The sequence below is a fragment of the Amborella trichopoda genome, chromosome 8 (assembly GCF_054954075.1).
Source record: "Amborella trichopoda isolate Santa Cruz 75 chromosome 8, AtrichopodaSantaCruz75HAP2 v2.0, whole genome shotgun sequence".
In the NCBI taxonomy this organism is placed as follows: Eukaryota; Viridiplantae; Streptophyta; class Magnoliopsida; order Amborellales; family Amborellaceae; genus Amborella; species Amborella trichopoda.
In genome coordinates this window covers 13424204-13496292 of record NC_142343.1, presented here as the reverse complement: position 1 = coordinate 13496292, position 72089 = coordinate 13424204, and the positions used below count along the sequence as shown (strand labels likewise).

The 72089-nt window shown below is 37.4% G+C and overlaps 2 protein-coding genes and 1 long non-coding RNA gene across 11 annotated transcripts in view; 1 reads left to right on the top strand and 2 right to left on the bottom strand.

Moving 5' to 3' along the window:
- The first annotated feature begins 15136 nt into the window (after nt 1-15136).
- LOC18438344 (uncharacterized) lies at nt 15137-31912 on the top strand. Of its 3 annotated transcripts, XM_088873739.1 has the most exons (10): nt 15137-15246; nt 16985-17199; nt 18290-19924; nt 20926-21152; nt 21329-21661; nt 29246-29492; nt 29844-29972; nt 30403-30618; nt 30741-30864; nt 31356-31912. In XM_088873739.1, the coding sequence occupies exons 3-10, from the start codon at nt 18374-18376 to the stop codon at nt 31589-31591; spliced, it is 3063 nt and encodes a 1020-aa protein (XP_088729865.1). In that variant the 5' UTR covers nt 15137-15246; nt 16985-17199; nt 18290-18373; the 3' UTR covers nt 31592-31912. The 3 variants fall into 3 exon arrangements, with proteins under 3 accessions (XP_088729865.1, XP_006848592.1, XP_020525620.1); XM_006848529.4 differs by lacking the exon at nt 16985-17199; XM_020669961.2 differs by lacking the exon at nt 16985-17199 and having other exon boundaries at nt 15137-15316.
- A 1534-nt stretch (nt 31913-33446) lies between these two features.
- On the bottom strand, nt 33447-35447 carry LOC148780802 (uncharacterized). Its single transcript, XR_016060528.1, has 2 exons — nt 34518-35447; nt 33447-33869 (listed from the first exon to the last, which is right to left on the bottom strand). It is a non-coding gene; the product is annotated as an uncharacterized LOC148780802 (long non-coding RNA).
- A 24023-nt stretch (nt 35448-59470) lies between these two features.
- LOC18438346 (ras-related protein RAB1BV) overlaps nt 59471-72089 on the bottom strand; it is a 16043-nt gene continuing 3424 nt past the window's right edge. For all 7 annotated transcript variants that reach the window (XM_011626708.3, XM_088873737.1, XM_011626709.3 and 4 more), the window contains 7 exons: nt 61331-61403; nt 61119-61219; nt 60791-60856; nt 60379-60476; nt 60174-60236; nt 59947-60039; nt 59471-59810 (listed from right to left, as the gene is read on the bottom strand). In XM_011626708.3, coding sequence (XP_011625010.1) covers nt 59727-59810; nt 59947-60039; nt 60174-60236; nt 60379-60476; nt 60791-60856; nt 61119-61219; nt 61331-61403 — 578 coding nt within the window. In that variant the 3' untranslated portion in view covers nt 59471-59726. The remainder of the gene's footprint in view (nt 59811-59946; nt 60040-60173; nt 60237-60378; nt 60477-60790; nt 60857-61118; nt 61220-61330; nt 61404-72089) is intronic.

Below are 72089 nucleotides of genomic sequence, written 5' to 3'. Positions count from 1 at the left end.
TGAGCAAGGAGGCTAAAGATGAACCAGCCTCATGCTAAGGGGGCTTTTCGTCGTGATCTAAGAGGGCGCCTAAACAAAATGCATGATTGTGTCATAGACCCATAGTGAGGTAAGTTCCACCACACACCACACAATCCTCTCTCACTAGTTGGTACATACTCGCACGTGCGCCCCGCGCACCGCGGTCCCGAGAGAGCGATCTCGAGCTGGATCCAAATCCGGGTCCCTGTGGAGTCATACGACCCGACAAGATCGAGGCCCAACCATCTAGGCGACTCCATTGGGGACACGATTCCCCGTCGTCGGTTTAGCTTGCTCACCAAGCATTCTGCGCTTCGCACACACACACATGACTTTGAGATTGTTCAATCCCTACATCCGAGTTGGGGATTTTGTTATCCCCACAGTCGTGAGCCTGTCCTCTGGAGGTGAGATTACGCGAACCTCGTTCCACACCTTCCTCTTGAGCATCGACTAGGTCTCGCACTCCCAAGTTGTCACCCGGCTTAGGGTAAGGAGGGACCTCCAAATCCCTTCTTCCCTGTCACCGAGGTCAACGGACCACCTGTTGATGTCACTTGCATTGATATTATAACGATCTCTCACAACATTCACCCAGCTAGTGGCATGTGACTTGCCAGTACTTCTGCATGGGGTAATCGAAAGGCCCCTCTATCTTTTGCAATTGGCAGGAAGCTTGCCATTGCCTCTGAGGGTAGTTGTAAGGCCACCCCCCACTCTCAGTTACTATGAGCCACCACTTCTGATGGTTTGACACTGAAGGGAAGCTTTAAAGCCGCTCCCTCTCACCCACCTCCAATGGTTAGCAGCTCAGCCATCATGTCCAAATCCCGGGGCAGCCCAATGGTTCCCCGGGTGCATCATCATAGGCGAGGTCTTTTGGGATCCAGCCCCACACATGCGAGCAACCCAAAGGTTGCCTTGCCAAGCATGCTACATCTCTCTCCCCTTGCTCTGGGTGGCACTAAAGCCACGCCTCCACGAGCACACAGGCAACGACTCCCATGTCGACCCACTCTCACATATATTCATATCCCATGAGGGGTGGCCACAAGGCTACCTCATCATGCACAATAGCTCGTAGGAACGACATTCTTGAAGCTGGACCTTCTAAGCGAGCCCAGACTGACCCCCAAGTCACTTGGAAACCTTCTGTAAACCGTGCACACACATGAGAACCTCGAGCCGCCCCAAAGTTTGAAGGTCATTGGTCACCTAATACTCAAAGACATTTTCCACCAAGTACCCTTATTCAATCCCCTTAACAACTCCACATGACTATTGGCCCTTGAAAACAAGCTTGGGGCAGAGCTTCAATGACCAAAAAGGTTCAGTCTCCCTCATCCCTCTCTGTTGAATCAAGGCCACCCAAAGAAGCTGTAGAACCGACCCTCTCAAGTCCCTATTCCCTGCCCCGACTAATGGAGGTAGCTTTGGCTTCCCTAAGAAGTGCCAACCGACTGCGATCTTGCTCCCAATTCCAATTCTAGGAGAGGGTATATTGGAGTCTAAGAAGCAGGCACAAGAAAGGTGTGCGGCTTATCCAAAGGGAGAAGCCCGAGATGCTAGCAGCACTTGAGCCCATTGACCTCCTTAAACAAAACCCCTTCTACCCATTGCAAATCGCAACAGAGTCCAAAACAAGAAAGGGAGAACAATGCATGGTGATTCAAGTCATTGGAAATGACCCTAGCCATCAGAATCCACGGATGGACTCCTTAGGCAACCCCCTCCACCGTCGATGTGTGGTTGTCCCCCAACATCATCCTAAGCTCTCCCTCATCTGGTTACACAGGCTGACATTGATGTCATGGTCAACCACAGCTTGTGAAACAAATAGATCCCTAGGGCACGAGAGACAACTCTTTACCAAAAACCTTATCCCGCATTTATCGACTTGCTGCCCTTCCCACCCAACTACCAAAAGGGAAGTTTCCCAGTCTTCAATGGCACAGGCTTGCCTCATCAGCATATTGCACACTTCATGTCAACATGCCAAGAAACGGCCTCAAATTGCAAATTCCTTCTTCACCAATTTGTGGAAACTCTAGAAGGGTCGGCATTCAAATAGTAAGCTCGTCTCCCTCCAAATTCTGTTCACACATGGGAGGAGATGGAGCAGCTCTTTTATAGGCATTTCTATAAGGTCAAGAGGGAAGTGCAGCTCATAGAACTGCTTACCATGACCCAAGGTTTAGACGAGCCCGTCAATCAGTTTATTACCAGGGGAAAAGATTTGGCTACATACCAAAGTAACCTTACGCCTGAAATCGATGCGGTATAGACTTGTGTATGTAATATGGGACCTGAAATCTCATTGCCTGTCGAAGCCTGGAATCCCATTACCATTTCAGAATTGATCTCTAGGGAAGTTCGGATCGAGAGCTTGTTTAAGCATCGCGGGGGGACCTTGCTGCGAATCACGGATGGGGGAGCTAATCGGAATGCTGATAATAATCGCGTCAACCCACATGGCAGTCAGCAAAAGGGTGCAGTTCGTGCAGCAGTCACTGTCTCCACGGCCAAACAGGCCATTGTCCAGACCCCTCTTCAAACCTTAGATATTTTCAGGAGCCTCCGAGTACTCAAGAGACCCCTCAACAAGGGCAGCAGCAGCCACAATCCTATATAGGGTGCCACCACCCCTAGACCTCTATTGAAATGACTACTAGGAAGAAAAAAGGAATAAAATCTATAGCTTCGATAAGGAGTGGGTCCCAACACTCCTCCGGATGTTGTTGGAACAAGGGATGATTGCCCTTCCTGAAGCAAAAAGGGCAGACGAAGACGGACTGGTAAATAACAAGAGATATTGTGCATATCACCAGATGTTAGGGCACTCAGTCCAGGATTGCTTCACTCTCAAATATCATATCGAGGCATTGATTCAGAAAGGGCAAATACAGTTGGATAGTCTCAAAAAGATGTTTGGGACCAATGAGGCCTTCCACATTGTCGTAGTTCAGGAAGAAGAACAAGATCAAGGGGTGCATCTCGATGAGCTCCCACTTGACCTTCTTCCCGCAATATTCACTATGATGGTCCAGGAAGGAATTATTTCCCCTCGTCCGTTGCGGCAACCTAGGCACATAGTTAAGGGGACTGAGGATCTTTGGTGCCCATACCATCAGATAGTGGGCCACGACATACCTCAATGTTGTGGCTTCCGAGCCTTGATAGAAGAGAAGATAAAGAGGGGATGAATTGTTGTGGAAGTCTCAATCCTAGGTCAAGATACGCAGTCAAACCCGGTGGAACGAAAGGTCACTCAAAAACAGCCTTCACGAGAAAGTGCACCTCTTGAGTCTCCTGACTCTGATAAGGCCTCTACTTCACAACCATGGCAAACTTACAGGGGCCGAAGTAAGATGAAGTTGATAAAGAGAGAGGCAATTCATTAAGCAAACATGGTGCCTAGACCTCGCATGCCCTGCCAGTCTGTTCTTGTCAATAAGAAAGGGAAAGATAGGTGGGCCACGCGAAAGTCGCTCGTTGGAGGAGAAGGATACCACAACCCCCAGTTGAAGTCGTGCTCCTCCCACCTATCCTGCATTTGCCAACTTTCCAGGACTTCCTCCCTGAAATGGTCGTATCATCCAGCGGTGACCATGCTCCAGGCTTGCACACCAAAATTACCACAGAGGGAACAACTACCCATGTCTCTACTCCCACGTCCGATAAAGGTGAGGACTTAAAAAGCACTCCTCAATGGTCCAAGTAGGGTAAAGACCTGAAAGAACCCCTCCACATGTCCAACAAGGGTTATGACGTTAAAAGATCCTCGATCACGTCCAATGAGAGTGAAGACGTTAAAAGCCTCGTTGAGTCCAATACAGCTGATGACCCCAAAAGCTACCTTGCTCGGTCCAACTTGAGTGACGACCCTAAAAGCTCTCTCCCTTCTTCTATCCCTGATTCTTCAAGCCCTTCTTCTCTCATCCCGTTTTTCTGAGAAGTTACTCTTGAATGCCCAGACTTTGAGGGGCTTGATGAAGAGCTTTAAGAGTTGTAATACCAATAAGCGGCATTGCAAGCAGTTAAAGATGATGGTAGTGTAAGCATCCGGATTCTTAACAGTTGCTGATGCATTGGCCTCCGGATCAAAGAAGAAGTCCCTCCCCACTCTTGAGGAGTTGATTGAGCGATATCGAAACCCGAGACCCAAAAAGTCTCGATGGCCCCCTGAGCCTGACCCAGAGCAGCAATGGAGTCATACGAAAGGGCAGAGCTACTTTTCTCAGGAAGCATGCCATATGGTGCAAGTCACTGAGGGAATGCTCAATGTCAGTTGGATTGATCTGAGGTCTGGGAAGAAGCTCCAGCACTCGTGCAAAAACCCAAACTCTTGAAGTACCCAGGTCCGCCACTGATGACATACCCAAATGCTCCATCCAATCCACCACCCCTCCTCAAATACCATGGTCCACCATTAGTTCCATACCCAAACCCATCCCCAACATTTCTCTTAAACCCTCAACCTTCTCAAACTACACCAGCCCTAATTCCATTGCCAACTGCCCCGACTATGCTAACAAACCAGCCTACATCCATTCCCACTAGCCTATCTGACCGATCCACACCCTCCTCGACTGCGCAGTCAAGCTAGCCTGCCCAACCCCTCCTGGCTGCACAATTTAGCCAATCCACACCTGCTCAATCTACCCTGGCTATGCAATTAAACTAGCCCGCACCCACAAATAACCCTCCTAAACCCGTTCCACAAAGACCAGTGGTAAACCCCGGAGTCCGTGAACCTGATGATGACAAAGTCAAGTATGATGTGGTTGGACATTTAAGAAGACTCCCTGCCTTATTGAGTGTCTATGATACTCTCATATTTTCAGGAGACTATCGCAGGGCTCTCATACAAGCTCTCTCCCATTCCGAAGTATATGAGACAGGGGTTGAATGGATCGAAGTAGATCCAACAATCCTTAACAACTACATGACCGTCACTTTCTCTGATGACGACCTTCAAATGGGTGGGAAATTCCACATTCTCCCCCTGTTTGTGACTGGCGAGTTGCATGCCCATCCTATCAGCTGGATAATGCTTGATGGAGGTTCTGCAGTGAACCTCATCCCGAGAAGAGCTCTCACTTGCATAGGGTTGGGACTTGAAGATCTCACGCCAACGACCCTCACTATCTAGGGGTTTAATCAGTTGGAAGAGAAGCCAGCTGGTACCATCTGTCTCCATCTTAAATGATTACGTCCAATTCCATGTGATCGAGATGGATACCTCTTAACGTCTTGCTTGGTCATCCCTGGATGCATGATCAAGGGGTGGTGTCATCTACGTTGCATCAGTGTTTCAAGTACAGTCGAGATGGGAGGCAATATATTGTTTATGCTGATAAAATACCTTTTCCCACAGTTGAGACCCATTATGCGAATGCAAAGTACTACTTTGCCAACCCAGAGTCACCTCAGGAGACTATGGCAGCTGCAAAAGCCAATGATGTGAGAAAGGCGGTGGGGTCTTCTCATGATGATGCAAAAGATGTGGGTAGAATGCTCCTTGGTATGTTCCAAGAGGAAGTGAGGAATGGAAAGATACTCCCTTTGACTTCAATTCATTAAAATTTTCTATGTTCCTCCTTGGAGGAACCATCAGACACTACAAGGGACAAACCTCATCCCCTATTCTCCCGACCCTAGAATCACACATCGTGACAACGGAAATGGAACCCGTTGCAAAGCATTATGAGGTCGTGGACATTGACACTCTGGCTCCCAGGGTCACTTACATGCCATACTACCAAAAAGTCCTGCATATTCCTGTTCCCCTCCTAAAGGCAGAAGCATCAAGATAGACCATTGAAGCCAGCCAAGTTGACCGCAAGGTCTTGTGCTTCCCAGCCTCTTTAAGGGGGGAGGACAGAGCTCACCTTACCTAAAGGTCCGCTTGCGTGTGCGATTCCCAAAAAGTCTTGCATATTCCAGATTCTTTAATTTACCTAGTTACAATTGGGGTGCAATCATCATCGGCTCAGGGTCTTAGTGACACCCCTCTCCCTCAGCTTGACTACTTGGATCAGGTCACCATTGCTAATCTAAGGAAGCAAGCTCAAGAGCTCCTTGGTCAACTGGAAGTCATCAGAAAAGGGAAGACTAAGATGGAAGAGGTCCCTCTGAGATTTACAGCCTCGAAGTCATTGCTAGGGTTCATTTTGGAGACTCAAACTCCTGAAGTCCCCGAGGTCACTAAACGTTCGCCCTATAAAGATGCTAAGGTGCTGCTGGAATGGGGCCTCTATAGCCACCAAGCCCATCAAATCATAAGGAAGATGAATTATGAGCCCATGACCAATCAAGGGATAAAAGACAATAAAGGGATGATTGCCCTGTTCAAAGCCATTGAAGTAACTGTTGATCAAATACGACACAAGAAAGGGCGTTGGGTATACTGGCATACAATCAGTATGACAACCCTTCCCAATTCATCACCACCTCCCTCTGAATCTTCCCTCACTATGCAATATTCTCACTATTGCACACACACTACCATTGCGGTCCTGATGGCATGACACTAAAAAGTTGCTTCCTCAAAAGACAGACATGGCGAAAACCTGAAAGGGCGTTGTGGGTAAGAAGGTCAAAATAAAAGAAAGAAAAAATGACACGGCACAGTAGCACCATCAACTATCATGAGTAAAAAGCGTCAAAAACAAAAAAATCGGACATGATGAAAACCCAAAATGAGCATCGTGAGTAAAAATGAGAAAATGGCAGACATGGTGTAAAAGCTACGGGCAAAAGCGCCATAAAAAAATATCTCACGGGGTTTTGCGAAAACTGGAAATGATGCATACTCAGATGAACACCAAACCACTTCCATTGGATTCAAAAGGTCCGAAAACCCCTAGATATCAAATTTCAACTCATTCGGACACTTATGAACCATTATGTGGCTAACTTACCCAAAAATTGTGGGTTACACACTATTCTGGTATAACCTCGGTGAACCAGTTTCCATAGACGGAAACTGTGTAATGTGATTTCGAGATCACCTTTGAAGGGTCATAACTCCTTTATGTTAGGTCGGATCAAGCTTGAATTTCACGAGGATCTTTGTCTCTTCGGCATGCACGTCTTGATATATGGCACGACCCATGACGCGACCCGAAATGAGAGAAATCTTAGAGAGGAGTCGCTGAAGAAAACTCATGTGTTGCAGATTTTTAGAAGAAGGAGACCCCTTCAATTAAATGGCCACATCACGAAATCCCGATAACGGATCGACTTGAAAGTGGGTCCGTTGCAACCGCAAGGTCAAGGGCTTCAATTCAAGCTAAGCATCACACATGATGAATGGTTAGAAGGGTTGTATTTTAAGGTAGCAAAAGAGGAATTTTCCTATGACCAGAATCCAAATTCCAGCAAGTTCACCAATTTGGCAAGTGGCGATTCAGACACCAAATCGAGCCATTCTCATCACCAAACAATCGTGACGACTTCCTCATCGTTCCATGATAAAAATATTGATAAAAAAGGGTAAAGAATGGCCAAGATCTGAGATCTAAGATTGCACATTTCTCATCTTTTGACGAATTTTTCGAGAGCTCAATGCTTCGATTCGAGGATCAAAAGATTTGCCAAAACAATCTTCTCGTCGCGACCATCACGTTCGTGGCATTCTTTTCATCGGAAAGACTCGAAATGAACCTCGAAAGATCATCATGGTTCATGGCCACTTTTTGGGGACCATCTTATCATTTGAAAGATTGTGGGTAGGGGCAAAATGGTTATTTTCTCTCAAAAACGGGATTCAAATTTAATTCATGAAAATTGTCTTTTCTAGCAATTTTAGTTAGTTTTGAGCATCCACCCTTGTTTCAATGAGAGCGCTATATAAGCATTTGTAACCCTAGGTTCAAAGGAGGAGAAATTAATGAGATTTGGCCTCTAAGCTTAAGGATTGCAATTTGAGTTTTCTCTTGGTTTGCAATACTTTTCTCTATTCCTTCCCTTCCAAAGAGAGGAGAGTGAAAACTTTTCCCATAGGGCACTACCCTTAGAACTTCTCACTCCTCACTTGGAACCTCTCATTTCTCACTTGGGACTCTCCACTTCTGACCTAGCCGCCGGTCCAGTTCAAGGATCCAACTAGGTAATCTCTCTCTCTTCTCTTTCTTCTATCTCCTCTCTCTTTCTCTCTCGCTCTCTCCTCACGGTCAACCGGACCGGCAGCTAAACCGCCGACCTGCCTTCTCTTCCCTTATTTCTCTCTCTTCCTCTCTCTTTCCCTCTTCCCACTCTCTATTTCCCTTTTCCTCTCTCTCTTCCTCTCTATTCTCTTCTTCTCTCTGGCGCTTTCTTCACGGCCAACCGGGTTGACGGCTCCGCCTTTTCTCTTTCCTTCTCCCTCTTCTCTTCCTCCTCTCTTATCTTTCCTCTTTTCTCTCTCTTCTTTTCTCTCTTCCTCTTCCTTTCTCTCCCTCCCTCCTCTCTTCTCTTCTTTCTCTCTCTTTCTCTTCTTTCTCCTCTTTCTCCCCTTTTCTCTTTCTCTCTCTTTTCTCCTTTTTTTCTCTTTTTCTTTCTCACTCCCTCTTCACGGCCAACCGGGTCAGCGGCTAAGCTGCCGATCCGCCTTCTCTTCCTCCCTCTCTCTCTTTTTCTCCTTTCCTCTCTCTTTCTCTCTCTTCTTCTTTCTTTCTCTCTCCTCTCATTCTCTCCCTTTCTCCTTTCATTTTCCTCTTTCTTTCTCTCCCTCTTGTTCTCTCATGATCAACTAGACCGTCGGCCCACCGTCTTTTCTATCTCTTTCTCTCCCTCCTCTCCTTTCTCTATATCTCTCTTTTGTCCTCTCTCCTTCTATCTATTTCTTCTCTTCTCTCTCTCCTTCTCCTCTCTTCTTCTTTCTTCTTCTCTCTTCTTCTTTTTCTTCTCTCTCCCACTCTTTCTCTCACTGTCAACTAGACTGACGGTTAAACCGTCGGCCCACTCTCTTCCTCTCGTACTTCGCTCTCTTTCTCTCTCTCTCTCTTCCCTTCCCTTTATCTCTTTTTCTCTCAGCTTCTTTCTTTCTCTCTCTCCTTCTCTCCTCTCCCCTTCTCTCTATTTCCTCCCTTTTCTCTCTCTCATTCTCCTCTCTTCTTCTTTCTTCTCTCTCTTCTTCTTTCTCTTCTCTCTCCTTCTCTCTCTCTTTCTCTTATCTTTTCTCATCTTTCTCTCTCTCTCTTCCTCTCGTTCTCTCACAATTAATCGGGCCAGTGGCTAAGCCGCCGACCCACCCTCTCTTCTTCTCTTTCTCTCTGCTTCTCTTTCTTCTCTCTCTTTCTCCTCCCTTTTATTTTTTGCTCCTCTTCTTTCTTTCTTCTCTCTCTTCTCTCCTCTCTATCCCCTCACTCTCCACGATCCACAAATTGGCGGCTAAGCCGCCTGCCCGCTCTCTCTTCTCTCCTTGCCTCTCTTTCTCTTTCTTTTTTTCTCTCCTCTTCTTTCTTTCTCTCTCTTGCTCCTCCCTTCTCTTCCCCTCTCTCTCTCTTTTCTCTCCTTCTCTGCTTCCCTTTTTTTTTCTCTCTATCTCTTTCTCGTCCCTCTCTTTCTTTCTCTCTCTCTCCTCCTCTTCTGTGTTTCCTCCTCTCTCTTTCTCTTCTCCTCTTTCTCTCTCTTTCCCTCTCTCCTCTTCTTTTTCTCTATCTTCTCCCCTCTCTCCTTCTTTCTATTTATTTCCTTCTCTCTCTCCCTCATTTTTCTCTCCTTTTCTTTCACTTCTCTCCCCTACTCTCTTTCTTCTCCTTTCCTTTTCTTTTTCTTCTCTCTTCTCTTCTCTTCTATCTCCTTGTCCTCTTTCCTTTTTTCTTCTCCCTTCTCTTTCCCTCTTGATCGGCTGGACCGGTGGCTAAGCCACCAACTCGCTTTCTCTTCTCTTCTTCTCTCTCTTCTCTCTGTCTCTCTCCCTCTCTTCTTTCTCCTCTCATTTTCTTTCTCTTCTGATCTTCTTTCCTCTCATTTCTCTGTATATTATGCACTCTCGTTCTTACCTTCCTCCCCTCTCTCTCGCCCTCTCCTTCTCTTGTAAAACCCCCACGCTATAACTTCCACCCTAAATATTATATCATGTTTTCTAAGTTGTTTATTCATAAACAATCTTGCATCACCCCATTTCTTTTCTTTTTTTTACATATTTCTCTAAAGACAAGTCCAGGTCTTTTGACCCCACTTGTTTGGCAACTTATATGTGTGTGTTCATGAGTCATAGAGTGCGAACAATGAGGCTAAAGCCGAACCAACCTCAGGCTATCGGGGCTTTCCATCGTGATCTAAAAGGGTGCCCAAGCAAAACGCTCGAGTTCGTCATGGATCCACCATGATGTAAGTCCCACCTCACACCACACAATCCTCTCTCACTAGTTGGTACCTGCTCGCACATGCGCCTCGAGCAATGCGGTTCGAGAGAGCGATCTCGAGTCAGATCCAAATTCGGGTCCGCGTGCAGTCATACGACCTGATGAGATCGAGGCCCAACCAAGCATATTTAATACGAACAATTTCAAAATTTGGAAACACCAAAACCAATTCTCCAATGATACTACCGCCATCCTTACAAAAAAGATATAAATTCTTATAATCTAGGTTTGAAAATTGTGGAATACTTCAGATTACACCTCCACCATCATTGGAAAAAAGAGAAAGGGAATCCCCAACAAAGACAATAAAATAGCCAACCAATATGAATATTACCGAGCTACATAAGGTATAAGTTGAAAATATATATTCTATCATATACTAATTATTGTACAGAGTAATAACACTTTATCAAAATTTATGTAGATCAAATATATCTTTTCACAAGTCAAAGCGACAATACTCTATGATGATGATGAGTTATGGTATCGAGGATGTTCGAAATGCTTAACAAAACCATCTCAAATTGGTGAAATAGAACATTATTGCTCAAAGTGACAATAAGATAATGTTGAAATCGGCTTTAAGTAAGATATCCATAAACTAAAATTAATTTTTTTAATTATATATAATACATAAAAACTAAGAGAATACAAAACTTTTACAGGTACTGTATCAAATGTACTCTAATAGATGACACAACAGAGTTGAAAGTAACACTCTTTGGTAAAGAAGAAGAGCATATCTTGGGTGCAATAGTAGAACAACTTCACAGTCTTCAACAATAGGTATATGCATTATATAGTTTATTACTGAAAGTTAGACTATGTGATCAAGCATGGTGTATATAAAATATAATTTTTTCTTATATCTCTCATTCTTACACCAACAAGACCACTCACAATGTCCAATTATAAATAAATAATTCTTGAAATGAATAAATAAAACAACAAGGAAACCCAATTCTTCACTTGCTACCACTATTGAATACAACTCCTTAAATTAAAACCTTAACTCATTGCTTTATGGGAATAGAAGAAATCAACAAAAAGTAAAATTTAAAGAAGTAAAATTGTCGGAGATTACTTCAACCGGGCTTAGTACACCCCATGCTGAGTCTCCTCCTTCCGATGGTGCTCGGGATCTATGACTGGTTTCTTGATTCTCCTACTTATGGCAAAAATCCTCTCAATAGCATATGGATCTCGATCTAGAACCAACTACTTAAGGCCCCAATGCCTTGGTCTTGCTCAAGCCCCCTTGGCTTGATCTTTAGAGAGATGAGAGATAAAATCCAAGAAAGAGGGAGAGATCTACTAGCTAGGGGATGCTCCCATTTGCTACCCACAAATCAAGAATCAGTCGTAGCTAAGCGTGCCCCTTAGAAAACACAAGAGAGAAATAAATGTGATATACCTTAGCCTAGGCGTGCTACCTTAAAGAGATCTTGGACGCTAGGTTGGTGCGTACCCCCCTTAGAAACTTTTGCGAAAGAGATGAAACCTAGGTTGGAGTGTGTCCTCGTGGAGAGATCTTGGAGAGAGAGAGAATCCCTTAGGGAGAGAATAGAGAATTTGTGTAGATATTTATGAGGTGGGAGAGCCTCATTTTATAGATTTTTTATGCCTTAGGGTTTGCCATAATTCATATGACTAAATCTTGATTTTTAATCTAGTGAGATATGTAAAGTGAGAGATGTAAGTCATCTATTTATTTGATATACCATCAAAATTCAAATGAATGTGCTATAACCTTATTTTCCAGTTCCTAAATCTATTCCCATCAAATATTTAAACAAGGAAATTATATATCATACTTTTTATTTTAATATATCCATTCTTTATTTCTTGAATCAATCAATCTTGATTTACAAGGTTTACTAAATATTTCAAATATTTGAATTTATCATGCAAGTTGGCTTTATCACATCACCTTACTTGGTGATCAAATTAATCCTTATAGGTGGGGCATGCCACCTTTTGGTGGCTACAAGTGGGCCCCAACCAATTTTCATACGTGCCAAACTGAGCCCCCATATTTATGTAGGGTCCCACATAATTTTAAAAATATTATTGAATTTAGAATTATAAATTTCAATTTTTTTTTAAAACATTGGAAAATGACTTTATCTTAATTTATAAATTCATAGGACAAAAATAAAATATCAAAAGATTTACAAAAATTCAAATAAATATTTTAAAAATCATATAAAATAAAATTAATTAATTTTGATGGGAATAAGATCCGTTAGATCTAATAATTTATCAAAGTAAAATAGCACTTCACCTTCAACTGCGGACCACGATCCACCTAGCTTTCTCAAATTGACCCAGCAATTCCCATGGCTTACAGTCCATTGCAGGTGCTCATGATTAGACTACCAAAGTCAACTAATAGACTAGGAGACACAATTCCAGTCTAGGGATTTCAAGCTCTCCCCTAAAGACAAAAACCATGGTCCGCTAAATCATGATGTAACCACAACTCAATGGTGTATAGGGGTAATCTCTTGCACATGTACATGCTTCACCCTCAATGGTGAATCTTAATACGGCTATCTATATACATTTCGTATGATGATATAATGATGATGTTTTAACCTTGTTTTTAAATGTTACTTATCACACACAAGGGCCACATAGTCCTTTTGCTCTCATCTGAGTATGCTCCAACCTCATCACGGGCTAACCCACTAAACCCTTATCGGTTAGATCCCTATGCTCTGGTATCTTGGGTTTTTTCAAAACTCGGCTAGCCTAGGACGTCGAGCATAGTCCGAGTATCGGTAAATAGTATTTACCTAATATGATTCGCAAGAGGACCACACTCCTACTGAATGCTTATACAATCTCTTATAAGCCTTTTAAAGGCCATATAAACCCAACATTTACATCATATATATAATTCTTAATTTTGTTTTCATCACAAATAATATATTCCATAATACTTACATATGAAATTTATGAATCCTTACAGGCAAATATTGTTGATCCTGTTCAATACGCAATACAAAAGATCCTGAACACAAAGCATATTTTCGATGTGCACGTCACACTAAATAAGTGGGATTGAGTTTTGGTAGTCACACTAACAAAGAGTGCACTTGCTTGCTTTGACCTTCACAAACCAATGACAATCACATTCTCTTTAAATATAAAACTTAGAGAGTTCCCACAGAGAGAGAGAGAGAGAGAGAGAGAGAGAGAGAGAGAGAGAGAGAGAGAGAGAGAGAGAGAGAGAGAGAGAGAGAGAGAGAGAGAGAGAGAGAGAGAGAGAGAGAGAGTACTTAGAGGCAAAATCTTTCTGATCATCATGAATCATATAGTTTAACCCATCGTGCCTTTTATTATTAATTTTGGTCTCATATTACACATTTCCTATTAAACATATTTTGCATCAAATAAACTTAGCTAAAATTCCTGAATTAATAACAAAAATTTCTAAAATTATTCTTATATACTATGCTATCTATAAATGCATTAGATGATGGAAAATTGTCTCATGCAGGTTGGACCGCATGACTGCGGTCCAAAAAGTATAAAGCATCCATCTTTAGTGTTCCATTTAAAAACAATTGAAACTTATTATGTCTTAAATACGGTCCAAATGTTTTTTACTAATTATTATTTCTAGTTTTTAAAATTTATTTATTTATTCATATTCATGATCTCTATATTAGATATTACATGTCCTTAAAAATTAAGTCAAAAAATCCATCTCAAAAATAGATTTATTAATACTCCCACATCGGGCATGCCGCACAAAAGCCGGGTCCTTAGATAATTTCTTAAGCACGAAAAAAAATTTTCCTTAGATCATATAGTCAAATGCTAGTATCTTGGAAACCGCCATCCTCCTCCTCTTTTACTAGGGTTTTGGAAAAAAGATTGTATAAAATAAGGTTATTTACCTTTGGTACAAAATGGTCACAATTATTTACAACGTGAAATTCGATGGCTTAGGTGTGAGAAAATTTCTTTTAAACTTTGAGCTGATCAATGAAATACATGCAGCCACCCAATTTTACATCCAATAGTTAAAATTAATTGTGATCATCTTATAAAAAAGATAAATAATCTCCTAATATACTTTCCCTTTAAAAAATGGCTAGTTGTCAAGAAATACATCATTTGATAATGAGAGTGACCACCTTATTGCAAAAGATAAATAGTCTCCCAATATAGTTTACCCTTTGAAAAATGGCTTGTTGTCAAGAAATACGACATTGACTCATTTAATAATGAGAGTTAGTGAAATGCGTTTTAGATTTGTACTCTCAATCAAATATTTAATAAGGAGTGGAACCAGGAAAAGTCCACCATTCTTTAAGATATTTTCTACGAAATAGAACGGCCCACAACTTATTTCAAAGGGAAAAGTTTCTATAGCTCTAAACAATCAAATTTGAGCCTACCTAAAAAAAATAGATTAGAAGAGGTTGTTTTGTTGTTCAAATATACTCAAATTGATCATCTCGTCATCAAGATGTACGAGAAAAAAATAGATTTCAAGTTTTAAAAATAATATATTTTATAACGCATTTTTAGATCATCAATTTTCAAGACTTTCTAATTTTCATATATCTATCGATCAACATCATTTTTTAAACTTATAAATAAAGATGAACATATATTTTAAGGCTAACACAAATATTTTCAGAACTGAAACCACCGTTTGAACGTAGGCTCTGATTGGATTAACCATTTGAAGGTGGGCTCTGATTTGATTGTTTAGAGCCTAGGCTCTATAGAAGCCGGACCCTATTTCAAAGGGAAAAGTTTACAATACCACTCAGCCTTTACAATACCTCCTCCACGACTGCTTCTCAACGCTACTACCTCCGCCTCTTCGGCAACTGCTCCTCCTCATCAGGTACTTCTCTCTCTAACCCCTCTTCCTCTCTCTCCCTCCCTCTTCCTCTCTCTCTCTAACTCTTCATCAGGTACCTTTCTCTTTCCCCTAAAAATTTCTGCTATAACCAGAAATTTCATTATTGGGCATTTTAGGGGTTCTTTTGTGGACGATAAAACGTTGAAAATTATTAGAATCATTAGTTTTGGGTGTGCTTTATCTTGCAGGGTTTCAAAGATTAAATCATTAATGGAGAAAAGATGCAGCTTCTGATTTTAAAGTTATGTTTAGGGATATGGTAGAATAGTTTTCTGGTTTTCTTTTATTGGGCATTTTAGTGCTTCTTTCTTGGAAAATAAAACCAGAATGTTGAAAATTATTAGAATCATTGGTTTTGGAGTGTCCTTCATCTTGTAGGGTTTCAAAGATTAAATTAATGATGTATATTGCATTTTCTGATTTTTCTTTTCATTATCTCTATCTCTTTTGTTTTCTTTTACTTTTTTTTTTTGTTGAGTTCTGAAAATAGAGTACCAGTTTGAGAGTTATTAGAGTTTTAATGCTATGAATGAGTCTTGAACTTCTAGGATTGTAAGGACAGGGGATTGTTAGTAAAAAATAATGCATTTTCTTCACATATTTCTGTTTTTTTTTTCTTTTGAGTACCAACATATTAAATTTCAAGAAGAATTTGTAAATGAAATGTGGTTTTTCTTTTTTATTAACATTTTAGGGTTCCAAAGGAAATTTACTTACCCTGCAGACTGTATTCTCCTCCTCGCCCAACTGAATTGGGTTTTTTTTACTGCTGTCTACGAGAACACCTTCTTAATGATGAATAGATGCCTGAGACGTCTTGCTCTTTTCAGACATTTGTTTTTCAGATATTTTATGAATGGATGTCTATGAGATTGTTTTCTTATGAAAATGTTGATTTTTAGATGAAGTTGTTAGTCTTTCCTTGGATATTTGAATGGATGCCTAAGCAGTCTTGCTTTTCAATCTATTGCTAGATGCACCAAACATGCAGTTTTTTAATTGTGTGAATGGATTCTTTCTAATTACTGCATCCATGGACATTAACGATCACCACAATCTGATTTGGATTTTTCTTTTATTGTGAAGGCCTTCTCAACATGAAAATGTAGTCATTTGGACAAAAAATTAGTCCTTTTTTTTCTTCAGATTGTTGATGAGTGGATGTCCAAGATCTGTCTTTTTTCTTTCTTGCTAGATGGGTCAAAGTTGCAATTTGAATGTGTCCAAGATCTGTCTTATTTCTTTCTTTCTAGATGGGTATAAGTGATTCTGTTCATCACAATCTATATCATTTGTTTTGCTCTAGGTTGTTTTTTTGCCAAAATTTGGTGTATTTGATTTGCTATTGACAACTGAAGGATTGGATAGTTCATGGCGTGAGATTTATTGAAGTACTTGTTTTTAATTTTTAGTGAGTTTTCATTTACTCTCTATTGTCATTTTAGGGCTCGAATGATTGTTATGGGAAACCTGTGCTCTACATTTTGCAATTTTCACTATCACTTGCTAATCTTCCAGCATGTTATCAAACATAGAAACCAGGAACTTCTTACAGTAACTTCTATCTTCTCAGCAAGGAGGAACTTCTAATTTACAGTTCATGAACTTGCTTCCAGTTATCAAACAGGCCCTTGTAGTGGAGCTTGTTGTTGTATATAAGCGATTTGTTCTCCATAAATTTATTGATTTTTTTACGTTTCTTGCTGGTTTTTTTTGTTAGTTTCTAAAGCTTGCACATGGGAAAAATTGAAGCAATCTACTTCAATGTGTATTTGTTGAGACTACACCGACTCCATGATGCATGACCCTTGCAAATACATTGAAGTAGATTCCAATTCGCCTTGTCACAACTGTCCAACAAACATTTAGACGGTGATGGATTGTGAATTGTAGCTCCCAACCTCTCTCCTCGACCATGCAACAATTGATTGGATGGTGATGAGCCATGTGCCATATGATCGCATTCATTAAAATGGATATCAGAGTTTCAGACACAACAGCCCAATCTGAATGTACTTGTCATTTGAAAAGAAGATTGGGGTTTTTCTATGTGATTTTAAATTAAATGGAAGAAGTCTTTTGCCTTCTGGTTTTGGGCGGAAAAAAATCTTGGAAACAAAAGAAGGTGGAGTAAGGGAATCATAGCGGTAGTAGACAGTGACGAAGAAGAAAGAGATCTTTTTTTTGTAAATTCCGGCGTTTGAGATATCGGAATCTGTCGAATTCCCAGCGTTCATTTTGTAATTTGAACATTAATTCGTTATGAGTTCCCAATTATCTTTTTTTTTTCTCTGTGTTTTTTAACTATAGCACTTTGAGGTTTTGAATTTCTGGTATTATATCTTTTTTTTGGTTTTAATGGGATTTTTCTCTGATTTTATTTTATTTTAGTAATTTTTGATAGTATTATTTTGTTGTGTTACTGTTGAGCTCGGAATGGCGGTAAATCTGAAATATATTTTGTGCTGAGGTTGTTGATACTTTGGCTTGGTTAGATGTGGCTTTTATATTGGGGATTTTTTTTTGTGATGATTATTTTATATTGGGGATTTTTTTTTGTGATGATTATTTCTTGAGCTTTGCATGACGTGATTTAGTTTTTCTTCTACCTTCGTACTGGACAAATATTGATGTTACTGTTTTGTTAATTTTTTTTTTTTTTTTTTTTTTTCAAGTTTGGAATTTGCGCATTGAATGATCCAAAAGCTTTACAATAATTCAGAAATTAGATGAGATGAAATTTTGATTGCATATTATGTCGGTCCATTTTCTATTTTTTGTTTTAATTTTTGTGCGTTTTTGTTGAATATCTGTTTAACATTTGCAACTACCAAGGAATCAGATAAAGATTTAACTGAAAATAAGGAAAAATAATTTTTTACAATGAAATATCAGTGGTTTCTGTTGAGAAGAGCTGTTATTCTGAATTAGAAATGGATTGAGCGGAAAAAGAAGGAAAAAATTGTTTTTCCTGTTAACGTTAATAGTTGATGTGGTTAATAATTGATGTCATCTATGCTTGCAGAAAATGGGGGTGAAACAAATGGTGCAGTAATCCATTCTATTAGGCTCTACCCAATTCAGGGATTTGGGCTTTGGAAATAAAAACATGGCATGGTTTAGATTAGCATCAGGAGTGGCCAAGGCCACTCTCAGGAGAAATCTTATTCAGGCTTCTTACACAACTCGGCCTTCATGGACTGTCCCATATGCTCGACCTTTTCATTCTACTGTAAGGAGGTCCCAAGCCCAAGCAGCACCTGTTCCCCGCCCAGTTCCTCTCTCTAAACTTACTGATAGCTTTCTTGATGGAACTAGTAGTGTCTACTTAGAGGAATTGCAGAGGGCTTGGGAGGCTGATCCAGAGAGTGTCGATGAATCATGGGACAATTTTTTTAGAAATTTTGTTGGGCAAGCTGCTACTTCTCCCGGGATATCCGGGCAAACCATTCAAGAAAGCATGAGGCTCCTGTTGCTAGTTAGAGCCTATCAAGTGAATGGGCATATGAAGGCCAAGCTTGACCCACTTGGTTTAGAGGAGAGGGAAATACCTGCTGATTTGGACCCTGGGCTTTATGGGTTTACTGAAGCTGATCTAGATAGGGAATTTTTTCTTGGAGTTTGGAGAATGGCTGGTTTCTTGTCTGAGAATCGGCCTGTTCAAACCCTTAGATCAATATTAAACCGGCTAGAGCAGGCTTATTGTGGGTACATTGGTTTCGAGTATATGCATATAGCCGACAGGGATAAATGCAATTGGTTGAGAGATAAGATCGAGACAGTTGAGCCTATGAAGTACAGCCAAGAGCGTCGTGAGGTTATTCTTGATAGGCTTATTTGGAGCACGCAGTTTGAGAACTTCTTGGCTACAAAGTGGACAGCTGCAAAGAGGTTTGGTCTTGAAGGTGCGGAGACTCTTATCCCTGGCATGAAAGAAATGTTTGATAGGTCAGCAGATTTGGGGGTTGAGAGTATAGTTATTGGCATGTCACATAGAGGAAGGTTAAATGTGTTAGGAAATGTGGTCAGGAAGCCATTACGCCAGATTTTCAGTGAATTCAGTGGTGGAACAAAGCCTGTTGATGGAGAAGTTGGCTTGTACACAGGAACTGGTGATGTGAAGTACCATTTGGGTACCTCATATGATCGGCCCACCAGAGGTGGAAAAAGGATTCATCTCTCTCTTGTTGCAAACCCTAGCCATTTGGAAGCCGTTGATCCTGTTGTGGTCGGGAAGACTAGGGCAAAGCAATATTATTCCAATGACACTGAAAGGAAGAAGAATATGGGTGTCTTGATTCATGGTGATGGGAGCTTTGCTGGTCAAGGTGTTGTTTACGAGACATTGCATCTTAGTGCTCTTCCAAATTACACAACTGGTGGGACCATCCATATTGTGGTGAACAACCAGGTGGCTTTCACCACTGACCCAAGGTCTGGAAGGTCCTCGCAATACTGCACTGATGTGGCCAAAGCCTTGAATGCACCTATTTTCCATGTTAATGGTGATGATGTGGAAGCTGTGGTTCATGTGTGTGAGCTTGCTGCTGAGTGGCGCCAGCTTTTTCAGTCTGATGTAGTTGTTGACATCATATGCTATCGCCGATTTGGACATAACGAGATTGATGAGCCATCCTTCACTCAGCCTAAGATGTATCAGGTGCATGCTCTTCTAACTTGTATACTCCCTAATATATTTTCTTTATGCCCATAATTGGTTACATGAAGTGAATGCTGCATGTGTGCGTTGATATGTAAGCATACAAAATTCATACATATGGTCAGTCACCATCATTCACCTCACACTCACGTGCACACGTATATGTGTAAATACGCGTGTTTTTCTTTTTGGTTTTTGTCTTGTGGGTGTTTCAGCAGCAGAATTCGGAGTAGGAAAATCATCAGATGCTACCAAGCAAGCCCAAGCTTGATTTCTAAATATACGTGTGCAGATGTAATTATGTATATGCATATACATACTGTCATACACTATGGCTGTGCAAGTATATATGTGTATCTATGTCCATGTGTGAATTACTAAGCATCTGTACAAGTATATCTATTTATGTATATGTACATTTACATGCTTTTAGGTGTCATGTTTTTGTGCACATGTGCTCTCTCTCGAGCTTGTGTATACTTGTGCTTGTGTTCTTGCGCATGCTTAGAGATGTGTTTGCTTGTGTGTGTGCATGTGAGTCGATGTGCGCATGTGCATCTGCGTGTGCAGATGTATTTACGTATATGCATATACATACTGTCATACACTATGGCTGTGCATGTATGTATGTGTATCTATGTCCATGTGTGAATTACTAAGCAGCTGTACAAGTATATCTATTTATTTATGTATATGTACATTTATACAGGTACATGCTTTTAGGTGTCACTTTTTGTGCACATGTGCTCGAGACTCTCTTGAGCACGTGTATGCTTGTGCTTTTGTTCTTGCGCAGGCTTAGATATGTGTATGCTTGTGTGTGTGCATGTGAGTCGATGTGCGCATGTGCATCTGCGTGTGTGTTTGGTTCAGTTCATTATTTTCTCACCCGCAAACTTTGATTTCTGGGCATATCAATTAGGTCATGGTTTGCATGATTGTTGCTTGTACTTCTTTTCACCCTTCTTTGTTTTGCTAATTTTGAATTTGGGCATCAACAGGTCATTAGAAATCATCCACGGGCCCTAGACATTTATCAAGACCAATTGATAAAATCGGGGCAGATATCAAAAGAAAATATTGATAGAATAAATAATAAGGTCAGCACAATTCTAAACGAAGAATTTGTAAACAGCAAAGACGATGTACCGAGGAAGAGAGATTGGCTTGCTGCCTATTGGTCTGGATTTAAATCACCTGAACAAATTTCACGGATCCGTAATACAGGGTATGACGATATGAGCTCTCTTCAATTTTCTTTATATTAACAATAGTTTCTTTATTTTAACAATAGTTGTTTTCTTTTTGTGATGGTGGTTTATATCTATTAGTGCCACCCTGCTATTTTTATTAGATACGGTCGTCATGAAATACTGTTCATGAAATACCCTGTAACGTTTCTAGGGTGAAGCCAGAAATATTGAAAACTGTTGGCAAAGCAATTACTACACTTCCAGAGAATTTTAAGCCTCATAGAGCAGTCAAGAAAATTTTTGAACTACGCGGTCAGATGATCGAGACTGGAGAAGGAATTGACTGGGCAGTTGGAGAAGCACTTGCTTTTGCAACTCTTATAGTGGAAGGGAATCATGTCAGGTTGAGTGGTCAGGATGTTGAAAGAGGCACTTTTAGCCATCGGCATTCAGTTATTCATGATCAGGAGACTGGGGAAAAGTACTGTCCTTTGGACCATCTCATCCTCAACCAAAATGAGGAGATGTTTACTGTCAGCAACAGGTGATTTTATTTTATTTGGTTTTGTGAATGATTTTGGTTTTTCTGAATTTCTCATGGGTAAATTTTTTTTCATCTATTGGTTTTCCATAATTTTTTAGACTCAGAATTTCTGACAAGTTGTTTCACCAAAGAAAAACTTCAAAAGTTCTATTAAATAGATGAGTTTACTATAATCCTATAACCTGAGGAGTGTAATCCTTCCACATAAACTGTAAATTGTGTAGTTAGTAATTATATCCTCGGAGATCAACTAGCAATTTTTTTTCCTGCAATCATTAAAATACAGATGGCACTTTATAAGGAAGTCTACTGCTTGTGGGAAATTGGTCTCTTGAAGCTATATTTGTGACTGTTGAGGTTGTAATGTTGGATTGTACCACCAGAGAGATTCTTACCCAGTTTTAGTTGACCTTGGTGTTTTCCCTCGAGCAACTCATCCAGAAAAGGAATTGGGAATAATTGAATTGTACTTATCATTATTAGCTTTGGGTTGGTGAGCTATCTTAATTATTCTTGAGAAGGAAATTTGCTAGACATTGAAACCTATCAGAGGTTGCAGGGCGATAAATTTTGTTTCCTTTTGAAGGAGAGTGACTGTAGTTAGGGCATTGTGATTGAGGTTGTTCCTTCTTTATGCTAGCTCTTGTGGAGTTGAACATTCCATCATCTAGAGTTGATTTCTAAATGTGTTTTATGCAATTTCCATTTTCCCAGCTTCTGAAATGCATACACAAAGGGTTGTGGTTCATATTCAATGTTTTAGTTTAGGTGTCATGGGCATTTCACCTGTCATTCAAACTGAGAGTCTGTTACTATACTAATGTCTTTTATTCAATGTAAAGCTTTTTTCTTTTTTTTTCAATCTTCTAATTCATGAAGGCCCAAACATGGTACTAGAGTCAGAGCATCCCGCAGATATGGTGTTCCACCTAGAATCTCATGTCATTAGTTAATGTTTATCCATTGATCATTAATTTGATTGAGTGCGTTAGAATATGTAATAATTGTATTCTTTGGTGCTGTCAAGTGTGGTGCTATTATAGCATTATTAACGAATAAAAAAAAAACTGAGTGGTATTATTGTATGGAGCTAGCGATGAGGCATAAATATGTGGTATAAAGTTTCTGCCATTTCTGTCTACAGCCTCAATATATCGAGGCTCTCTATTAATGCGGTCGATAGATGTGTGATTGCATTTGTGCAGTTGAAAAATAGGGAACTGTGTTGGTTTCTGATTAATATCATGCTTATTTTTTTGTCAATTACTGATGAATGATAGAATAGCTATTGAAATATAGAAGCCGGTATCCAGCTAATTGTTAAGTGTTGAGCTTGATGACTTAATATAAGTTTGGATTCAAGTGAGCATTAATTTAGTTATTTGAAGCAATGTTCTAATCTTGCTGAATGTGAGACGGACTCGGCTGAGATTTGAAGATTGTGATGGATAATCAATGTGTGTCTATTGATTAAAACGAAGAGAGAGAGCATTGTTTAGCAAGTTGACCTCGGTACTGCCATGGCACTTTTTTAGTGATCCAGAAATATCAATATTGAAATTGCTTGTATGAGATTTTGGAACTATTTTCCTTTTTCATGTTTATTTATTCATGATGATAGTTCTTCTGTGATAATTTTAAATACCCCAAGTTTTATGTTCCCAAATTTGTTGAGTCATTGCTGAGTACACTAGTCATCAGGGTGACTTGAATTGTCAATTAAAGAAAACTTGTTTTGGAACTCTAGAGTCTAGGGGGAAGCCAACAATATTGCTACCATGTTTGGCATCTTGATGAGAATATGGCCTTTGAGGACATTTGTTTGTAATGTAGAGTGATGGTGCTGGGTTCCAAATGAATATCACCCTGTAAGATCTCTTCATTTACTAACCATATCCTAGTAGAATTCCAGGGTTAACTGCATGGTTTCAAATTAGAATTCCAGGGTTACCTACCAAAGAAAAGATAAAAATACAAATGGGACTTCATGGTGGGTGACAATAAGGGAAAATGTTACCTTAATCAGTTTCAGCAGCTTTATTAGCATTCTTAAAATGCTAGTATTTGCGATTTTGCATATTGGAACTGGTTTTGAAATAAATAAGGCGGTGTTTACGAAAAGGTTGATTTTAGTACTCAACTTTGATGGCAATTCATTATTATTTGGAGTCTCATAGACTTGATACTGTAAAATGCATATGTGATGAGAAAGTACATGAAAGGCTGTAGTATACATTTACATGTTCATGAACCTGTCCTTAAATAAAAAGCTCCTGACTAATGTTTTATCTCTCATGCCAAATGGTTTGTGTGCATGCAGAAAGTGATCAACAGCAAGCTGATTAGAAAGCTTCAGATGGCTTTATTTGAATGATAAATTCAATCAGTCAGGATAAGATTAGCAAGTTTATTACAAGACAGAAAACCAATAAAAAGATTGACAAGATAGAAAGTTTCTACTAGTCTAGAATTATCATTTTATAAATGTGGAAAGAACTCCGAACTTGATTTATGTTGGACATCTCCATTCTTTGATGATGTGACAATCACAAGTTCTGTTTGCATTTTGTTGGATATTGTCCCTTTCTTTTTAAAATTTAAATTGCAGTCCTGCTCATCTTACACATCCGGTTTCTTTGGTTATTGTTGATCTGTTCATTATTAGGAACAGTAGCAGTGTTTGCTTCCTTCATTGAGTTATTTCATTCCTATTCAGCAAAAGGGATGCTAAGGCTTAGTTTCACTTGTCTGCTTCATAACTGCAACTGCAGAGTCTCCGCAGCCAAGGGTTTGAAATACCATTTGCTTTAACACCAATTTTACTCCTCCATCTGAACTAAAGTGGTTTTTAGGAATACCACCAATATGAGATTGTGGTATTTTTTGAATACCAATATTTGTTCGTGTGTGTACTATGTTCCTAGGGGAGCAAAACTCGCATTTTCTCACTGGATGAGTATATTTACCAAAAAAAAAAAAAAAAAAAGAATTTTGAACCAAGATACTCTCTCATTGTATTATTGAATGGAGCTAGCGATGAGGCTTAAATATGTGGTATAAAGTTTTTGCCATTGCTGTTTACATCCTCAATATATCGAGGCTCTCTATTACTGCAGGCGATAGATGTGTGATTGCATTTGTGCAGGTGAAAAATAGGGAACTGTGGTGGTTTCTGATTAATAGCATGCTTATTTTTTTGTTTACTACTGATGAATGATAGAATAGCTATTGAAATATAGAAGCCGGTATCCAGCTAGTTGTCAAGTGTCGAGCTTGATGACTTGATATACGTTTGGGTTCAATTTAGTTATTTGAAGCAAGTTTAGTACATGGAATGCAAGTTTCCTAATAATAGGAGTAGAGACGAGGAAGTAGTTAAGATTGATGGCCAGGAAGTACAAAAAAGACTGCACTTTCGATATCTTGGGTTGATAGTCCAGGAAAATTGAGGGATTGAAGAAGATATCGCACACAGAATTAGAGTTGGGTGGGCGAAGTGGAGATGTGCAACTAGAATTTTATGTGATTGTCGCATACCAAAAAAGCTGAAGGGCAAGTTTAATAGGACAGCTGTGAGACGAGCTTCGCCGTTTGGGGCGGAATGTTGGGTAGACAAAAAACAATATTACCCATAGAATGAGTGTTGCGGAGATGAGGATGTTGAGATGGATGAGTGGTAAGACAAGAAGAGATAGAATTTGAAATGAAGCCATTCGAGAAAATTTAAGTGTGCCACCAATTGGCTATAAAATGAGAGAGAGTAGACTTAGGTGAGCTGACCATGTGTGGCACCAACCGAGTACAACACCTGTTAGGAGGTGCGAGTTAGTTTAAGTGAAGGAATGAAAAGGGCAAGGGGTAGGCCCAAAAGGATGTGGTTAGAAGTAGTCCGAAAAGATATGGGAACTTTTGGCCTCATTGAGGGTATGGCCTTTAACAGAGTAGAATGGCGGACCGGGATTCGTGTAGACGATCCAAATTAATTCGAAAAAAAGCTATAATGATGATGAAACAATGTTTTAAACTTGCTGAATCTGAGATGGACTCGGCTGAGATTTGAAGATTGTGATGGATAATCAATGTGTGTCTATTGATTAAAACGAAGAGAAAGAACATTATTTAGCAAGTTGACCTTGGTATTGTCATGGCACTTTATCAAATAAGTGTTACTGTGCACAATTCCACCATACTTCTGATTATTGTACTGTGGTTCTTATGTAAAATCTAGATTCTTCTTACCTCTTGTTTGTGAATTTTCTTATAGCAGTCATTGAAGTAGTAGAGCTTAACTTTCTTGTTTGTCCGAATGAACCTGGCAAAATGTGAAATGTAGCATGCGGTGATCCTCACTCTTCTTCTCCCTTCAGCAAAAGGATCAAAGTTGAGCAGTTGGCGCCCACAATACTGAAAATGATTTGTAGTCAGGGCTTTGTATCTTACTCATGGTGTCATCATGAATATACTGGTCAACACAGTGAAAACCTAGAAATATTCATGGCCCCCCCCTTCACCACTGTTTAGAGCATATTGCTTGATCCACATAGAACCTCTATTCACCATTTCCTATATGGTGCCTTGATCCTAGACCTCCTGCTCTGTCTGACCTTGATTCATCTTCCACCTAAAGTTCTCAGTGCTGCCACCCAACTATTCATGACACCTAGTGGAATAAGACTTGGGTGTGTGAAAATGATGAAATAAAGTGGATTGGTCTTCCTTGCAAAGATAGATGGATTATATCATTATAATCTCAGGAACTACGAGTTCTAAATGCTTCCATTGACTTCTATCTTGCTGCATTATCTATAAGTATGCGGAACACTTCATTGATTTGAGTGAAACATTCTTTGCCTTAATTTCCTAGTACTTCTGAAGTGCCAATAAGGTGAATTGTTGATCATGATGAAGGACATAGTAGATACATATGCACACGATGATATATGTCCTCTGCTGCTGCTGCCAAAGCCAATCTGCCTTGTTAGATGGTCTTGGAATCCCCAATCTCGATGATCCTGTAGTTTTTCAGTTTTTTTTGAGCACAACATGACAAGCAAGCCTGATTTATCTTCTGGTGTTGAGTCAATGCATTTGTTTGTAACTGATGCTCCTTTCAGATTTTGCTGCCTCATGAAGGCTCCTTGTTGGACAGATACCCAATAAAAGATTTGCAATGCTGTTTGGCAAGGATCTGTATTGTCTCAGCCCCTTGACATCCTCTGCCCCTTCCATCTTAGGAAGAAGGGTGATGATGATGTAGTTCAGGCTCTTCATGAAAAATTCTTCAAATAGCTTTATGAGATCATTTCTAGGAGGTTCTGAAAGCCCCAAAAGATTGCCATACGCAAGCCCATCTGGCCTTGGTGCTTGTTTGTTCTTGCCTATAGTGAATACTTTTTGCCCACAGTCAGAGACACAGTAATCCTCAGTGGATCAACTTTAACACATGCCCTTGCCTTTATGTTTATTCTCAAGTACTTTGAGAAAGTTTAGGGGCAACAATTTCATTTGTATAAACCAAAAAATGATGGGTGCTAGATGGATGTTTTGTAGATAAAAGTTGTGACTAGAGTGATGGGTGATCAGGTTGAAAATCCTGCCATCTTACTTTGGGTTGTCTTTATGTGTGATTGTGCCTAAAAGGCTCTTGTGGTAGCCAATTATTGAGCTGGGATAAGGAGTTTGGCAGGGTGGAAGAGTATGTTCCTCTTGTTGAATCCCGTCCCCCTTTTTTGATTTCTCAGATTGTATTTGGTCCTTGAGCACAACCTGTTATATGCTTTGATTTCAATTTGAAATTTTGACTTCTAGAAAAGCACCCCATGGCTAAAAGTATGGGAAGAAAGAAACACACTTTATCCATTCACTAGCTGGCTCATGTATATACTTCCATTTCATATTGAAAATTTGACTTCCAAAAGATCACGCCATAGCTAAAATAGTTTAGGAAGAAAGAAACACATTCACTAGCTGGCTCAGGTAGAAGCAATGACACCTTGGATTGTTATTGGCCAAGAGCGTACATGGGGGCTTGGGAGGAGATCAATACTGTGATAGTAGAGCTGAAAAGCACAGTTTGGCTTAATGATTCAGGGAATCGGAATTGTATCCATTACCTTGATTCCCAAGGTTAGTAGGGGCTGCAGATAATACGCATTTGGGACTGATAAATTTTATTAGAAGCCTGTACAAAATCATTATAGATGTTTTTTTTTCCATGGAGGATGAAAGTATGCAGCCATTCATTGTTTCCCTAATGCTGGTGGGTTTTTCAAGGGCCAGGAGATTATCGAGGGAATTTTTATGGTTCATAAAGGTCAGCAGTTCCAAGTATGAACTGGAAAACTGGTTGTTGTGTACAAGATTGATATAGAGAAAACTAGTCATTCGACGGGAATGGTGGGGCAGCTCAGTGATGTTGCTCATCTCAAGTAATTCTGGGACTTGTGAAAAGTTACTGTCGCCATACTTGGGGCTGCCCCTTCTCATCAAGGTTCCGAGGAAATTAATGTGGTAAAAGGTTTTTACAAAAATTGCAACTGGTTGTTTGAGAAACAAGCACTATCTATTTGGGGGCTCCTCTGGCCATCCCATCTACTTCAGGCCTTTTCAAGATCATAGAGTTGTCACATGATAAACAGAGAGACTGAGGAACTTTTATGGACTGAAGATAATCGCAAGCATTACAACACTTTAGGTTCTTCTCTGGCTGTTAAACCTGCTTGGGATTTATGAAGTCAGTTACTAAAATAATCCATGGGTGGTTACAAACTGCTAGTATACCTGAATCTGCAGCCAGTGAAGGCTTCTTTTTATAAAAAAGAGTAACATGGGAAAATAACATGAGCCTTTGCAGCCAGCAAAGGTCCTTCCTGGATAAAAAAGAGTAACATGGGAAATATTTAAGAGAAGTTTATGTGATAAATATTCATCTACTTCTTTTGGGTAGTTCAGCAATAGGAATTGAACTTGACATGTAGCATTGCTAACGTCAAGCCCAAGCCTGATTCTAAATATTCATTTATTTTGATAGATTGGGATTTTAATGAAATAGAATAGGAACAAAGTCATTTCAAGATGTTGAAAGTGTTGTACACATCCTCGGTGAGCGGAGTGAAGCATTCAACTGACTGGCTAATGCCCTAACCCAAGGATTTATAGTGCATTCTTGATCAAGTCTAGGTCCTCTGGGACACGTTAAACATATCTGAGAGGTTTCAAAAAAAAAAAAAAAAAAGATCGGGAGCGTGTTGTTTCATGCTTGAGGTGAAGCATCTATAGTGCAAAATTTTTCACAAAAAAGGTCTGGAGCTTGTTTTGTCACATGCGAGAGGTAAAACATTTAAACTGCAAAAAAGATGACTTACTGGGTTTCAAACACTATGGTGGCTGGCTGTTGATTTTCAATAATGTGATGTTTCTTCGATGGCAATCACCATTTCATTATGCTTGGTTGTAACTAGTACTGTACAATCTGAAATCATTTTATGCATATTTTCATCTCCTGTGCTCGATTGTTAGTGGTGGCATAATTCCTATAAAATCTTGGGAAGAAATATGTCTGATATGTTTCTGCTCCTTTTTCAGCTCTCTTTCGGAGTTTGGCGTGCTTGGATTTGAGTTGGGTTATTCAATGGAAAATCCAAATTCATTGGTTCTTTGGGAAGCTCAATTTGGAGATTTTTCAAATGGTGCCCAAGTTATTTTTGATCAGTTTTTGAGTAGTGGAGAATCCAAATGGCTGCGACAAACTGGCCTTGTTGTATTGCTTCCTCATGGTTATGATGGTCAGGGTCCTGAACATTCAAGTGCAAGGTTGGAGCGTTTCCTTCAGGTAACGAAGTTTTTGCATTTACCTGTTTTATGTTTGCTTTATGGCTAAACTAAGTGGGTTGTCTTTTCTTGAACCTTCATCATTGATGCTCTAGGTAAATGCTGCTACTCTGCCGTTTTAGTGTTACAAAAATATAATCTGGCCTTTGTATTTTGTTGAAATAGCTGACATGCCTTTATATTCTGTGTGGTGTGTGGTGTGTGGTGTGTGGTTGGCTTACTTTTTATACTCTTCTGCACAGCTTCCCAGCTTTTGTCTCTTTCGCTTTTTTTTCCTCTTAAATTGACATGCACTTCAAAGTTCTAAACTAAATGCATGACTAATATTCTGCTGTTGAAATTGTTGATTCAGATGAGTGATGACAATCCTTTTGTGATACCCGAGATGGATTCCACACTTAGGAAACAGATCCAAGAGTGCAATTGGCAGGTTGTGAATGTCACAACCCCAGCTAATTATTTCCATGTGCTTCGGCGTCAGGTGGATACCAATCAAACTTAGCAACTAATTTATTTTTTCTTTTCCCTTTGATAAAGTTAAATTTCAATCTTTTGTGGTGCCTTTTTCTTTTTTAAATCCAATAGAGCTCCATTTTAACAGCCCCGTATATTGTGAGACCGTCGGAAATCTAGCTGCCAATTGCAATGTTCTAGGAGCATAGGATCTGATAACTTGCAGTATATGATTCTATTGCAACTAATGCTTCTTTATTCCCATTTTGAAAATGTGATCTACCCATTTTCATCTAATAAATTACTGGTAATAATTTTTTGAATGATATTAAACTACTAGATGACACGGTATTCTTTATTGTTATTGCTTTTTTTCTACTGATCACAGTCAGGGCTCCCCACTCACGGATCATTGCTATTTGTAATGTCATCTCATTTGGTGTTTCTTATACGTGTAGATTAACAGAGAGTTTCGTAAACCCCTGATTGTTATGTCTCCAAAGAATTTGCTTCGTCACAAGGATTGCAAATCGAACCTATCAGAATTTGATGATGTTCAAGGTCACCCAGGGTTTGACAAGCAAGGAACCCGATTCAAGCGTCTTATTAAGGATCAGAATGACCATTCTGATCTTGAGGAAGGTATTAGGCGTCTAATTCTCTGTTCAGGAAAGGTGTGTATCAGTCTTTCACATCTAAATTTACTTAACACTAAATTTCATTGTGTTATTGGAGGTCCAAAACCATACATACTGCTATGGGGTCTTGGGTTATGAGTCATATCACGGTCTTGCAGGTCTACTACGAACTTGATGAAGAGCGGAAGAAAGTTGATGGCAAAGATCTTGCAATCTGCAGGGTTGAGCAGCTTTGCCCATTCCCCTATGACCTTATCCAGAGAGAGTTGAAGCGATACCCAAGTATCTCTCCCGCACTATGCTTGAAATTCATTCATGGATTGACACATGCTATAAAATCTTGTTTGAAATCACCATTTGGTTAATATGGCAAAATTGTCTCTCTCTCTCTCGCCCCCCACAAGAATGATTCCTCAATCTACTTGGAATGTGACATTTTTATGTATCTTCGTGTGGTATTTTTTGTTGTTTCTGCATTATCCATTTTTTTGCATCCTTTATTTGCAGAATATTTGAACATTGATATCTTTTTTATGCCGCTTGTGCCTGAATTCACACTCAGTATATCGTCACCATCTTTTCTAGAATATAGTGGTTGTCTTATCTCAAAATAAAATGGATTTATTGTGCCAAAAAAAAAAAAAAAAAAAAAAGCCAAGTCACTGGGGATTTGGGTCCCTACCACAATAAAAGTTCACATAAAAGTAATCACGTTTCTGATATCCGGAACAGTAATGGCCTTGGTGAGAGACTAATCTGGTTTGTGTTTTCAGATGCTGAAATTGTGTGGTGCCAGGAGGAGCCGATGAACATGGGTGCCTATCCTTATATCACTCCTCGCCTTCTCACTGCCATGAAGGCATTAGGCAGGGGTTCATACGAGGATATCAAATACGTGGGGCGTGCGCCTTCAGCTGCCACAGCCACTGGTTTCTATCAGGTGCATGTGCAGGAACACACTGAGCTCATTCAAAAGGCCCTACAGCCGGATCCCATAAAGTTCCCTTGATGTCTCTTTCGAAACTTATCCTCAAAGGGTACCAAATTCAAGGTGTATTGTCTAAGTTGCTTGGCCTATGCTCTCTCTCTCTCTCTCTCTCCATGCATTACAGCTGTTCTAAAGTTTGGCATTTTTATTCTGATATAGATAACGTTGAGTGTATAAAAGCCTGCCCATGGCCGTGTTGGAATTTTGTCAATTCAGTGCTGCAGTTGGGATTGTTTTTTAAACTGTCTTTGTAATTCACTGGTGTTTGTGATTATGAGAGAACTCTTGCATTTCATGCTTGGGCTTTTGTAGCAATAAATGTCAAACAATATTGACTTTTAATCATGGGTGATAATGGTTGGAATTGCGCACCAAATGTGAATTAAGTTTCATGGGTCCCAATTTATTGGCAAGTTCTAGTGAATGCCAGAAGTCCACAGGCTGTTTGGACACTTCTCTTGGTTATTGCAACATTAAAGGCTATATGGAAACTTTTCTTTGCCCAAAAACAAGCGCTGTGTGTGTGTATTTTCTTCGATGTTCCTGATTTGTTGCTTCGTAGATTATTAAGAAGTGCGAGTTTTGGAATAGTGGAAAATGAGATTTTTAGTGTCACTGATTGTGCATCTTGAAAAAGTATACAAAAAGACTCATTTATTTTTAGCACAAAGAGGTTACAATCACTATTGATTATTAGATGTTGATTATTAGATGTGAGATTGAAAGGCTTAGGGGTTTGTGATTGATTTGGCGCAAAACTCAAAATTAATTTTCTAGAACTATGATACACAATCAAGCTGTTGGATTTAACGTATGATGGCTATAGGTGATTGATCTTCTTGTGCTAAAAGTGAGTGGTGATCTTATAGTATACAATCTTTTATTTAAGTATTTGAGGTAACTATGATTATGTTGTAGGTTACTTGGGTTAAAATATCAGACATATGTCAGACACGACAAAAATTCAGACTTTGTCCATGTGTGTGCGCACTTTAGTTGCCTTTTCAGCTTTGTTACATGCCTCTGATTACGCAATTCTTAATGCAACCTTGCTTATATATCTGACTATATTTTTCGAATTGTTTGTATTCATCAGTCGAATTTAGTAGTGCTAAAACCAATATTTTATGGCTGTTTGATTTCCATTACTTTAGGCATGGATTTTTCAACGTTTTTATTTTTACTAACTGATCTTAGAGCTAAAACAAAGAAATATTGAATGATTTCCTTGGTAGAAAAGTCCACAGAACCACTCACCTGGAGAGCCCAAGTCCTCAGAAGGACAACGTATTTAGCTGAAGGAGTATCAAATTCTTCATTTTGGTGCCTCAATTTTTTGGTAGTTGAGATCCTGTCCCTCCAGTGTATGTATATATTTGGATCGGCCAAATCTGCCGATTTGGAATAGAGAAATGTGCAACAAAAGAGACAAAAAAAAGGGTAGAATAGGATGATATCGGGGGTCACAGAGCAGGACCAGCCACCCGCCCATCTCAGGCAGGCTGATTCTGGTTCGAGCTAGCATTTTTTCAAGGACCCTTGGAGTGCTAATTTTTTCACCAATTAATTATTCAATTGTCTGTTTCGCTCTCGATTTGGTGTGTACATCTTGACTTTATTGATCACAAAGAAATGCCTCATTCGAGCTGTGGGACTGAAAACCAAATGATTTATGATCTTGGGCTATTTATAATTTTGGATTTTTTTTTTATTGTTTTTATTTCTTTATTGTTATGATTTTAGTTTTTTTTGGATAATTATCGTTAATATACTTATATTTTAATAAAATTGAAAAAAACCAACTTTTCAAAACCTCACTTATACTTTTTCTTCCAATTTTCGGCTTTTTTGGATAAAAATACCCTTCACGGTAGCGTTTTTACTGTAAAGAACATTACAATAATTTAAATACCGCAATGTACATTATGATAATTTAAATACCGTAATGTGTAGATTTGCTCACCTACTTAGAAAAAGCAGATGAGTGATCCATGAAAATCACAGTAGGAAGACTTGCTTCATCTTCAAAACTGGTAGCTTCGCAGTCTCTCTCTCTCCCCCTCTTCCATAAATCTAACAAAACACATCTCTTCAAATCACAGTCTCTCTCTAAACTTCTGTCTCCTTCTTGCCCCCTTTCTCTTATCTCAATTCCTCATCAGAACATCCATCTTTCTCTCACTAATTGCATACAAAAAATATTTATCTTACATCTGGCTCAAAATGATATCGTCACTCTCTCCTCTGCTCCTCCCTTCTCTCTCTTCCAACCAATGCTCCACTCTCTTCCCCCTCACACCTATGCGACACAACATTGACCATATTCAGAATGCCACTCAAAAATGGCAAATTCAATATGTTTATTAGAGAGAGAGAGTGATCCCATATTAAAATCCCTTGGATTTCACATGGAAAAAGACTTATGTGGAGAGGAAATCTTGTCATTTAAATAAACCATTGAGAAAACCAATTACATTGCTTAATGCAGGAGGAGAGAGGTAGACCGCATGTTAACTTCGATTTGAAGCTTTTCAACCTAATAAGAATGACGTAAAGAATATATTTATATATTACAATGTACTCTAATGTTCTTTACGACATTTAAATTATCTTATAAAATATCATAAAAATTATGACATATAAATTATAGTATAGACTTTTCTACTAGTCACGATATTTAAATTATCGTAACATACATTATAGTATTTAAATTACCCTAATGTTTTTTGCGGTAAAAAAACTATAATGAAGGGTATTTTTATCTAAAAAGAGTAAAAATTTTTTAAAAAAGATATAAATGAAATTTTGGAAAGTTCGAGATTTTTTTAGATTTTATTAAAAAATATATATATTGACAATAATTATTATTATTATTTATTTATTTATCTTATTTTTAACTTCTATATCTCACAATAATTGAAAATATTACGGTTAAGCAAAAAACCACCCTTCTTTTCCTGTGCCTCTCTGTTTCCAAAGAGTTTTTCTCTCTTCCCCATGCTTGAAGATATTTTGATCAAAGTAGACTGTGTAATCACTGATGATGAAGATCCAATAAACCCTAGAACCTGAGGCATTCTCTCTCATCTCCTCAAACTGGTGATGGGCTAATTTGGTAAGTCCCTGGAAGCCGTTCATAAGCTTGTAACGCCCCAAAAGATTAGGGTTTAAGAAGTCACCCACCATTCTCCAGTTGAGGTTGTGAAGAGCTTCTCAAGCATCAGGACCCTAAAAATCCAACTCCTTAATGACGAGCTAGGGTTTGGAGATGGGGTTCTCCTCAAATGGAGAGTTGAATTTGGGACCAGCTTGGAGAGCTGCATGATTTAGGGGCTTCCAGTGTCATCAAACCATTGGCTCTGAATTTAGGACTAGTCTGGAGAGCTGCTTAAACTTAGGGTGGTTTGGACCATTAGCTCATTAATTGCTGGTTCAGCTAGGCATTTTGTTCGTCGACAAATAATTTCAGAGCACCCAGGCTTGGAGAGACTATTGTGATAATCAAAAGGGTACTTTCTATAAAGTCAGGGCAATTGAGTGAAACCCATTTTAGCCTCTGCAAGTGCTAATAGAACCCAAGTCCAAGGTTTGAGCATGAAGCTCTCATACGCTCCGTATATAGAGCTTCCTAATGGTATGGGTTTTAAAGGAGCTACTCTCGTTTTTATAAGGCCGAGTGATGGACCTTTGGGAAAAGAGGAGGCTGATCAATTTGTGTCCATGGCTGGCTAGACTTTTGGTTAAGAGGAAGACTTACATTCTGGAGAAAGAAAGATGGAGTCTTAGATGGGGTTTGTAGAGAGAGAAACAGGGGATTGGATGGGTGATTGTCCAGAGGCGGAATGGGGTGTCGTTTGTTTGGTTGTGGGCTTGAGTTGTTTATAGAGAGAGAGAGAGACCATTTACGTGTGATATCAAGGACGTCACAATCATTAGTGATTGTTATATTTGAAATTGGATGATTAAAGATGCGTATTTGTTTGAATACAAAATCAAAAATAAAAATTGCTATACACTTTCATCTGCTGTAATTGTAATCTTGTTGTTCAAAAAATAAATCATCTTGTGGTACACAATCCCAAAAATAAAAAATTGCAGTTCTGAAAAAAAGTTAAAAATAATAACACTTAGAAAAAAAAAAAAAAATCACAAGTTCTTCAGTGTTCATAAAGTTGGTCGAGTCATTTCGACTCGTCCGAGTTATTTGGGCTCGACCCCTTGCCGAGCTTGAGTTGGTGGTTCAACTCGAAGATCTAAAAATAAATAAAATAAAAAAAATTATAAAAATACCAAAAAATAAAAAATATATTTGTGACATGTTTATTTATATTTTCTATAATTTTGACAAAGATTGGGAAGTATTTTGGTCAAGAATACTTATTGTTACATTTTTCCATCTTTTTTAGAAATGAAAATACCCTCAGTCACAAACTCATTTTTTAATATCTATTTTTTGCTACTTTTTTAACTAAAATTAGTTTTGTTTTGTTAAATTTTACTTTGAATATATTTTTCCTATTTTTTAATTTTCATTTTTGTATATAATTCTTTTTTAATAATTTTTAGTTGCTACCGTATTTGCCCCTACTCAGGCTGAGTCATTCGGGCTCAAGCGAGTATTCGACTAGGGCATGGGCCTAGTAGTCAGCCCGAGCCAACTTTTCGAAAACTAGCCATCATCCATTAAATGACGGTCTAGAGCCAATCACTGGGTGGAAATTGCTTGGGACTATTTGTATGTTTCAAATCATACTGATTGGGACTATTTTTTTTGTTTTAGGGGTGTAGTTTCTTTCCGACCTTAAACAATCCAATTAAGGTGCACCTCCAAATTTTATCATAACATATAAATTTGGCGTAAAATTTTTTTTAAGATTATATGAAAATCTATTTACATATCTAATTATAAAATTTTAAAATCCAAATACGGTTAAAATCAAGTAGATCTATAAATATACGAAAATCTTGAAAATGGACGGTCTAGATAATATGTTGTAATATGCACTATTTTTGAGACTCAAAATCTATTTTATTTTTTATATTCATACATCTCGATGATCAAGTAGAGAGGGCTTTTCCAACATTAAAACAACCTTTTCCGATGGATTTTTGAGGTACATATATAATTCGACATAATAAGGTTGCAATATTATATAAACTTTTTCCAATTTTTAGTAGAAGAGAAAGTATTGTATGCGTCATCATAGATCTGTCTTTGAGATGGACAACAAAACAAATGGGAGTCTAACGGAAGGAAAAAGTTTATATAAATGTGACGCTCTAAACAATTAAATTAGAGCACACCTCAAAAATTTCACTAAAAGAGGTTGTTTTGATGTCCAAATATCCTCAAATTGTAATTACCTACAAAAATATATTCAAATTAATTATCTCGACCTAAAGATGCATGGACATGACAAAAAAAAAAAAAGGATTTCAAGTTTTGAAAATAGTGCATATTGTAATGTATTTTTGGACCATCAATTTTCAAATTCTCATAGATCCGCTCGATCTACGTTATTTTTTAAGCTTTAAATTTTATAAATAGAGATGAAAATATACTTGAAGGGTATTACAAATATTTTCAGTATTGAAACCACATTTCTCGATACTATTTGAAAGTGCGCTTCATTTTGATTGTTAAGAACCTCGGCTCTATACAAACCGCACCTTATTCAAAATCTATCTCCATGATGGAAAATGGAGGAAGGACACACGTGAATAGGTGAGTCAGAGGGTTAGACAAAAAACAAATACTTAATAGAAAAACTGATCTTTATTAATAAGATTATTTGAGTTTCAAGCTGAACAAGTACCCTTTGCCATGGGATCAACTATACACTTGCTCTTGCAAGACCACTGACTCTTTTTTTGCTTTTCATTAGGCATTACACTGAGGACGCAGTTTCTATGAGTCCTAAGACTCATTTGTAGAAATGGTAGCTTCAATACTGGAAATCTTTGTGATAGTTTTAAAATATATTTTCATCTCTATTTATAAAATCTAAAGGTCCAAAATAGTGTAGGTCGACAGATTTATGAAAACTCGAAAATCTTGAAAATTGACGGTTCAAGAATGCGTTACCAAATACACTATTCCCAAAATTTGAAATCCATTTTTTTTGTCATGTCCATGCATCTTGATGTCGAGATGATTAATATGAGGATATTTGAGCATCAAAACAACCTTTTCTAATTAAATTTTTTAGATATGCTCTAAGAGAGAAAAATCTCAAAATATTTTTTATTTTTATTTTATTTGTTTGTTGTCTTAAAACAAATTATTTTATTGAGGGACTAATTCAATTTCTGTGGTCATGTGGGACCATTATGGTTTGAAAAACGTTTTTCATGTACCCACCAAGTTTTACACTCAAAAGCATTAGGCGCCCTTCATTTAACAGCCACTCTAACATGTGATATCTCTAGACGTTTATCAATTGTCCTTTTGACACATCATTGATAATGTGACCGTCATTAATGATATGTTATGCTTCACTTTTTTGTAGTGATCGTCTATAAAGAAACTGGATAAATTGTTGATGACCTTCTAAAATGTATTTTATAGATACTCTACCACACCCCAAAAGTTTTTCACTTTTTTTTATAAAAAGCAAACTTTTATAACTAAAACCCTCCTAACTAAAAAAGTTGTAATGTTTTGATGAAAATACCCCTTCTCGTACTTTCACCGTATGAAAAAATTATTTGGACGGACTCCAATAATACTTTTGCCGAACCGCGGTTTTTATTTGCCGAACTTATGACATATGCTGGACTGCATTTCTGCAATACTAGACTGCTTAGTTAGACAGTGATACGCCAGGCCGTAGATTACTAACGCCGGACTGACGCCACCTGATTGCTAATTCAAATCGTCGGACCGCTCCCACAAAATGTCGGAATGACCAATGACATCGTCAAATCGATGCTCACAAAAGCTAGACCGACGATCTTAGTAAGGAATCACCGGACTAAGACAGTGAAATGTCGGACTGTTCGATGATATTGCTGGACTGCTCAAAACTAAAGTTGAGCTGACCTTAGCCATAGTGAATACCGTTGGACTGCCGCTGGAACTCTACCGGAGTGCCTATGAATCCAGGAGCCATATCGCCGGACTGCCTTCATAGAGTGCTGAACTGCCCATGAATCCAGGAACCATATCGCCGAACTGCCTTCATGAAGTGCCGGAGTGCCCATGAATCCAGGAACATATCGCCGGACGACCTTCGTGAAGTGCCGAAGTGCCCATAAATCCATGAATGAAATCGTCGGACTGCCTTTATGAAGTGCCGGCGTGCCATGAATCCAGGAACCATATCGCTGGACTGCCTTCATGAAGTGCCGAAGTGTCCATCTATCCAGGAACATAACGCCGGACAACCTTCATGAAGTGTCGGAGTGCCCATAAATCCATGAATAAAATCGCCAGACTGCCTTCATGAAGTGCCGGAGTGCTCATGAATCCAGGAATATATCGCCATATTGCCTTCATGAAGTTCCGAAGTGCCCATAAATCAAAGAATGAAATCACCGCGTTGCCTTTATGAAGTGCCGGAGTGCCCATGAATCTAGGAACATATCACCGGAGGACTGCCTTCATGAAGTGTCAGAGTGGCTATGAATCTAAGAACATATCGTCGAATTGCCGTCATGAAGTGTCGGAGTGCCCATTAATCCAAGAACATATCTTGGGACTGCCTTCATGAAGTGCTGGAGTGCCCATGAATGAAATCGCCGGACTACCTTCATGAAGTGCCAGAGCGCTCTACATGAACTGCCGGAGCGCCTTCATGAAGTGCCGGAGTGCCTCCATGAATTGCCTGGTACTCCTTTGCAACCTGAAGTTTCTTTATAGCATCACGAACATATGCACAAACATGCAAAGGAGAATTCTAACTAGTGTAATAATACAATAATACCCAAATTTGGAAACCAAATTAATTCAAAAAATATTTATCCACTTTTGATCGATCTCCTATCTCAATGAGTCAAGCAAAACTCAAATGTACCCATTGTTAGTTCATCAAGAAACCACAACCATCTAAGAGTAGTTATAACTAGTGTTATAAAAATCAGACATTTGAAAAACCAAATTAACACAATAGTTTCTCACTACTTTATTCAGTTATGTCTCAGCAATTTAAGTAACACTAAAAAATCACATACTATTCAGTTAATCTCACTAAAACCACAAATATTGAAAAATGACTAGAACATATCATTCAAGATAGACACTAGGAAAATCAAATTAATATGCGAAGAGTAGTGTTTATCCTCTCAGTAACTTATGCAAACCCACAATTTCCAACTATTTGGTACGTCTCACTAAACCAGAACTATGTAAATCTCTATGCTGTTACCTATCCCATCACAGTAATTGATGCAAACTACAAAATTCCTCTACGAGTAAATACATCTCACTAAACTAAAGTAATGTTAATAACTCCACTATTCTAAAAAAACCAATAAATGTGTGAATCACCCAACTGTTCATTTTCATCCCAATCAATCCAAACTTTGCACATATTATTCCTCCATTCAATTGATCATGCAAATTCAAACTATGTAAGAGTGGTTCTAATCAGCATCATTAAAACCAGACTAAAGAGATCAACTTATGTATTGAGATCATTAATGTAATAAACACACCTACACAGATTAACAAGACATTGAGATCAACAACAATCGGACAGAGAACATATCAAAACTTCACAAAACAGGGAACAAGCTCATAGGAACTACATTGATAGACAATACATTGAGCTGTTTGCGTATTTCATTTGCTTCTATTAACATAACAACAACAAAAAGAATGAACATTTCATTAACTGGCTACTATGATATAGTAACTTCAATTGTACAAAAATAACTTAACATATGTCTCAAAAAAAGAAAACGAACTTTACATATGTCTCAAAAAAAGGCTCATAACCTTTTCAATTTACATTTTCAGGTATCATCTAAAAATTACATGTCAAAATGAAAAATACATGATATTCACTTTCTTGGCCTCAACCACTTTTTGGGCCAACTTGCAATACCCTTGTCCTTGTCATTTATGCTCTTTGTTCTCCTCTCATTTTCCTCATTAGTTTCGCTCTCTCTTTCCTCATCTCCACCATCTGCATCCTCAATCTCTCTTTCCTCATCTCCACCATCTTCCTCCTCAGTTTTGCTTTCCTCATCTGCACTTTCTTCCTCATCGCTTTCACTTTCGTTATCTCTACCATCTCTCTCTTCGCCCTCGCTTCCACCATCTCCCTCACAATCTCCTCGATATTCTCTACAGGAGTGTGCTGCAATAACAAATTGTGGGTCGCCTATATATAATTTATGGACTCCCCTGCTAATACTTCAGCATGAAGTGCAACTTGTAACATCCCTATACAGGTTAATCGTTGTAAGTAGACAATAGAAAACAATATAAATAACTGATTTGAATAGATAATTATTTTAAGTCAATAAAAATAATATATAATATACCATTCTCCTCTCGTTGTCATGGTCTGCGAGGGGGGCCACATTTGATTGCGACTGAGGGGGGGGGGGGGGGGGAGGGCGGGCACATTGGAGTATTTCTATATTAATGAGTGAACATGTTGTACCAGGCCATATAATCTTTAGTAAGCCTTCTACCATATTTATCCGCAGTTGCCTTGACAATATTGCGTTCTCGTTGCCACCAGTCGCTTATCTCGTTAGCCAACTCGTCAATCCAATGAGTGGGGTGTAGACCAACCTTCTCCCTCCTCTCCCACTTGAGTGGCCCAACAGGAATTACTTGCATCTTCCCAAATTACCGCAACACACGATCGACATATAGTACTCTGCAACGTGGAAACTCATCAGATATGATTGACACAATGCGTTTTCTTTACAGAGTGTATCTAATGGGCCGAAGTCCTCATATGGTTGCCACTTCACCTACAACAATAATATAACACAACATCGTTAATGGGTCTTTGCATTAAACACTGTCAATTGAGACTAACATTATTATCGTCAATGAATAGGTTCACCATAAATCTCTTATTTCCCAAGACAAAATACCTCAGTGATGTCAAGTGCATGTCAAGTGAGAAACGCTCTGTTAAGTATTTTCGAATGTCATCTAACTTAGTTCTACAGTCAGTGAAAAAGATAAATGCATCACCCTCAATATAATCTAAAGTCCCATCGACACGTGTTCGGAGTTCACCACTGAAAATACAATAAATTAATCTACTATCACCCATTTTATTCTGTTCTGCAAAATATTTGTAGTAGCTTTCATATACAACATCTTAAATACTAGCCTTGAACTTGCCATATGCTTATTGTCTTTTAATAACAAATTATATTTTAACAAGAGCCTTGCAAATTTTCTTAAGAGATTTCTTAAGAAATTCTACAATGAATAGATGTTGGGGAACTGAATTTAGCTGTTATCACTTAGAGAGATTGATCTACATATACTAGCCAACCAAAGAGCAAAGCTATTGAGTAGGCTGGGTTCCCCTAAATGATGGAAAGTTGGGGATTTGACATGTTTCGTGCAGTGAAGCATGCTGATATGGTAAAAATTACAAAGTATAACAAGATAATCAGATATCAATGGCAACATTGATTGTTAGCAATAGGACACTTAATTTCATAATTGGAAGAAAGCTAGTGATTTAAGGTGGTACTGAACCAGAAGCTTTCAAAATCTTATGTGAAAGCCGTTGGTTGCCTTCATTTAGACAACTAGTCATCCCAAAGAATTACAAAAGAAATAACACTCATTTAAACTCCAAGAGAATTAGTGAATATAGACACAAATTTTTCCATTAGTTTTTCAATGACGGCTAAAGCCACATTAGCAATTGAAGAGACAAACACCAAAATTACTAAAGATTCCACTACACCTTTGATAAAATCAGAAAATAGGACCTTGTATAGTAACCAATTTGGTTTCGATGAAATTAAACAAATTAACTAACCATTTTTGTGGGGTAAGTAGATATAATCAAATACTACATCTTTGAACCTAGAATCAAACAATTGAATTCAAGTGACCTACCCCAGCGGAAATACTGAAAATGCATAATGATAAATGGCAGACAAATTCAGAGCCAAAAACAAATTACCTATCCATTCTTTTACTACATACACCTGATTTATGTCTGCTATTTATTATAACAAATTAAGAATAAAAAAATCAATACATCTTACGAATCACCTATCCATTCTTTCATTTGTCAATGACAAATTAAATACAGCCAATGTGGCTAATTAAAAACCCAACAGCAGATTTTAGGGATATGTTTTCTTCCACTTTTTGATAAAAAACAACATAAATTTAATTTTCCCTAAATTTCAAGTAATCAACAAGCTTTTGATTCACATTTTTACTTCATATGATTAAAGAAAAGGTTTTCATGCCAATGTTTAACCACAAAGTTGAAGTTACAACATAAATAGCATTCTCAAAAATGTTTTTAAATATTTAATTGAACTATTCTTTCATACCTGGTCCTCAAAAATTGAGCTCGGTCTGTGATGAGATCAATGCTTTGTGGAACCTTCGTAGAGAGTTGTGGGACATTCGTGGGGGAGAGAAAAACCTTCGTAGAGATTGTGATAAAGTTGTGGGACTTTTGATTGTAGAAAGAGAAAACATAGCGTGATACTTGGTGGGAGCGAGTGAGTGAGTGGGGCCTTTGTAAAAAGAGAAATTGAGAGAGAAGTAGAGTTTTGACTTTAATACAGACAAAAAGTAGGGATAAAAGTAGAGAGAGAGAGAGAGAGAGAGAGAGAGAGAGAGAGAGAGAGAGAGAGACTGGGCCCTGTAGAAAAAGAGGGAGACAAGAACTCACCTTTGAAGAGAGAGAAATGAAAGGGAAAAAAATCGTGGAGCTGGAAATGGGAATACTCTGAGGAAGGAGAAAGAATGGAAAAGGGCGTAAGGGAAAATGGTGGAGAGAAAAAAGGGAAATACGCTGATATAGGAGAAGAAAGGGGAAATTTCGAAAGGGAAGGAGAAGGAATGGAGCGAAGGTAAAAAACGCAAGGGTGTAGTGTAAAGGTAAAAAAAAAGGTAAATTAAAAAAGAGGGGTAATTTTATCTTAATTTTTATGTTTTTTAGGTTCGGGGGGTTTTAGTTATAAAAGTTGGTTTTTTATAAAAAGAAATGAGAAAATTTTGGGGTGGGGGTAGAGTGTCTATAGAATACATTTTAGGGGGTTTTTAGCAATTTTCCCAAGATACTATTTATCTTTTTGTACAAAAAGTCCACTTCCATATATTAGATGTCAAATTCGATGGTTCCGGGTGAGTCATAACATTTGAATTTTTTTTTTTTAATTTTGTGTCTATTCAATAACACTTGTATAACTACCTATTTTAAAATTTAAAGAATCAGAGTAATTATGACTTCTTTGTACAAAAGATAAATGGTCTTTTCGTAGACAATCCTTTTTGACAGGCATCATGCTCATGCCTATCACCATTTTTTTTTTATCTTTTGTATGTACATTGCTCTCTTGAAGGGGTTACTCTCTCTCTCTCTCATATACATGATTTGACAAAGAAAACACTATCACTTTCAATTTTCTAAATTATCTCATCCTCTACATTCGACGATATATAGGCCTTATCCAGTATCTCCAACAGTGCACACAATTAAGATAATAACACATTATTCAACCGACTATAAGCCAAAAAATATTCTACGAAAAAGGTTGACCCCTTCTTTCTACTGCCTCACACACCTTTAAATTAGGCCTAGTCACAGTCCCAAACAACTCAAGAAAAACTGACTTCAATGGATAATCCCCTAGCCACTTATGGTGCCAAAAGGAAACTTGATCACCACAACCTAAATTCCATCTAAAATAACCCAAAATCATAGGCCTACAGTTAAAGATAGCTCCCCATATAGGAGAAGTATTATTTTCCCTTTCTCCCCTAAGCCAAAGTTCATGTCTGTCCATACCATATTTGCAATATAAAACTTGGAACGAAAGCTTATCCTTCATATGGAGACTAGACCACCACCATTTGCACATCAAAGCTTGGTTAAATGTTCTGATTTTTGAATATCGAAACCTCCTTCCCTTTTTGGGGTGCAAACTTTGTTCCATCTTAACAAATGAAGTTTTTTTCCCTCTCCACAAGAACCCCAGAGAAAAGCCCTCATCATGTTTTCAATTTTTTTTTGCGATCGATGCAAGTATATTTATCAACAATATCTGATAGACAGGAATTTTGGCCAAACAAGATCTCAATAATATCACTCTCTCTCCCAGCAACAAGTATTTCGGCTTCCATAGATCTAGTTTAACTTGGACACTTTTGAGCACTATATCTCAGACAGCAATGGAAAGCCTTGAATATGAAATAGGCAAGCTAAGATAGGTAACAGGGAAAGAACCAACTTTACACCCCATAGCATTTGCCAAGTTATCTACCACGGCATGTGAGCAATTAATACCAATCATGGAAGACTTATGAAAATTAACTTTCAGGCCCAAGGTAATCTCGCAACATTCAAAAAATCTAGCAATATTTTTTACTTAAAGAAACTAAAAAAAAAAAAAAAAAAGTGTATCATCTATAAATTGCAGATTTGAAATAGTAATACTTGAGTCTGAGATATTAAAACCCGAGAAATAACTCAAACTTTACACCTTACTCAACATCAAGCTGAAGCATCCAATATAGATGATAAATAAGAAGGGAGAAAGAGGATCCCCTTGACGAAGTCTCTAGAGGCATTGAAAAAACTAATGGGACTCCCTTTAAATAACACCAAAAAATGAGTGGCGGATAGACATTAAAAAATCCAACTCCTCCAACACTATCTCCAAACCTCATGATCTTCAAAATTTCTAACAGCGCTTCCTATTCCACTTTGTCATATGCATTTTCCTTATCTAACTTCAGCATAACTCCAGGTCTTTTACTCATCACTTTAAAATAGATACATTCTTGCGATACTAGCACATTATCAGTAATTTGGCGATCCTGAATAAATGCTAACTGCGTACTAGAAATGACGAAAAGAATGACAACTTTCAGATGCTCTGCCAGCACTTTAGCAATTATTTTATAAAGGCTCGTGAGTAAGCATATCAGTCTAATAACTGCGATTTCAAATATCACTGATTTCTTAGGGATCAAAGTCAAAAAGGTAGAATTCACCCCCTTATAAATATTTCATTTAATCATGAAGCCTCTAACCAACTCTAGTAATTCCCCTTTAACCAAGTTCCAAATTTTACGGAAGAAAACTAAACGGAAACCATTAGGTTCAAAGTGTTGATCACCCCCTATCGGGTATAATTAGGATATGCAATAGTATCTCTGGTGTTTTCACTCGACGGATTCAACCACATCAAAATCTTTCCAAATTATTGAATTGTATTCTCAATATACAGGCACAAAAACCACCAAAAAAAAAAAAGTTTTCACATTGGTGTGGTAAATATTTAAACTTCTATTGAAAGTGACACTTTAAAACATTGTATCAAATATCTATTGATGCCTTGAAAAAAACATAGTAACACAAACTACTAGAATCCTCTATAATTATAAGGTGTATTTCTAATGTCCCTGTAATGCTCAACTTACAATAGCAATAATAATCAAGCCACTAATGAATACGTACTAGCTTCATAAATGCCCCTGGATATGGGACTTGGATTGGAAATGAGCATTACTTTTTCTCTCTTGATCGTTGGAGGTGGTCTTGTGCACAAATTGCTTAAATATGAAAATGGCCGATTCCTCATAAAGTTCAAGTTTTTATTTGGTTGGCTGTGCATGATAAAGTTTTGACTATCAATAACTTGATCAAAAGGGGTAAAATTCTCCCAAATGTATGTTTGATGTGGAAGGCAGATGGAGAGAATGGTGTACATTTATTTATTCATTGCTCGTTTACATTGAGAATTTGATATTGATTGTTTGGTATTTTAGGGATAAAGATGGTGCTTCCTCAAAACGTGGCAAGGATTGTTTCACATTTAGCCTTACCTTATCTGCTTAAGACGGGTAGAGGAGTTTGGAAGCTAGCAAGAGGCGTGATCCTATGGGAGATCTGGAAGGAAAGGAATAGGAGGAAGGAAAGGAATAGGAGGACGTTTGAAGGGATTTCTATTCCTTTTGATAGATTAATTCATCTCATCCAACTTTCTATCTGGTCGTGGCTATCAGTTACTAAGGAGGGATGAGGCATATCTCAGGTAGATGTTTTGGTTAATTTAAATAATCTATTCTCTCTTGGTGTTGGCAGTACTAAACTGAGATGTATTTGGACTACTCCTTGCTTAAGAAGTTTAAAGCTGAATTTCGATGGGAGCTCATTCGTAGCCTTGGATTAGTTGGGATTAGGGGTGTGATGCGCGATTGCTTTGGTAATATTATATTCACCTATGCAGGTCTGATAGATAATGCAACCGCTAACTACGCAGAATTGAGTGCTTTCCTTAGTGGATTAAAGCTTTTCATCAGTAGAGATCTTGGTAATAGTTGTTTGATTGAAGGGGACTCCTTGCATTGGATTAGATGGTGCAATAAGGTTTAGAGAGTTCCATGGGAGCTACGTCCTCTATGATTACAAATTATAGATATTGCAGTTATTGTTTCGGTCTCTTTCTCTCATGTTTATCGCGAAGTTAATACTGTGGCTGATTTGTTGGCAGAGTGTGGAGCTTCTCTACCGTCTCTTGTTGTTTATAATGATGTAATTTCCTTTTTGCAGTTATCAATAAAAGCAGTAACTTTTGTCAAAAAAAAAAAAAGTGGCCTCCTCACCTGCCTCCAAATCTCAGATATCTGTATAACTTTTGAAACCTGATCTAATTCCTACGGGAATTAAACTGGTACTAAGAGCGTCTTTATTGTCAGATATAACTTCAAAAACCTATTCTAATTCCTACAAGGATTCTACTAGTATTAGGAGTGTTTTGGTATTTTCTTTTGAGACTAACCCCAAATAAGGAGAGGTGCTGCTGAATTTCCAAGAATAGGGTGACATCGAAAATTGAAACTTTAACATATTTCGGCTGAGGTCAACAAACTAATTCACTTCTCCTTCTAGGCTAAACCAAAATGAGCTACAAATCACACCTCATCAGGTCGATACAACTAACAATATGAATCTTCACATTTCTTTTGCAACCTTTGGCTTCTTGGCTCTTTAAACATACGGTTATGCTTCAGTTATTGTAGTTCGAACCTTTTATTGTTGGTTTGAGGTATTTTTTTCTGGTGGTGACATTTCTCATTGGTGTTTTGGCCTTAATTTTATCAATCATGAAGCATGCACGTTGTAGTACTACGAGGCACTTAATTCCTCGAACTTTTGTAATTAGTGATGCTGCAATTTCAGCCCTTACCATTGTATTTAAAAGGTGTAGTTTGTATGAAACGTCTACTCTAAACAATCAAAATAAATTGTGCCTTTATGCTGCTATGAAAATCTATTTCATCGTCATCATAACTTTTTTTAACTAATTGGGGTCAACTTTTGAAAATTCATTTAAACCCCTTAATAATGAAAGTTGAAGCTTCAAAACATGCGATCGACCATATTTTTAAGTACTTGAAAATCTTGAAAATAGAAGTTCAAATAATTAATTATAAAATATAAAACTTTTAAGGTTTTTTTTTTTTTTTTCATACCCATGAGCCTTAAAGTCAAGATAACCAATTAAAGAGTTTTCTAACACTCAAGTAACATTTTCCAGTGGGTTTTTGAGGTGCACCTGATTTTTATAGCGTAAATTTGATTTATTATATCAACTTTTTTGTATTTAAAATAGGGATATGTAACCATGCACATACCATACATATTTTGGTTTCATATAGTTCAAGCATTATTCTAGCCATTAGATATCAACAAGGGACCGCTGCATGGATGCTTCAAGTATGCAGTAAACAAAGGTGTTAACATGCAATCCATTTTCCTAAATTAAATAAATCTTTTTTTTCCTGGGTAATTCAGTGGGGAAGAAAGGTCCCTACCCATAATTTTTTAAAGGGTACTGTTTGTAAAGAGCCTAGGCTCTAAACAATCAAATTAGAACCTACCTTCAAATAGTATCGAGAAATGTAGTTTCACTACTGGAAATCTTTGTGATGGCCTTAAAATATATTTTCATATTTATTTATAAATTTTAAAGATTAAAAAATAGTGTAGATCCACAGATTTATGAAAACTTGAAAATTGACGGTCCAAAAATGCATTACAAAATGTACTATTTTCAAGACTTAAAATCCATTTTTTTCTCATGTCTATGCATCTTGATGTTCATTCAAATTACTGAACCATCACGAACAAGCAGGGTACTTCTAACATTTGGTTAGGCCCTTAAGTGGGGTGAAATTACTATAGCGCACCTAAGTTCCAAACCATGAACATGAGTAAATTGAGAATTTTCAAAAGATATATTAAGGAAGTGCACAAGTGAAATGAAAATTAAAAATCAAATCTTCTGACATCTACTATTAATAAGGATCTTTTGACCCATTTAATGATTTTGTAGAATTTCTCTATAATATATAACATCCACCATGCTCAAATGAAGCTCAATTCAAGCTCTCTAAGTTTTAAGGAACATGCCAGCAGAATCAGTTTGGCTTAAACTAAACAATGCATTGCTCTAGCTTGGCCATTCACGCCCTAATCATACATAGTTATGCATGCAGTTCAAAAACAGTAAACTACTGTCACCTCAACCCTCTGTTTGTGACATCATATATCAACTAAGTAGCAAGTGAAGAGTAGAAATGTGATGGTTGAGAATCTACTGCGTGTAAACTGCACGTAGTCCAGTGTAGACATAAAATGGAAAATAATGTCATAACAATTATAGCATGTTATTGATTGACAATTACCATCACGTGTGGTTTGTATAAGGTTGCAACAGTAAACAATCAAATCAAGGTTGTAACAATCCTAAATTTTCAAAAATATATATATATAATAATAATATTAATAATATTAATGTTGTTAACAGAAAAAAAATAAAAAAATAAAAATAAATAAATAAATAAAATAATAATTATATATTAGTAATGATAATAATCATAATAATACTAATGTACTGTTAGGATATTGTTGCTTTTATATTAATAATAAATAAAAGATATTATTGTTAATATATTTGAGGGTTCAATTTTACTTGAGTGGACTTTAGGTCCACCACCTTAAAGTTTTACAGCAACACTCCTTTAATCAACACCTTGCATTAAGGTGTTTTCTTTTTATTCGTCCTTCTCTCTCTCTAAACATTTAGTGCATCAATCTGAGAATAGAGCCCAACAAGGTGAGCAGCAACATGCAATAGACTCCAACTTGACTGAAACATGCCTAACAAGTTCCCTAATCACTAGCTCTTCATTCCTGTAATTCTTCATGTCCCAACTAGAAAGATTGGGAATTTCTTTCAACCCATTTCTCCATTGTTGTTGTGTGGGTGAGAAAAAGGCGGTGGAATCAATAAGAGCTTTGTTGAGATGGGGTGTTAAGCTCTTTCCTGTGTCTTCATCACAGAAGTTCAGGAAAACTGTAATGGATTTGATTAGGGTTTTCACTCTCTCTCTAGCCAAATTCTTATCGGAAGCTCATTCTCAAATATTTTAGGTAATTGACATCGTCTTCTTGAAAAATAGTATGTTTTTAATAAATAGTGATATTTCCGTCTAGGATCTTTATTTTATAAGTTTTGTGTGTAAGTGACCTCATTGTCTCGAAAAATAATCCATTCTTTTTAAAAATAAAATACAATAATTATTTCTGCTTATTATCATGAATTTTAGGCGCGATAAATTTTATGCGCACGTGACCTCATTATCTTGAAAAATAATCGTTTTAATAAAAATTGTGATATTTTATCTATGTTAGAAATTTTGAATACTGTAAATTAGAAAAATAAATTTATTTATTTTTCTTGTCTATTGTTAGAACTAAATGTGATATTTCTGCTTTTAGTAAAATTGTGATATTTCTTTCTACTGTTTTGAATATTTAGACATTGTAAAATTCATGTGCAAATGACTGCCTTATTATTTAAAAATTGACATTTTTGCAATTGATTATAGTATTGTTGTGAAATGTTTATTTGTGGATTGATATCCCATAAATTGTGATAATTCCGTATTCTTGAATTTCTATAAGAGTTTTTCTATACATATTAAATTGGCAATTATGCTAGAATGCCTTTACAAACTGCTACCTTTCTAAATTTGAGCCCAAAATATTTGATTGGTTATTTTTGAAATGTCATAGAGAGTGACAGTTATTAATGGTTTAAGTGAAATTCATATTAATGATTTCAGTGATATGTTGAGTACATGATATTGCATAATTTAAGTATGCAAGTGGACTCATCCGGTTCGCCGTTGAGGTATAAGTGGACCTATCTGGGACACCGGTAGGGATTAAGTGGACTCATCCGGTATGCCGGTGAGGTATAAGTGGACCTGCAGGGATTAAGTGGATCTATCTGGGACGCCGATAGGGATTAAGTGGACCCATCAGGACGCTGATGGGGTATATAGGTGACCTACTTGGGACGCCAGTAGGGTATTTTGTGAAATCCTTTGAATTATGCACTGCCGTTAAAAGTGTTATAAGCATTTCAATTACTCGGATTATACTTAGTTATGCATTTATTGAAAGTGAAACTGTTGATGCATTTCTGTTAATAGATCTCATTTTGGAAAATATTGATATCTTTCAATCATGATTATTTTTAGGATTATGATGATTACTTACTGAGTAGCCAAACTCATGAAACTATGGTAAACATTTTTTTCAGGATAACTGCGGATTCATTTTGAGTGCTAGTCAAGATCAACCTTGGAAGATATTGTTGTTGTGCTAGCTTTCTTTTGTTACTTTGTAAGACCTCGCCACTGTTAATTTGTCCTATCAATAGATGTATATATGTTTTGTCTGTCACATCTCAGAAATAACGATATTGTAAATTCTTGGGGTGTGACAATTATGGTATCAGAGCAATAGGTTTAAAATTCTTAAGAATGGAAATTTAAAAAGAATGTACTTAAAATCACATTTATTGTGTGTACAGACCGGGACAAGGTCAAGATCCAGAATAGCTGAAGCTAATATGGAAGGAATTCACAAAGCCTTGAAAAATATGGTTACTCTAATGCAACATCAGATGGAAAACAACAATCCACCCAGGCAGTCAGTTACAGGAAATGGTGGAAGTAATATCGAACAATTTAAGAAATTAAACCCATCTTCTTTTAAGGGTGTTGTAAACCCACTGGAAGCCGAGGGATGGATTATGCAATTGGGAAAAAATATTCGAGGTTATGGAATGTCCTGATGATAGGAAAGTGGCCTTGGCAGTTTTTATGTTAGAAGGTGAGGCACAACACTGGTGGCAAATGGCAAAAGGAGTATTGGTCAAAGAAAATAAAACCTTGACTTGGGAAGTATTTCTAGAGGCATTTAATGAAAAGTATTTCTCAGATTTTATTCGAGACCAAAAAGAAATGGAATTTCTAGAATTAATCCAAGGAAATAGGACAGTAGCACAGTACGAGGCCAAGTTTACTGAATTGGCCAGGTTTGCACCACATATGATTAACAATGAGGCAAGAAAGGTGAAGAAATTTGAAAGGGATCTCAGGCCAGCTATTAGAAGTAGAATATCAGTCTTGAAATTGAGAACTTATGCTGAAATAGTGATCGAGCCCAAATTGTCGAAAAAGATTTTGAAGATTACAAAAAGATGAAAAATCAGAACAGTCATGTTAGACCTACATCATCTAATCGACAACAGTTTGAAAGGCCAAACAAGAAGCCAAGGCCCTCGCCATTTCAAAACCCAATAGAACCATGTAGAAAATGTGGGAAAAATCATGGATCAAGCCCTTGTTATTGGAATACCGGAGCCTGTTTTAAGTGTGAAAAATTGGGACACCAGATTAGACAATGTCCTAGCTTACAGACACAACAGCTTCCAAAGCAGGGAGAGATAGCTTCAAAGCCTCAGATGAAGGGAAGAGTATTTGCGATTACCGAGCAAGACGCTCAGGCCTCAAAATCAGTGATCCAAGGTACTCTTACTATCATCCAAAAAGTAGCTCATGTTTTGATTGATCCTGGATCTACTCATTCATTTGTGTCACAACACTTTGCATGCCACTTAAAGGTAGAACCAGAACAATTAGAATACATTCTAGAGGTAGCCACATCGATGGGGGATTCAATTAGCACCAATATAGTATACAAATCATGTGTAATAAAGATAGAAGAAAAGGAACTGTTGGTTGATTTAATACTCCTGGAAACTCAAGATTTTGATGTAATCTTAGGCATGGATTGGCTTTCTGCATACCATGCAAGTATTGATTGTTATAAGAAAATTGTTACCTTTAGTATTCCGAATCAACCAGTATTTTACTTCAATGGTGTCAAAGAAGACTCCCCATCATATTTAATCTCTTGTATTCGAGCTAATCGCCTCCTTCGAAAAGGGTGTCAAGGCTTTCTTGCCTATATCAAAGAAGATAGGAAGGAAGAAATAAATTTGGATACCACTCCGGTTATCCGAGAATTTCTCGACGTTTTTCCAAAAGAATTGTCAGGATTACCGCTTGACAGGGAAATTGAATTCTCCATTGAATTATTGCCAGGGGTAGCACCAATTTCTAAGGTACCTTACAGAATGGCTTCTGCAGAACTTAAAGAACTGAAACAACAATTGGAAGAATTATTAGATAAACGTTTATCAGGCACAGTGTGTCACCTTGGGGTGCTCCAGTACTGTTTGTCAAAAAGAAAGATGGGACTATGAGATTGTGTATTGATTATAGACAGTTGAACCAAGTGACAGTGAAAAATAAGTATCCATTACCTAGAATTGATGATTTATTTGATCAATTACAAGGATCACAAGTGTTTTAAAAAATTGATCTTAGATCTGGATACCATCAGCTTAAGATTAAAAGTGAAGATGTTCCCAAGACAGCTTTCAGAACAAGGTATGGCCATTATGAATTTTTAGTCATGCCTTTTGGATTAACCAATGCACCGGCTGCATTTATGGATTTGATGAATCGAATCATTAGGCCCTTTTTGGATAAATTTATTGTGGTATTCATCGATGATATTTTAATTTATTCCAAGAATCAGAAGGAACATGAGCAGCATGTAAGAATGGTATTGCAAATATTAAGAGAAAAGAAATTGTATGCCAAACTTAGTAAATGTGAATTTTGGCTTGAACAAGTGACATTTTTAGGATATGTTATATCAAAGGAAGGCTTATCAGTTGATCCTTCAAAGGTTGAAGCCGTTGTTAATTGGAAACAACCAAGTAATGTGACTGAAGTTCGAAGCTTTTTGGGATTGGCAGGATATTACAGAAAATTTGTAGAAGGATTTTCTCGAATCGCAACCCCATTGACTCGATTGACACAGAAAAATGTCAAATTTGAGTGGACAAGTGAATGTGAGGAGAGTTTTCAAGAACTAAAAGTTCGATTAACTTCAGCACCTATTTTAACTATTCCTGAGGGGAGTGGGGGATTTGTGATTTATGGTGATGCTTCACATAAAGGTTTGGGCTGTGTATTAATGCAATATGGGAAAGTAGTGGCATATGCATCTAGACAGTTGAAAGAATATGAGAAAAAATATCCAATTCATGATATGGAGCTAGCTGCAATAATATTCGCTTTGAAAATATGGAGGCATTATCTATATGGTGAGCAATTCGTAATATACACGGATCATAAGAGTTTGAAATACCTTTTCTCTCAGAAGGATTTAAATATGCGGCAGATAAGATGGATGGATTTCTTAAAAGATTATGATTGTACAATTCATTATCATTCAGGAAAAGCTAACGTTGTGGCCGACGCTCTAAGGAGAAAATCTACGGGAGTCTTAGCTCATCTAATGATCCAAGAAATGCGATTGTTAGAGGAAATAGTGAATTGGCATCCAACTCCGTCCATTAATGGTGTGGTAAGTATGATTGCCAACATTAAGGCGGAACCCTAATTAATCCAACAGATTCGATTGGCACAAAAGAAAGACCCTCAGCTTATAACAATTATAGAAGAGGTGAAGCAAGGAAAGAGAGATGAATTCTCTATATGTAGTGAGGATTTGCTAAGATTCAAAAGTCGGATTTGTGTCCCGAATGATGAGAGTGTAAAGAAAGCTATCTTACAAGTAGCACATCATTCTCGTTATACGATACATCCCGGAAGTATTAAAATGTATCAGGACCTGAAGAAAACCTTTTGGTGGAATAATATGAAAAAAGAGGTAGCACTATTTGTGTCTAAATCTCTAACATGCCAGCAAGTAAAAGCTGAACATCAAAGGCCCGCTGGGTTGTTGCAGCCTTTACCCGTGTCAGAATGGAAGTGGGAGCACATCTCTATGGATTTTGTCTTTGGCTTGCCTAGAACAAATTCAGGACATGATAGCATTTGGGTCATTGTGGACCGATTGACCAAAGCTGCTCACTTTCTACCGATTCGCACGACGTACACTTTGGATCGACTGGCTCAGTTGTACATTAAGGAAATAGTGCTGTTGCATGGAGTTCCTGTCGGTATTGTATCGGACAGGGATACTCGGTTTACTTCTAAATTTTGGGCTAGACTACAGTCAGCCATGGGGATGAGACTCACCTTTATTACTGCCTTTCACCCCCAAACTGATGGACAATCGGAGAGGACCATCCAAACCTTGGAAGATATGCTGAGGGCCTGTGTTATTGACCTTACAGGAAGCTGGGATGACCATTTACCCCTGATTGAGTTTGCTTATAATAATAGCTTCCAAGCCAGTATTCAGATGGCACCATATGAAGCCCTGTATGGAAGGAAATGCAGGTCACCCATATCGAGGTTGGTGAAAGAAAGCTTTTGGGGCCAGAAATTGTCCAGATAACCACAGATAAAATAACATTAATTCGTGAAAGGCTCAGGACAGCTCAGTGTCGGCAAAAGAGTTATGCCGATAACCGAAGGAGAGATCTTGAATTTGAGGAAGGTGATCGAGTTTTCCTAAAAATCTCACCAATAAAGGGCATTATGAGATTCGGCAAGAAAGGAAAGTTGAGCCTACGTTACATCGGACCACTTGAAATCCTGGAAAGAATCGGAGGTGTCGCTTATAGACTTGCCTTACCACCCGAATTGGCAAACATCCATCATGTCTTTCATGTATCTTCACTACGAAAATATCAGCCCGACCCATCCCATATTTTAAAATATGAACCTTTACCGATCAGGAAGGACCAATCCTTCATTGAGCAGCCAATTTTGATATTGGATAGAAGGGTGCAAGTGTTGCGTAACAAGGAGATTCCTTTGGTCCGTGTATTATGGCAGTACCATTCAAGAGAAGAGTCGACTTGGGAACGAGAAGACGAAATCAGAGAAAAATACCCCTATCTTTTTCAGTAATCAGGTACACAAATTTAGAGGACTAAATTTCTTTAAGGGGGGAAGAATGTAACAATCCTAAACTTTCAAAAATATATATATATATAATAATATTAATAATATTAATGTTGTTAACAGAAAAAAAAATAAAAATAAAATAAAATAAAAAAAATAATAAGTATATATTAGTAATGATAATAATAATAATAATACTAATATACCGTTAGGATATTGTTGCTTTTATATTAACAATAAATAAAAGATATTATTGTTAATATATTTGAGGGTTCAATTTTACTTGAGTGGACTTTAGGTCCACCACCTTAAAGTTTTACAACAACACTCCTTTAATCAACACCTTATATTAAGGTGTTTTCTTTTTATTCGTCCTTCTCTCTCTCTAAACATTTAGTGCATCAATCTGAGAATAGAGCCCAACAAGGTGAGCAGCAACATGCAATAGACTCCAATTTGACTGAAACATGCCTAACAAGTTCCCTAATCACTAGCTCTTCATTCCTGTAGTTCTTCATGTCCCAACTAGAAAGATCGGGAATTTCTTTCAACCCATTTCTCCATTGTTGTTGTGTGGGTGAGAAAAAGGCGGTGGAATCAATAAGAGCTTTGTTGAGATGGGGTGTGAAGCTCTTTCCTGTATCTTCATCACAGAAGTTCAGGAAAACTGCAATGGATTTGATTAGGTTTTCACTCTCTCTCTAGCCGAATTCTTATCGGAAGCTCCTTCTCAAATATTTTAGGTAAGTTACATCGTCTTCCTGAAAAATAGTCTGTTTTTAATAAATAGTGATATTTCCGTCTAGGATCTTTATTTTATAAGTTTTGTGTGTAAGTGACCTCATTGTCTAAAAAAATAATCCATTCTTTTTAAAAATAAAATGAAATAATTATTTCTTCTTATTATCATGAATTTTAGGCGCGATAAATTTTATGCGCACGTGACCTCATTATCTTGAAAAATAATATTTTTAATAAAAATTGTGATATTTTATCTATGTTAGAAATTTTGAATGCTGTAAATTAGAAAAATAAATTTATTTATTTTTCTTATCTATTGTTAGAAATAAATATGATATTTCTGCTTTTAGTAAAATTATGATATTTCTTTCTACTGTTTTGAATATTTAGACATTGTAAAATTCATGTGCAAATGACTGCCTTATTATTTAAAAATTGACATTTTTGTAATTGATTATAGTATTGTTGTGAAATGTTTATTTGTGGATTGATATCCCATAAATTGTGATAATTCCGTATTCTTGAATTTCTATAAGAGTTTTTCTATACATATTAAATTAGCAATTATGCTAGAATGCCTTTACAAATTGCTACCTTTCTAAATTTGAGCCCAAAATATTTGATTGGTTATTTTTGAAATGTTATAGAGAGTGACTGTTATTAATGGTTTAAGTGAAATTCATATTAATGATTTCAGTGATATATTGAGTACATGATATTGCTGCTTTCGAATGTTTAAAGAGATTTAGAAATAATTTAAGTATGCAAGTGGACTCATCCGGTTCGCCGGTGAGGTATAAGTGGACCTATTTGGGACGCCGGTAGGGATTAAGTGGACTCATCCGGTACGCCGGTGAGGTATAAGTGGACCTGCAGGGATTAAGTGGACCTATCTGGGACGCCGATAGGGATTAAGTGGACCCATCAGGACACTGATGGGGTATATAGGTGACCTACTCGGGACGTCAGTAGGGTATTTTGTGAAATCGTTTGAATTATGCACTGCCGTTGCAAGTGTTATAAGCATTTCAATTACTCGGATTATACTTAGTTATGCATTTATTGAAAGTGAAACTGCTGATGCATTTCTGTTAATAGATCTCATTTTGGAAAATATTGATATCTTTCAATCATGATTATTTTTAGGATTATGATGATCACTTACTGAGTAGCCAAACTCATCAAACTATGGTAAACATTTTTTTCAGGATAACTGCGGGTTCATTTTGAGTGCTAGTCAAGATCAACCTTGGAAGATATTGTTGTTGTGCTACCTTTCTTTTGTTACTTTGTAAGACCTTGCCACTGTAAATTTGTCCTATCAATAGATGTATATATGTTTTGTCTGTCACATCTAAGAAATAACAGTTTTGTAAATTCTTGGGGTGTGACAAAGGTTAACCTTCGAACTTTGTCATGAGATGTAATTTTGATGTAAAAAATTCTTAAGATGTAACGAGCACATACTTTTATGGCTAATTATAAACTTTTAAACTCTAAAAATGGTTCAATTCAAGCATATTTATTAATGCCTAAAAATATAAGAAATAGATGGTCCAATAATGTGTTGCTAAATGTACTATTTTCATAACTTGAAATCTCTTTTTCTCTCCATTTCTATACATCTCTATTTTCGGAACTTGAAATCTCTTTTTCCCTCCATTTCTATACATCTCTATGTTGAGATGATCAATTGAATGTTTTTCTAACATCAAAACAACTTTTTTTGAAAATTTTTACAGGTTCAACTTAATTATACATTTTAAGGTGTTAACCTTCTATAAACTTTTTCCATTAGGTTCAACTTAATTCTACATTTTAAGATGTCAACCTTCTATAAACTTTTTCCATTAACATCAGCCATCCTAATGACGTGAATAATTTTTTGTTTTAAAGAAGTTGGTCACATCACCCAATTGAAACCAAAGCTGATACATGATCACTAGATTCAAACTTGAACCGATAGGTACCAGTCCTAGTTAAAAAAAAAGAACCCCGGGACTAGCTCAGTTGCCACTGGCTGTACTTTTTTATTTTTATTTTTATTTTTTTTACACAATTTTTTGGCTGTGAATGGGATATAAAACGGCCAGTTCACCAATCTAGATCACTTTTGGCCAGTAACATGTTCGGTCCACTAGGGTGAGAATGGATGCTAACATAAGCCATTTACTGTTGACCAAGAAATGTTACTTTTAGCCAATGTTATCAAATTCGCTTCGTTTCGATCGAAGAAGCCGAAGCCTTCAAATTTTAGATATAAATCGTAGGGATGCAAAGCCTGATGCTGCCTTTTTGGTCAGATTCGGACCGCTTCGGTCAAATTCAAACCACTTTGGATTTGCTTAAGGTGTGCTTCGACAAGCAAAGAAATAACTATATTAATGTATTTTTTAAATTTTTTTTAAATTTTTTTCAATTTTTTTAAGTTTTTATTTTTTAACATTATCGGTATATATTTGTATATATAAATATCTAATTTATTTATACTAAATTAAAAAAAAAAAATTCCAAAATCTTCCCCTCAAATCGACTGAAACACCGAATTACATTATTTTTCTCACCAAACCTAAAAAGACTTTAACAAAATTGCTTTTAACAACAACAACATAAATATGCGCCAATATCACAGGTACCGATCCATCTTTAATCAAAAGAAAGGACTATTCAATTGGTTAATTCATTAACCACTACACCACATTTCAATGACACATCACACACGTAAAGAGGGGAATTTCAATGTGTGTTGAATAAAAGGAAAAGAAGAATCACTGCTTGTCATATGCTTTATGGCACCACAACATTGCACAAAAAAGTGAAAAGCGGAGTCCAAAAGAATGATCAGAAGAAAAATACAAAAGAACCACCAAAATCACCAGATAGCCCTAATTCGTAAATTAACAGTTCCTAAAAGAAATATCACCTCCCGACCAAATATTTCTCCCTCTCTCCTCTCTTTTTCTCTCTCTACATGAGGTCCTCTCATGAATTGCAACAAGCTGACTTCGCTGGAGGTTGACCATTCGTTACCGGTACTTCCCCTCCTCCTGGGATCCTAATGGCTGGCTGCATTCAATAAAAAAACACACAAAACCTTCAGACCCATTTTCACACGACCCCAAATATCAATTACAAGTAATCATTCTGCAAACTTGATTTGGTGAGCAACCCATGAAACAATTTACTTGAATGGAAATTCTACCTCTGGTCTAGCATCAGTATCTGCAAGTCTTTGCTTTATGTCCCTAGCTATCGAAAAGAAAACCTGCTCTACGTTTAGATTTGTCTTTGCACTCTGCACCATAACATAATCTTCTCTTTTAAGAGAAATATTCCAAAAAGACTGGCTAAACTAACTTTTTAAGGGTTCAGAATGCAGTTCTCTCTGATAAATAAGGAGTACAAAATGTGCTGAACCATAGAACTTACAGTCTCAAAAAATTTGATTCCAAATTCATCAGCGAGTGCCTGGCCCCGAGATGTAGGTACAGCCTGAGCTACAAAACCAAGTTTAATCCATATAGGCAAATGTTGTGGCTAATTATAATGATATAAATACAATCGAAAAGCTCTCTACTTGTTTTTTAGTTGGACAGTAAAAGAGAAACTCCAGCTGTAAAATGAAGCACATTACCCTTTTGCTCTCATCCATATCAGCCTTGTTACCAACTAATATCTTGTTGACATTGTCAGAAGCATGCTGCTCTATGTTTCGAATCCAGTTCCTAATGTCTGCAAATTCAAATGTTGGCAAATTGAAATATCTAATGTACAAAGGGAGAATACATATGAATCCAAAGGACTCCAGAAAAACTATAGTCCACTAGATCATCACTGTCATAAAGTGGACCAACCATTGGAGTTATATTCACTCTTGGTAAGTCCGGTTCTCCACCAACACACTATTTCAATGGACTATGGTTTTTCCAGATTGCATTGGGTTATAGCAAACTTCGCCAGTTAATGGAGAGAAACAAAAGATAATGAAGGCATGGATCCGCAAATTTGGATCCTTGAAAACAAGAGCAGAAGGGGGCAGTGGATACTGTTGAAAGAGGACTCGTCAGTAACGTCATACACCAGTAAAATACCCATAGCTCCCCTGTAATAAGCTGTGAAGCAAAAGGTCTGCTTAGTAATTAGCAGGTAGTTCGGTTTAATAAACATTAGAAAAACAGGAATAACAGTCGAAAGCTTCACATTATATTGTTTGAACAAAAGAGAAGGTCCAAAAATTATCCACTCACCCGTGAATTCCAGTATATTTTTTTCAAATGATTACTATTAATATCAGGTTTCAACTGGCTAGAAATATAACAATTCTATAACCTAAGAGGAATAGCAAAGAACCACAGCAGTTTCTTAACCAACAACCTGTAGTGATTGTCCGGAAGCGTTCCTGACCAGCTGTGTCCCAAATCTGCAGTTTGATACGCCTGCCATCAAGCTCAATGGTTCTGATCTTAAAGTCAATCCTGCAAGGCACCACCAGTGCATTAGGGCAGAGTATCATATTACAAACATTGCTGACGTGAGAGAGAGAAAGAGAGAGAGAGAGAGAGAGAGAGAGAGAGAGAGGAGCACACCCTATGGTGGTGATAAAACTGGTCGTGAAAGAGTCATCAGAGAAACGCAACAATAGGCAACTTTTTCCAACACCTGCATACAGTTAAAAAAATGAATAATAAAATATGAAAACAGAGAAAATTATCAGCATGATAAAGAATCATAGAAACATCAAATATAATATGGAATATCCTTCATAACATCAAATATAGTAAATGGTAGACCACATACCTAAAAGCCAAAACAGATGACACATATGTTGATTGACAAATAAATATGAAATGCTCCACATGAATTTTAGGTCATAATATTCTCTTCGAAAGGTGAGTCAATCATAATTCTCAATTAGAATTTTCTAATGGGTGTGGTTTCTATAAGGTTGCAACCTTAAACAATCCAATTAAGGTGCACCTCCAAATTTTATCATAACATGTAATTTTGGTGTAAAACATTATTAGAATTATTTGAAAATCTATTTTCATATCTAATTATAAAATTTTAAACTAAAAAAATGGTTAGAATCAAGTAGATCTATAAACATATGAAAATCTTGAAAATGGACAGTCTAGATAATGTGTCGCAAGATGCACTATTTCTAAGACTCAAAATCTTATTTTTTTTTATATTCAAACATCTCGATGTGGAGGTGATCAATTGGAGGGTTTTTCAACATTAAAATAACTTTTTCCGATATATTTTTGAGGTGCATCTATAATTCTACATTTTAAGGTTGCAACCTTACATAAACTTTTTCCTTTTCTAATTGGAAGAAAAAAACTATCTTCTCTACAGCGTCAGAAACACTCTTCCACTAGTGTCCACTTCTTATGATGCATAATTTCAATTGAAATTTGAAACAAAATGGTGAAACTACATAACCATCTTAAAACCACAGCTGACAAAGGTGATGCATACCATAGTTACCTAAAACCGAATTGACTTAGGAATCTGAAGCACAGAATCGCTGCGGCGGATGATTCCTATTTTCGAATCGACGTCCGTACAAGAGAAATGATGGGGGACAAGATTCCTATTCTTAGGAATCGACATTTGACCAAATTCGAGATCCCTATAGAGATGAAATCAAGATTCCTAGCTTTTTGGGATGGAGTTTCCAACCTAGTTGGAATCGACTAATATGGAATCGAGATTCCTTCATTTATGGAATTGCGATTCCGACATCTTTGGAATCAAGAGGGAACTGAGAGGGAAACAATACATGTCTCAATACCTTCATTGACTAACATGCCATACATGCATGTTTATATTTTTTGTATTATATTATTTCTAACATCTTGGAGTTGCAATCTCTCCATTAAATCAATACAATGCATAGTTAAAGAATTAAGTAGAGAGCGTGGACCATCACTTCGGTTTCTATTGGTCATTTCATGCCAAAAAAGATTACACCTTGTAGCTTGAGATTGAGTGTCTAGTTCGAGTAGTTTGATGCGTTGAAAACTTCTAAACATCACTTATAAGAGAAGCAAAAAGAAAACAAAAAGAGGGAAGTGGTAGAATTCCGGTAAATGTTTCAACAAGTGTAGAATTGAGATTCACCAAATTGCGGAATCGAGAATTAGTAAATACTGGAAGCGAGATTCTATAAGTATTGGAATCGGTATTTCTAAAATAAGGAATCGAGATTCTAAAGTTCACAGAAATGGGTTCCATGAAGATTCCTAGTCAGAATCGCCGAATTGGGGTTCCGACCTAAGGTGAGAGATTTGGGTAACTATGATGCATATTGTTAATTGTCATAAATAGCGGTCCTTTTCAATTCTCACTATGCTCTTCTCTAGTTTTCTGTCATATAGGCCCTTGGCATACTTTTTGTCTCTTACAATTTCAATCCTGGAAACAAGTAGATTTTATATGAGCGCATAGGTGCTGCTCTTCATGCCAGAACTGTTACAGAATAAGTCCATGAAAGCTGGATCCACAATTGCAGAATTTCAGATAAGAAATGGGACCTCTTCCAATCAAAATTTCAGAAACATAAAGATATAGAATACCTTGAGTCCCTTAAGACTGATGAACTTCTCCCTAGCATTTTAGATACAGAGGTTTACAGCATCTTATGAGATTTTAAAATAGATTACAAAATTTCACTGGGAATCACAAATTGAGCAACAAATAAAGGAGCATAACCCCAAAAAAAATGGAGAGAGGAAAATAAGATATAGGTCAGATTTGGGAGTTTCCAACCTAGGAGGGACTCCCTCGAAACTCCCTCGTGGGTGAGAAATGTTTTGCAATTGGCTTCCCTACACCTATGGGAATAGGCAAACAGACTCCCCTTACTCTCTGTATTTTTTTACAAGGTTGAAATATGTCCCTTTTAGGTGTGGTTTATAAAAGGTGTCACCTAAAAATCAAAGTAAGGCGCGCCTCCAAATCCCGCCGATAGATACAGTTCCTCTGCTGGGAACCCCTACAATGGCTTGAAAATCTATTCCCAGCCATCATTATGAAATATAAACTCCAAAAATGGTGCACATCAAGCAGATTTATAAACACTTGAAAATCTTGAAAATGGATGGTCCAAAAAAAAAGTTCCAAGATGCACTATTTTAAAGATTTGAAATCCTTTTTTTTTTTTTTAACCATACAACTCAAGGTTGAGATAATCAATTGGAGGGTTTTCAAGCGTCAGAACAAATTTGAGGCGTCCCTTACTTTTATAGTATAAGTTTATGCCTTTTTCCCTTATACAAAATTAGCAAGCCTCCAGTGATATTTCAGTTTTTTCCAGGCACATCCAATGACATTAAATGAATCTACTTCTAGTATCAAGGTCCTTGAGAAGAAATCAAAGAAACTTTTGAAGCCCTATCACAAGGGGTCATGCTTCTGCCTCTGTCCCCGTTGCAATAATCAAGAAGCTCTCAAAAAATAAAGAGAGTCCTACCATGTATCAAGGTTATCTTTGATGAAGCCTTTTACTCCGGATGGCTTGTCATTCATCCAGGAGAGCTATTATTTAAGCCTTAAGAAACCCCAAGAAGGCTCTTCCACAAGGTCCTTGGTGGAACCACACATCATCATGTTTATTCAAACTACTGTGTTCTGAAACCAAAGAACTCTTGGCGCCTGAGGACCTAAATGATCATGAACTCGCTAATAAGTTCTCTCAAGTAAACTATTGAAAAACAAAAATCAAGTTCTCCTAAGTTCAAGCAATCCATCAAGATCGCCTTCAAGATCTTGTTGTTCCTTTGCCTCTCCAAATAACCGCAGAAAACAAATCCAAACAAGGCAGCCTCTTTAAGGCAACCAACCAAGTGGAGATTAATGACCCCTCAATAGTCATGCACGACTAAGGAGTAAGGAGACCTTAAACAACTTAAACAACAAGTATTGAACTCTCTACATATAGGACAATATAAAGGACTGGAAACAAATTTCTTTGCATCATTTGGAATCCGCCATCCTTGCTATGCATCCTGACACAGGCAAATATTTGGCATCCCATTCTCTGGAGATGGTATATGGTAAGAATGTTTTGTTGAGTAGCAACCCAACTAAAGACAGCCACCTAGAGAGCTGATTAGCATTCCAAACATAATATCTGAAGAAACTCTTCTCCCCTTCCCCAAGATCACTTTCAAGAAGGATCTAATAAAAAAATGGCATGGAACAGAAAGTGAGTGTTCCAAACTTCTTCCATTCATCAAATCTCTGCCAGAAGACCAAGTCCACTACCATCCTTAAAGCAGAACCTAGTACCTCAAATCCTGCTCCAATGGAACAACTCCTTCAAGCCCCAACATCCATTCATGCTCATTAACACCCTATCTATTCCTCTCACTATTGTATCTAACTACAATTATAATTTGCCTCAAAGGCTTTCACCTTCATATTTAAGGCTTGCAGATATCCTCCCATTTGACCAAGTGGTACTTGTGCCTTTTGTTGTCACCTCTATAAAAAAAATCCAGAGAAATCCTTCAATCAATCTCTCTTATTTCTCGGCTGTGCATGTGGTGACTTGATGACCAGGAATCCTCATCCAAACCCAGGAATCGTTCAGGGCCAGTCCAGTTCCAGAAGTATAGGAACCAGACTAATCCCCACCCCCTTAGGCTCTCTCAAAGGCTCCCCCTTTTCTTATTTTTTATTTTATTTCTTTTCTCATACCTATACATGCTTTCTAAAAGTTTTTTTTAACCCTAAAACCCCTTTCTTCATTTTTCTTTTTTCCTTTTTTCTTTTTTTTTGGATTTTGCCGAATCCCCAATCTGGACCGGAATCTGTGGGTGGGCCATCCACCCCACTAATTCGGTATTTTGAAACATTGCAAGACACCATAGGTTCCAATTTTGTGAGTAGACTCAGAAAGGAATTGGCTCTCCATGGTGCTAGCCTGTCTTAACTATTTTGAAAACTTCTTACCAATCAGTTCCCAAAGACTTCTCCAGGGCATAGCAGTAAATCATAATAGAAAAGGATGTGCCTGTCATCCCTTACATGTGTAGAACTGTATCAAATTAATCCTCACACAAACTGCCATTGACTAAGAATGTTAAGAATAAATTAAAACAGTGGTCATCAAATGGCTTCAAAACAAAATTATTTTAACAAAGACTAAACAATTTTTGCTTCACGGAACACAGCAAATAGTTTAAACATGTGCGGGATAGGGTTTTACAAAAATTAATAAAACATAGAAACTGGAAAATGGAGAACTCCCTGTAAGGGTCCTCTTCCCCATAAATGCTGAATGTGGAAGAATTAGAATAAAAATGATAACATGATTCACAGCCGAGGTTCTGCAAGAAAGACCTAATGCCAGAAGCCCAACAAATGCTTGACTGCCACCTTATCAAGCAAATCAAACACAACTCCATCCTCCCCTGTTAAAAGTTTCAGTTACCTAATCCATCAATGCATTAGTCTGTTTAACTCTTGCATTACATTATTTAGTAAAATCAGGACACGCCTTTTTCTTTCAGTAAAGTCTAGCAAAAACATTTCCACCAAGATCCCAGCATACATAGCTATTTCCAGGGACACAAGAAAAAAACCAGAAGCTTTTGAGTTAAACCATTCCAAAGTAAAACTTTGAAAAGTTGTAAATGTTCTGAATGTTTATGGGCTTGTTGATTGAATTTGAAGCCTTTCACAGGACATGGAGGTTAATTGGGCAAGTTCTCTCCTTAGAAAAGCCCAACATGTAGGTGTAGTGCAACAAATTCATTAAGGCACTTCATATGCAAATATATATTTTCTATCAGTGGGTAAATAAACTGAATACAAAAATGTCTTGAGTAGTACTCGTGGTAATCAATGCAAAGGGACGAAATTTTGGTGATTGACTCCTGAAAGGGTCTCTCAATGGTTCAATCTAGTAGCCATTTGACATGAGCAACCAAGGAAAAGAGTGTCCTGGCCACCCAAAAAACGGACTGGTGCATTATCGATGATAACCATACTCAATGCAAGGACCGCACATTGCAGTACCATGATGCTCTGTAACATACTTTGAAGAGTGGGCCACAGTTTTGACATATAGTCTACAAAAAGGGCATGATTTTGTGTATTGAGAAACATTTTGCAGGCAACGTGTACTGCCAAAGAAAACATTCTGAGAAAATGGCTACACCACCCTTATAAAATGTATTGCCCCAGAAACTGCATGCAAACTGTATTTCTAGAAAAACAGTTGATATCCTACCAACAGATTAACTGCTTTTACCTTTAGTGCACCATGTATCACGTGATCTCAAAAGTTGCAAGGAGTGGCAGGTCAAAAGTCAAGGACAAGGAGAAATATTCCAGAACAGTCCAAAATAGGAAGGGTGCCGCCTTAGGAGCCTTGACAAGTTTTGCACTAGAAGAAAAATGTCTCTCGAGAGGAAGTAGGAGCAACACAACAGTGGCGGAGAAAACACCAAGTGGTGGTGTTCACCAAAAGGAAGTATAAGTCCACATCATTTGGGCATTTGCAAGTGGGGTCAAGGTGTTAGCGCCTCTTTGGATATTTGGTAAGGATTTCCTCATATATTTGATTATGAAAATGCAATAGTGTCCCAATCTCACATGCTTCCATGAACAAGTAGAAATCTTAATTAAAAAAAAAAAAATCCAAAAAGAGTAGTTTTCTCCCAAAATCATGGAATCCTATTTCTTACAAAGAATATTGTCTCGATTATAAAGATCACCTGCAACCTCAACATTTAAGGGATTTCATAAAATGCAAACAAACTTCTAATCTAAAGTTCAGTGATAAATAACTTATAAAATCTATTTGAGTAAAAAAGGCATGACAATAGGTGTTTTAAATACTGTATTCCACAGGCACTTCTCTGTTTCGTTGCTATGAAGTTAACAGGACAGCTAAGGCATCCCAAAAGCAACATGCCTTCCAAGCACTTGTGTGGTTGTCTACCACTCTACCTTTAGGCCGAAAAAAAAAAAGAAAAGAAAAAGAAAGGAGAGAAAATGCACTTCTGCATGTCGTAAGAAACTTTACAAGTCACTCAATGTCAAATTTCACCATCCTTTACATGCAATGCCAATACCAAAATTTCATATATTACTCTAGTTCAAGAAACCCATGCCACAAGAACTTTAACAGCATTACCATTTTCATAGGAACACTTTGTAACCTCATGTCTAAATCAATTTACGCTTGGAATGATTTGGTATTAAGAAAGCTAAAGATAACATCCAAAAGAATTTGCAAAATGGAAGGCTCCTTAAAAGTAAATTCCCCTTTCAACTGGATCGGTGATACATTTAACAGTAGTCGGGACAAAAAAAAACTTAGAAGCATCAAGAACCATGAGAGGAACATCTCGTCATAATTCACAAATATTTCTTGCCCTTTTTATTCAGATGAGCAGAAAAACACAAATAAATGAAATGCCATTCTTATAGAGTATACACCAACATTATTCCTATGTAATCTTCATTATTTCCAACCAAAAAACCTACTAGGATTTGTGGCATGCGAATCATGTGAAGAAAAGTTTCAATACTAAGGATCATGAATTCCTCATTACTGCACTCTGCTCTCTGCACTCCATACCAATAACGTAGCTCAATTAATGGCAAGATTAAAGGATTTTAAAACACACTGAATATAACTTTTCATTATGTCCATTGAGCCATGCTCTCTCTTCAAATTTCTTGTTGTTTGCTCTTCTCTTGAACAGTTTTTATTATCTCCATTTCTTCTTCCCTGCTTCATGGCACTCCAACCCAATGGATTTGCCTTTCACATTAGGTATTGCCTTTTTCTCCCTTCCATTTTCCACCACTATCTTGTCTTATTTATTTCATACAGTTAAGTTCAATTTTCCCATAACCACTTCCAACACCTCCATGACACTGTCATGGTTTCATGATATTGTTCCATCCACCCACCCTCCCCACTACCATAGCTTATGTTTTAATGATTACCTAACTTATACCACTCAAGCATTATCAGTTTATCACCTTTTAACTCAAAATTTATATGATCAACATAATTAGGTTCTTCCATGTAACTAATCTTCTGTAATGTTCTTTCGCTAGAATGATCTCTTTTCCTTTCATTTTCACCGAGAAGCATTGAGTTCTTTTTTGTAATTTGGAAATCCTTTGTTGAAGTAACTAACCTATAATGTTAAAAAACAGAGGTGGCCGCCTAGGCGGGTGCCTAGAAACACCTTTGTGCGTTTTTTTCTTTTCGTGTGTGTGTGTGGGGGGGGGTTGTTACATCAATTTATTTCGAACACGAGACATTTTTTTTGCACTATAGTATATTTATTTCAAACAACAATATCCCAATCACTTCAAATACATACATGAAGGAATGAATATACACAATACTTTTTTTTTACTTTTCACACAAATTCTTTGCTTCGTAATATGAAACGTATATTGCATTGAACCATAGTCAAATTTCGAATAACTTTTTGTGGGGTTCAGCCAAATTATTTACTTTTCTTATAATTAATCCCCCATCCAACCAAAACATGCAACTAACCCTAATTGTAAGGGTCCCTTGCACATTTAGTACCACATATCGGCACGACTAGTCCTTTTATCATCAACAGTCATTTCAAAATCACGTTTAAAGAATAAAAAAGCCATCAATGGAAATCACAAGTCAATTCTTCAAATTAAACATTAATTGCTCCTAATTAACCATCAATTGCCATTAGAGTGGCCAAAAATCAGTGATATAATCCCAAAACCTATAAGCCCCATTAATAAGCTTATTAAGGGAGCTTACACTTTTTGGGGGTTTTGGGGGGTCAATTGCCCCCCACCCTCCTCTCTTTAAAACCGTTTTCCCCCCTTTTCAAGGTAAGGTGGGGTTGGAGGGGGAAGCACTTTTTTCTATAGTTGTTGGAAATGCCTGTGATTCCAAATCGTTTCAGGAATCGGAATCGCGTGTATCAGAAGTTTCCTAATCTTGGAATCATTGTCCGTACGATTCGGAATTACGAATCCTGATTCGCACTATATCTTAATTGTGTTCCAATGAAATAGGAATCATGTTTCCTATTTGTAAGAATCGATGTCCCTTCCTGATGGAATCGAATTTCATACTATATGGCTTGACCCCACATGGCCCAGTGGATTTTGGAATCGCGATCCGATGAGATTGGAATTGTGATTCCTAAGAATATAGAATCGTGATTCCTAAAATTTTAGAATCGTTGTCCCCATCAGCTTGGAATCAAGATTCTCACCATTCAGGAATCGAGATTCTCTCCATACTGAAATTGCATACCAATCCCCTTCGGTATATGAGCGAAGTATTCAGAAAGTATTTAAATTTTATCATTATTACAAGATTGAATTTGGTTTGTATATATTTAGTCCAATTATCAATGTCAACATTTATGATATCTTTGTCAACAATCCCATACAATGGACTCAATCAACCAACAATACAATCCTTCGCCTAAAAGGCCTGGAGCTGGCCTACAACATACAACTAGTGAGAGCAAAGGTGAGCTCCCTCTATCTCCTTTCCTTGAATTATAAAATAAGTAGATGACATAGAAATTCTTCTTTGTTAAATGTAGTTTTGACTTTTGAAAATTGAGTTCTTCAGATATTTAATGATTGATTTAACTTAAAAATTTGGAATCAACGTTTTGCACAAGTAGAATCGCATTGTTGTGTAGCTAAGAATCACAATGTCTGCGATATAGAATCTTGATTCCAAATAACATGGATTCGCAATTCCTAAAAATTTGGAATCAACGTTTCACACAAGCAGAATCGCATCGTTTTGTAGCTAAGAATCACAAAGTTTGTGATATGAATCTTGATTCTAGGCTTCCAGGAACCGAGATTCACAAAGTAAATTGAATCATGTTTCGAGAAACTTGGAAACGTGATTCCTTTCTTTCAGAATCGAGTTTCGTCTTGGGAAACGCAGGATTGAGATTCCAAAACGGAATCGTTACCCCAGTGGGCGATTCGGGTAACTATACTTTTGTCGACTTGGCCAAGGGCCTTTCTCCACCCTTGGCCAAGTTGTTCCAAGGCACTGCCTAGGCAACGCCTTGGACGCCCATGTAGACATTTTGGCTAGCGGTCAGGCGCCCGAATTTTTGAACATTGGCTACCAAAAATACAAATTGCCATTTCATTCAAAAACTAAATTGATCGCTAAAGGGTACCTAAACCAAATTAAAAAAGCCAAGTCAAACCACATACCCAATAAACTTTCTACATCTTATCATTAAATTCACAAAAAAACGGCATTCAAAAAATTGGTGAATTGATTCGGACCACCCGATTTGTGGCTCGGAATTGGAGGAAACCAGTCGAAGACCGCAACCAAGAAACTAGCCCTTTTTATCTATAAGTAATTAGGGGCCATATTTATGTAAAAAACTAAAAAATGACCCTTCAATCGAACGTTTCTCATTTCTCTCCCATTTATCAATGATTTCTTGTGAAAATTGAAGGGTTCTCTTCGTTGTCTAATCCTTTATAAGATATTTATAGAAGACTTGTGGGAAACAAATTCCAAATTGACAAAATCAGAGGTAAAAATTACAACTTTTTTTTTTTTTTTTCCAATTTTCCATGCTTGATCTGCCATTTTTCTAATTTCTCTGTTGTCTTTCAATAAGTTTTTATGATATTAGATCCCTTTTGTTCCATTGTTCAATCCTGTGTCATATCCATATGAAAGATTTTTCGATCTAGAGTCCGAATAGAAGAAATCTACGCTATGAATTTTGGCGGTTTTTTCCCTTTTGACCTTATTTTTTCAGTCAAACCTATGCTTGTTTGATTTAAAATGACTTAAATCTGTGTATGTAAATTGTTTGAAGATCTAAATCAACAATTTTAAATCAAAATATGCAATATTTTTTAAATAATTTCAACAGTTTGTCGAGTCTGCCGATCCCACTTGGAACCTGTAGGTGACTGGTTGGACCTAATGGTCCAATTTTTTTGAACACAAAAAAATAAAAATAAAAGTATAAGATGAACATATAGCTTGCACGATCACCAACAAATCAAACTAACGATCTTATTCAAGATTGCAACACATAGTACCAATCATGCAGGTGTGGATCTGAAAACAAAGAGAAAAAAGAGAACCAATTGGAATTGAAGAAGGCTTCAAAATCATGTTAGAACATTGGGCAAGCATGACACTTCTCCTTTAGGGGAGTTGATCTCAAAATTTGATGATAGTTTTAGTGATACCATTGGGCCTATGTTTGACGGGTGTTCAAGAGCAAGGCCAAAGTTGTCTTATTGTGCACCTCCCATTGCTAGGGCGCCCAATATCCTTATGGCATGATGTACACC

Coding starts and splice junctions, on each gene's coding strand:
- LOC18438344 (XM_006848529.4), top strand. CDS start 18,374: ATGGCATGGTTTAGATTAGCATCAGGAGTGGCCAAGGCCACTCTCAGG. Junction 21,153..21,328: donor TCACGGATCCGTAATACAGG/GTATGACGATAT, acceptor TAACGTTTCTAG/GGTGAAGCCAGAAATATTGA. Junction 29,493..29,843: donor GGTTGGAGCGTTTCCTTCAG/GTAACGAAGTTT, acceptor TTGTTGATTCAG/ATGAGTGATGACAATCCTTT.